The sequence below is a fragment of the Athene cunicularia genome (assembly GCF_003259725.1).
Source record: "Athene cunicularia isolate RWA chromosome 3 unlocalized genomic scaffold, athCun1 chr3_part1, whole genome shotgun sequence".
NCBI lineage: Eukaryota > Metazoa > Chordata > Aves > Strigiformes > Strigidae > Athene > Athene cunicularia.
Genome location: NW_020799097.1, coordinates 45,105,464 through 45,161,676, shown reverse-complemented (window position 1 = coordinate 45,161,676; position 56,213 = coordinate 45,105,464). Strand labels below are relative to the sequence as shown.

General features: G+C 38.0%; 1 protein-coding gene across 1 annotated transcript; it reads left to right on the top strand.

Annotated features, from left to right (window-relative positions):
* The first annotated feature begins 9,374 nt into the window (after positions 1–9,374).
* Positions 9,375–29,950, top strand: MCHR2 (melanin concentrating hormone receptor 2). Its single transcript, XM_026844139.1, has 5 exons — positions 9,375–9,556; positions 17,517–17,724; positions 26,361–26,473; positions 28,419–28,538; positions 29,638–29,950. Exons 1-5 carry the CDS (start codon positions 9,375–9,377, stop codon positions 29,948–29,950), a joined length of 936 nt encoding a protein of 311 aa, XP_026699940.1.
* The last annotated feature ends 26,263 nt before the right edge of the window (positions 29,951–56,213 follow it).

Genomic DNA, 56,213 nt, shown 5'->3' with positions numbered 1-56,213 from the left:
CCCCCCCCCACGCCTTGTCTCTCTCTACATGCCAGTCTTAAAATTGTCACCTTATTTTAAAATCTTCTGTGATTTCTGCTATGTTGTAAAAACAGGGCACAGTACTCACTGTACTAAATATAATGTCTCTCCTTCTGTCCCTCCTATTGGTATTAATGTTTATACGTCTAAGGACTGTATTTGCCACCTATCTGAACTGTCTCACCCAAGAGCCTGTGTTTATTTGATTTTCCACAGTGACACACATTCCTCTCTCCCTGAGGAATCCTTTTGTCTGCCTGACTACATTTGCCTGATTTACCCGGATTTAAGAGTCCACAGAGGACTCTAGCTAACACTGTTTCTTTTTCCCTCCAGCACATGTGGAGGAGAAAGTAATCTGATCCTTTCCACTGGAGCAGGTACCACTTTGGCTTGTGTTTAATTACCACTGTTGGCTGGTTCTGTCTGATTGACAGGGATTCATTTAAGTTCTTTGACAAGTAGCAGGTAAGGGAGGAATGAAACCTGCAGTTATCTGAAGATGCAAAAATCTCTGGTAGGAGTATTGGGGCAGCTAAAGGCAAGTGGACTGGCTCAGCCACGTGCAAGGCAAGGCAGCTGGCATCAGCCTGAGAAACTTTCATCTCCAGAGCACAGGCCTGCAAAAGGGCATCTCACTGAGGCTTTCTCTTTCCTTTAGATGTAAACCTTCTTTCCCAGATTGATTATTTTTTCCTAGTAGCCTTTCTCATGTGTCCACTCTCCTGAAACATTTCATGTTTCTTATACTCTTATGTGAACTGCAGTTCTCTGAGGGGGTATAGGGGGAGTGTCGAGTTTTTAAAGATAATTCAGAACTTTTGGGCAAGATTTTTTTTCTACAGGAGCTGAAATGGTAATCTTGATTCCAAATCTAGAAAACTGAGATGTGTCTTTGAAATGAGAGAAATTTGGAACGTTTCAAAAAAAAAAAAAATAGATTTCCATTGAATTTGAAATATTTTTGCCCAAATTAGGTGTGAAAGGCAGTTCTGACAATAATCTTCTGTCATCACTACAATACTGATTTGTCTTGGCTTCAAAAGTCTTCCATTCAGGTATTTATTGCAAACACACTATGAAAATTAAAAAAAAAAAAAAAAAAAAAAAAAAAAAAAAAAGACTAACTCTCATTAACACAAAGCGGGCAATCACATACTTATATGAGAGGGAGAAATAAAAATATTATTTAGGTTACTACCTTTGCATATCAGAAGCAGAACCAGATGATATAATTTGAAAAGCCTGGACCAGAGCTGTCTGGTCATCCCTGCTTCAATACAGTTCAGCAACTGCCAGGGTTCTTTGACAGTTATTATGACGTTATGCAGATATGGCCATTTCCCTCTGTTCTTCTTTCCTATTTCGTGAAAAGGATTCCCTGAAATGTCAGGGAGGTTTAAAACTGTGAAGATGAAAGTGCTATGGAACTTGGAGTCGGCAGTAAAATAGGTATGGTATTTTCCCTGTGATCTTTAAACTTCTTTCACAGAGTGGGGGTTGGTTTGTTTGTTTGTTTTCTCCAGGGTGGCTATCGTGCTGGGTTTTTATATTCAACATTTGTGTAAGCGTTTAGAGAAGGGCAGAGCAGCAGGGTGGGCGCTGGGCACAACACCCTGTCCCCGGCTGCTCCACCAAAGATGGCCTGACCCAGCGGCGGGTCTGGGCTCAGGGGTGGAGGGGGAAGTGCTGCAGCCTCCCAGGGCCAGGGGGGTGGCACTTACGCCACCACTTCAGCCAGCTGCTCACTAAGGGGGAGCTTTCAGGTGGTGACAAGCCGGGGTCCCTGAGTTCTGCAGGAGTGGGGTGGTGGGGAGGCCCAGCTGCCGGGGCGAAGAGGGGCACAACTGAGGATGGTGCAATTCTCTGAACTTTCATGCTCTGTGTGCTATCAGCCATGAGGGATTTGATGGTTGTTTTTTCTTACTTTTGTTTTTTAATGAAAAATAAGGAAAGAAAAAATTCTACTTTCGGATCGATGCTTGTCTTTAGTGGAAAGGTGTGTGTGTGTCATCAGCAAACCTTGATGGGCGTTGCCTGCCCAGGAGAACGATGAGAGTCAGTATCTCTCCAAGACTGTCTTGGAGAGAAAGATGCTGTGGTATTAAAGCAAAGTGCTTAGGATGGTGTTTTTATAAAGAAGACAATAGGAAGGCTAAGAAAAGGCTTGTGTGATATAACAGCTATGTTTTAAGTCAGCAATTCAATTTTTTAAAATAATTATAATTTCCCACTCGTTCCTAATCATTGGAATGAGACAGAATGACGTTTTCTGATGGTCATTCACTGCCTCACTCTTACTGAAGAAGATGCAAATACCTTTAATTTGCAGCAGAAATTGAGTCAAGAATGAAACATGTTTTTCAAAGGCTATTTTGCAGCATAACTATTAAGCATTAAAATCAGGGTTATCAGATTGGACTATTGTGTTTAAATACTCTTATCTCCTGACACTTTACCTTATATTTTCTTGCATTTTGATACCGGAGTCACGTGAAGTCAAGTCATACCATGTGAAGAAAAATTACTTCCTTAACAGTTTAACTCAGGTTCAGTAAACATCCGCTTTGTAATATCAGCTAAAGAGTAGTTAGGGATTTATGGAAAAATTCTATGGAAGCAATACTTTTATTGCATTTGTATTGTGTTTACAAGGAAATCTCCAACCAGACTTTCTGCTATGATGTCATTTAAGTTCTATGACTCAATGAAAATGTAATATACTGAGCAACATTTTCAGTATTTTATAAGTTTCTGTTGTTACATTTCTTCCCCCTAAAAAAAAAATTTTAAAAAAACACACAAAAAAATAAAAAACAACCACAACAAAAAATCTGTCAAGGGGTGAGATGTCTACACCACAGCAGTTTGTTAGTTCAAAGTTATTATTTTGGATAGGAAGTCTTATTAACAACATAAAAATTTTAATAGTCTTTTGGAAAGTTACGGTTGTTTTTTAAGGTGAGTATTTGTGAAAAGCGTAAACCCAGATTATCTGCAGTTATCTCTTATACAGCCAAGTAGGCAGTAGACTGCATGGGAAGCCAAGGAAAAGCTGAGTCTGTTGTGAGTATAGGAGGAACATCCAGAAGGTTTCTTATGTCTCCTGGTGGTAGGTGGTGCATTGCACACAAAAGTCAAGGAAGACTATACTTGATCAGGAAATGTGATATCACTGACCTATGACCTGGTCTTGAATTTTTATCCATCAGATTGGTTATGTTGGGGCAAAGATACACTGGAGCTGTATGTATAGTGAAACAGAAGAATACAAAAGAAGCATAAGCAGCAATTCTCCCAGCTCTGTGATAACAACCCAGTGGGTTAAAATAGCAGGACAGACCCTAAGCAGGCCCAGAGATTAATATTTCTGTGTTCTCATTTAACTCAGTTTCCAGTTCATTGCTCATTCTCAAACTTGGTACTATGTCCAAGTAATGGGAAGTACCCTGTACCCAGGCTTATAAAAAGCCACATAAACTTTTAAAATACATGTGCTGCTTCAAGTTCTTCAGCCTCAGTGGATGTAAATGAATAACCTAAGCAGTAAGATTTACCTTGCAGCACTGGTCTTTTCATCATGGTGCAGAAGGGCTTGTTGCATGATGGTGGAAGGGCCTGTCTTAACAATGCTTTACAGAACTGAACCAGATATTCTGTGGTCCAAATTTCTTCTTTAGTTCTTGGGCCATGTAGGTAAATCTCTGTATAATTTACTTTTCCTCTCTTCATTTGAACACAGCTACCCTCACACAGTTGTTAGTAGACCCCAACCCTGTTTATGAAAAATCTCATATATTTTATTTTATTTTATTTTATTTTATTTTATTTTATTTTATTTTATTTTATTTTATTTTATTTTATTTTATTTTATTTTATTTTATTTTATTTTATTTTATTTTATTTTATTTTATTTTATTTATTCCTAGAAGTAAAAACCAAAATTCTATCACTTGCAAGGGCATGGTTGAAACACAGATAAACTAATATTTCTTTCACATGTGTGTCAGCAATTTAAATTGACCCATTCCACAGCTGCTATTCACTTTGACTGTTTAAACAGTAACCCCTTGCCATGTAATGTATGGCATGCTGCTCACAGCAAACAGACTGCAAATTTTCCAAGGGAAACATGTTCAGGACACTTGCTAACATAACAGCATCCCAGCATCACCAGAGTCCTAGCATATCCCTTCTAACTGATTTATGATACAAGATAACAGTTTTGTATAGGTGGAAGATGAACAGGTTAGAGAGTGCTCAGAGCATACTTATTTTAACAAATTTGTAGGCAGATTTTTTAAGGAGCTCTAACAGTTAAATCTTTGCAAATGCCAGAGGAAGCATAAAAGGGGAAGCAATTAAGGTGTTTCAGTATTTCAGAAGTAGATAATGAAAAAGGTTAATCAAAAGTAGGTTGAACGGCGTATTTCAGCACAAACCATAGTCATTTCCTTGGACAACAACCTTAGACAAACAACGAGGTAACTTTTTTCCACCTTTATTGACACATCAAAAAAAAAAAAAAAGGGGGGGGGGGGAGCTTTTTTAAAGTCAGAGTTTATCAATCTCATTTTGAAATGGATATAGTAAATGTCATCAGTGTTCTCACTTGATCTCTTGGGCAGATTTCTGAATGGATTCAGAAACCCAGAGGATTTCTGGATGCCCTACATTCTTATGTAACTGCTTCAAACAAGCTTGCATAAATTTCAAATTTCTACTCTGAGTTATGGTGTTCAGACTTGTCAGCTCAGGGATCCTTTCCTTTCCCAAATCTCTCTTCCTCCTTTCTTCTTTATTTTTTCTCTTGTAAGTTTTGTTTTGTTTTGTACTGTGTAAAATAATTTCTTTCCATGACAACAAAAAAGGATGAAAATGTATCAGTCATTTGCAGAATTCTTGCCTTTACTGATTGGGGCTCAAAGCACACTTCAACACTGGAAAAGTAATTTTAGCAAAGGAATAATTTCACAGATTATTATTCCCAAACTTTGACCACGTGCTTCAAAACCAGAATAACTATGTTCCATTTCCAACTTCCCAAAGCATTTTGAATATCTTTCTCTACCTGCTTATATACAGCATCCTGCACTTCCTGAAATATGCCTACTTCAAACAGGTTTCTAAATGACTGACAGTAATTCCTAGCTGTGAAAAAATTAATTAACAGACGAGGTCACTCTAAAAGCAATAGCATATTTTTCAATAAACATCAAACTATTAGTTCTTATTAGGCCTTTATAGCTGAACAAAGAAAACAAATATAAGAATTCAGCTGGAATTAGTACCTAGTTTTAACTAGATTCTTACAAGATACTCCCCTAAGATATCAAATATCAAGAAGTTTGCCCTTATTCCAAACATCCCAAATATATTTTGATCTAATTATAGGCTGTCCTCTTCCAATATATGGTTGCTATTTTTTTCTCTGCGCTCTGATGGGAATACTTTCAAATGTCATATATTGATTTAAAGAGAGTCAATTCAAATTGTACATAGCTATTTCTAGAAAGATAGAATGTAATGGAGAGGAGATAATCTGCCACACACAAAAGAAATTATCTAAACCAAGCTACTTACACTATATTCACATCTGGTGGAAAACTAATGAGTTCTTCGATAGGGTTGGCTCCATCTTTTCCTGGACATACGCTTTTTTGTGCCAGAAACTGTGCCACATTCCTCAGTCAAGCTGTAGAAAACACCAGAGTTTCTTCTATTTTCTTCTTTTTAATATTAAGTGTGTTCAAGCACATAGATCTCATTTTCAAGAACTGAGGTACTGTTGCATGTGTAAAAGGGAGACATTCACTCAAATGCCTTAGAAGCTGGCTGGAATTTAATCTTACACTTCTTTTAAGAAACGGATAATCAGGAATGTCCAATAAAGTTTGTAATGAAAATTATAAGAAATTGACTCTGAGTTAAGAGAAAGTGAAGTTTACTGTTCTGTGTGAAGAAGAATCAGTGAATTCCCTAATTATAAATATACTCAAAGCTGTGTGTGCTATTTTATCAAGCAGATAGTATAAATAGTCATGTAGGTATTTATTTATTTTAATAAGAAATCAAAACCAAATAACCACTTAAGAATTTGCAGTGTATGACTATAAAAACGAAGTGCCTAAAAGCTGTTAAAGGCACGGTAAAAATTCCTGCTAACAGCCCAAGTCAGAGTTTATGGTTGCCCTGTACAAGCACAAGTTGCACCCATTGCTCTCTGCTTTTCTCACTCTTTTTCGAGCCCTTATGACTATGTAGCATTGTAATTGAGCCTATAGTGTATTTGCAAAATGCAGATTGAATACCAGTATAGAGAATATTTTCTGTGTCTGGATATTTTATTACTTTATTGTGGTAAGAAAAACTTCATAAGTTCTGCATTTTGCAGTTGGACTAGCTGAGCAACAAAAGACATAATAAATATGTCTGAGGTCAGGCACTGAATCAGTGGCAGAAGCAAGAATTAAATCCACATCTAGTTTTTCTAGAATATAGGCAGTGGGAAAAAGGGCAAGACAAAGGATCAAAAGCAATGAGACAAAAGATGCCTTCCCCTAATCAAAAAAGATAAGCTTCTGACTCAAATCATTGCAAGTTAATGCTAAAATTGGTACCAAACTGCAGAACCTTGCAATGCAAGATGTGAGCATGCCTTCAGACAAAATCTGAGCATGTCAAAAGCACCAGAGAAAGTGAGAATCATTGTAAATGACACCGAAACTAAGTCAAGCAGTAGTTGAATTCTACACCTGACTTCTTCCATGTAGGAGTCAGTCTAGAACTGGATAGAATTGAATGAAAAGGTGATTTCTTTTTTTGCTATTTGATTAAGCTATTGCCAAGAATTATTCCTTCAGAACGCATAAATTAGAGATAAAAGAAACCACTCCTCTTGACTGATTTTGCCTCTAGTAAAAGTGTGTAGTGTTACTAAAAATAAATCAGGGTTAGTATGGACTCATTCCTATAATATTCCCTGGCAGTTATGAGGAGGAATAAATTCATACTACAAATTCCATCTGTTTTAAGTGTCTGAACTCCCTAGTAACAGATAAAATATTTAATAAGAAACACATCTATATACAAGAAGTTAAATTGGACAACTTGTATAAACATTTCAATAGTTTAACTGTTTAATATATACAAGAGAAATCTTAAAGACCCTCATTAAGAGTCACAACTGTTCTGTTCAGATCTGCACTCAGTTTCGTTAACCACTTTGATCCAGACCTCAAGAAGAAGCCCTACTCCATGTCCTAAATATCTGTTCTTTGGTACTGACACAACCAGGGAACCAATTTATTTTTGCAGGTTTTGGGGTGTGGGGTTTTTTTTAAATAAAATTAACTGTCACGGTGAATTTATGTGCAGCTGATTTCTGTGACCTTAAGTGATGAAAAATTACTGGTCTGAATTGCCCCCACAATTCTAGTTTTTCATGTAATAAGTTTTGTTGATTTTACTGCAGATGGTTTCTTGCCATGTCACAGAGGAACAACAGGATGGATTGTATCATAATTCAGCGTGTGACCCTGAATTATAGAGCCTTCAGAGGTCTTGCTGCACTTGCAGGAGCTTATAGGAAGTGTTTATAGGAAGTTTATAGGAAGTGAGGTACAAGAAAGAGTTAAGCAACTAGATCAGTAAGGCCTGTGAGAGGACATCCCATCGCTTATCTTCACAATGTTGACTATATGGGTTTCACTTGTGTAGCTAGGTGTTCTAAGATGTTTTCCTTATTGACTCAGACTTCCATTTTTGTATGGTAATAGCTTGTCAGAGGAAGTGCAGACTCAGAAGATATGTATTAAAATCTCGAAGTTTCAGAGAGTATCTTTTACACTATCACTGAAAAAAAGTTGACGATACACTTTTGAATAGTCTGTCTTTTCAGGGAGGATGTTAATTAAATTATATGGCTTTTTTCCACTCCCCAGCTGAAATCTAAAGGATGATCGATGTCAGTCATTTTGGAGAGAAGTAGTAAAATAATGATCTTTAATAAACCAAGAGAATTAGAAAAATAGAAGAGCTTATTAGCTTTAAAGATGGTCTATCTGACACAAAATTTACTTACAAAAATAAATTATTATCCTTTTCCCAATTCTTTAATGAAGTGCTGATCTTACATTTTCATACAGAAAGAAATATGATCTTTTATTGGCTAAAAAGCACTCGTCTGTCCTTTTTAAAAATAAGATAACATTCATTTACTTCATAGAATCTAAGCACTAAAAAGGCATAATTTTCATTTTGGTCCAGTGTAGCTTTTTACTGTTAAATGACCATTGGATCAATCACTCGTTAGGAATGGGAAGTTATACCAACAGAACCAATTTGAAGTTTTCCTGTTTTTTAATTCTTGAAAAGTACATGATTTTGCCATAATATATATAATTAACATGCCTCTAATGTGTCTTATAAATGCCTTAGTAAGGCATGGTTTCAAGCATATTTGTGAAGAGCATTTTTTTTCGCTGAGGTAGCTGGATTTTGGAGGGTATCAATCTACACCTCACAAAAGGCTAAATAAGGCATTATATGTCATGAACTTTTTAAACATTCCCCCTGTCCCACAGGTGCAACCAATATTGCATCACTTCTCGTACAGATACTAGATCAAGAAGTCCAGGGCAAGGCTCAAGTGTTAGCAAAAAACCTAGAAAGTGGTAACTGGGAAGGACCGTACACTTTAATAACCCGGGGAAGAGGTTATGCTTGTGTCTTCACAGGTCTTGGTCTCCAGTGGTTACTGGCAAGATGTTGCGACCATACCTGAGGCATGAGAGGCAGCTTTTGGTGGACACTCAGGAGCCAGCTGTGGGTGCTGTGGATGCCCCTGTGCTGACAGCTTGCAGTCTCTTCAGCTGATCATTTAAGCAGAATGTATGGGTAATGTTTGCTACTGCAACAGGACAAAATACACTACAGCTGTCAACTCTTAAAAGAGAAAATGTTATCAGTAATTGCAACTCCTTAAAGAAATATATAGGCTTACTAGTCAATAGTGAAAGATGTAGCTTAGACAAAATGTAGTTATTAATAAGGATGACATGCTATAAGAATGTCTGTATTCAACTTTCTGGTGTATCTTGGATGATTACAAATTTACTTAAATTATAATGGAGTTATTACATCACAGATTTCATTTTGAAAACATCATCCTGTTATGTACAATCCTGAATGTACAAAACCCTTTGATGAAAGGTTTTTATGAAATTCAGACAAATACTAAACAGAAATGTACACTTAGATATCAGATTTAACTAATGATATGCAAATTAATAGTCTATGAATAATTTATTTTCTCTTGCTACTACAGAACTAAGTCCTAAAGTCATTGAAGAATGAGTGAATTTCAGCCTTCTTGTCAGAACAGAACACCAGGATTGTTTAACAGCTCTTGGAGTGGGTGGCACCTCTACCAGGTGATCAGTGCTGCAGAGACAATCATCCTTCCCTCTCTGATTGGGGTTATCTGTTCAACAGGCTTAGGTGGAAATATCCTCACAGTGTTCACAGTAATAAGGTATGGAATTGAATAAATTTTTCAATAAGACTTACTGCTGAAAAATAAATTATGACTGCACTAAGGAAGTGAATTGCCCAGCAAAGACAGGGAAAGCAAGATTTTCATGTTCTGTTTAGTCATTGACATTTACTTCTCATTAAAAAATAATTAAATCATGACTATAGATAGCAGTAATGTATGCCTGCTTAGCCTTTTCTGTTATGAGAAAGCACTTAAGTGCCTGATTGACTTCTAACTTATTCAAGGAAACCTAAATACATGCCTTCCTCCCTGGTTTCTGTTATAATTGGCAGAAATCTTCCCACTAGCACACATAAAAGCTAGACTAAACTTTAAGCTTTAATTACGATACTAGCCAGGCATATATATGTCAGATAGAATTATTTTAAGATCAGTTGAAATATAGTCTTTTTCTTCTTTGAAAACTTCTATCTCAGATTATTTTAATAACAGAACTCTGTCTAACTTTTGCCCATTTGCAGCAGCTTCCTAAAACTCATTGCTTTATCCAGCATCACCTTACTTATGAAAACAGGGTCTTAGTACCAGTCAAGGATTCTCACATGGCAGGAATTAATACCTCAAGATATTTTTGTTGTATACGAGAAGGTAAGATTGCTGAAGTTGATAAAGTTTTTTGGGTCATAAAATCTGAAAATTCTCAAAAAATTATTTTACGCAAGAAAATACCTTCTAGTCTCTTAATTTTACAGGAGGTTTCTTTTTCCACATAATAAAGAATTTGCTCTCAACTGTCTGATGCTACCATGAACTCTAAATCCATAAACATGTATCTTGAAAAAGTGGCTTTTATCTGTGACGCAAATTTAACACAAATATGGCAGCATAAGGCTAGTATGTGTCACACTCTACAAGGATTAATAGATGGACTCCACCCTTTCATACTGTCCTTGTAAAGGAAAGATTTCCAAAGGGCAGCCTAGGGCTAAGTGTCTGTCAGCCCCTGAGCTTTAGTAAACTTCCCTTGAAACTACCAGAAATCCAATGTTGTAGCTCCTAGTCTGAACACAGAAGGGAACAAACATGGAAACAGTATGTCTGAAGTGAATATAATGGCAATATGACTTTTTAAACATGAGTGAATAGAAAGGAAAACAATAATTTAATTTCTAAAAATTAATTACAGAGTCTCTAAAATAATAGAATGGAAGGAAACTGGGAAGGAACAAAGATTTTATTTTCCTTGGTGAAAAGCCTTTGTCTAATGCAAATAAAAATATGAGAGACAAAGGGAATAGACACAGACAATGACTTGGGGGAAAAAAAGAACATAATTTAAACCATATTTGCTTGAGAAAATTAAAAGCATTCAAATTTATGGGCATGAAGATTTATACACAGGAAAATAGTCTGGAAATAACATGTTAAAAAATTAATGCAGTAGTTACCAACACCAAAAAAAAGATAGCCACAAACCTCAGATTCTTTAGATGAATGTCCGTTTACAGAGTAGTTGTATTTTGAAAAATAACCATGCCAAAATCTCACCTTCCACTAAACAGATCTAATTGTACTCAATGTCTCTGCGTCAGAGTTTCTCTCTTTATTGAACATAATTATTCATACATTATAGTTTTGTTAGCTTTACAGTGTCAATTCTTTTAAGAGAGAAAGAAGCTAGGTTATCTCTCTAATTGAGTAGAAAATTATTTATTTTCCAATAGCAAACACTTTACTGATGGTAGAAAGTAATAAAGAACGAACCTTGGAATTTCAGACCCCCAATTTCATCTGCAAGTCTGCCAGGTAGGGACAAACATTTTTAAGTGTGAATTAAAATGATATTATCTGCAACTTACTGGGAGAAAATAACTAAAAGTCCTAAGGAACCTTGCTTGTAATACACAGCTATGCAGTGATATAGTAGTATATGCCTATGCAGTGAGATTTAATTTAAAATTTACTAACTCAATGACTTTTGTCTGGTCCCCCTTGTGTGAACAATTTTCATCCCTAGGGAATAATAGAGAGAGAGTTGAGATATGTTGCTATTTAACTGTAAAGAAAACGGTGAAGAAAATCCTTCAAGAGTTCAGTGTCAGCCAGAAGTACTCAATAATCTTTAGCAACCTAGAATAGCTGGTCCTTAAACTGCAGTTCTGTGAGCAAATATTTTATGTAAACCTACTGACTTCAGTGAACCAGCTGCTGGGATAATGGCTGTGTGTTTCTGTGAAGGGGGAAAATGGGATCCAGACAAACCCAATTAGCTACATTAGTGTGACTTTATATTTTTAAGAAGGAACATGTTACAGAAGAGAAAAGGGAATCAAATAGAATTTCAATTATCTATAACTACATCTTTTCAGATTGAGTTTTAATAAGGTAACTAATAGCAAGTGGTAAAATAGTATTTCCTAAAATAGAAATTGCAAATAAATGTCACAACACTTATTACTTACATTCTGAGTCTTCACCTGGAGAAAGTGTTTTTGCTGGATGTAAAGTTACCAGCAGAAATTTTTTGAAACTGCTACATACAGCTAGTCTATCCAGATCAGATATGTGATCAGATTTTATAATCAGATTTTATATTAAGTCAGCTAAAGAACAATCTCATGAGTTCAATTACAACATGAGAAAAAATTAGCTAAAGTATGAATTCTAGGTGATGTTGATAAGAAACAACTTTCCTGGAAAGATTTTCAGGAGAAAATAGCTTAATGTGAAACATTCAGGGAGTTATTGTGGGACCAGCCAGATTTCATATTTTTCCTGAGACCTGGAGCAAAGTGTAGGAGTGTGCTAATAGTATTCTTAATGACATACACTAGAGACATGTGGCTGATGTGAAGGACTATAAGACTGACATACAGAAAGAACCTGATAAGGAATAGAGGAGGAACTAGAACGATAGAAATGTGGTAACATTTAATAGCAGAAAGCCATATAATTGTTTTCTTATTGGTATTTTTGTAAGTAGGAAGCACTGCTGTCAGTTAGAAAACAACAGAGGAAAAACTCCTGGGATTGCTGTGGGCTGTCAGTAGGCTGAAGCTGCGTGAGAAGCACACACAGCTGTAATACATGTAAGGCTCTGCCTTTCCGGAGGAAAGAGGGAAATGCTAATGCCATTCTCCAGGCTCATAACAAGGCCTGAAATACAACTCTCACCAGCTGTTTCCAGGAAAGAGAAGATATTCAAACTGGAATAAGAACAGAAAAGAACAATTATTAGAACCAGAAGAATAGAGAACTATGAAAATTCACCTAAATTTGTTTTTAAAAGAAAAGGCTCAGAGGTGTATGCTTGCTTTCTATAAATCAGGATCAAATACAGCAGAAAGGATAGAGGACTGATTAAGGGCTGAAACTGATACAAGAGCAATTGGGTAGCCTGCAGTCAGAAGGTATTAAACGCTGATAACTGGAAAGTGATTTTTACCTTCCAGAACAGTGATGTCCTGTGATAGCCTTCAGCAGGAGCAGTGGAAGTAAAAATCATTATTTCTGAGCTTAAATTACTCTGTTATGAGGTCTTTTCTGATCATGTTGCCTGCGATAGCCAATGACTCAGTTCTGTGACAAGGGTTGTCTCTTTCAATCTAAGGTTCCTGATTTTCCAAGTCTAGCAAAAAAAATCCCAACACGTTAAACAACATACCCAGTGCCCAACATACCTCATCTGTTTTGTTCTTTGTTCCTCACTAAGACAGCATGCTGTCAGTTTACTCTGATCTCTATGATTCTGGTTTAGATCTGTTTCAGAAATAAGAAACGAGCTAATGTTAGAAATGTGGGACTTCCCATGATGGCATTTGGCACAGCAATTGATACATGTCTCTAAGTGATTTTATCTGGCTTGACTGTGAGATTCAGTTAAACAGTAATATATTTTTGGACCAGGAATATCTTGGACAAAATTCTATAGCTATTGCTAATCTAATGCTAAACATTAGATAATACTGTTATCCAACAACAAATTAGAGAGTTGAATTACTTGTAAGTATTAATGGCTAGATATGGTTAAACTAGGGAAGGCACAGAGGCAGAGATGAAGAACAGAAATGGCTGCCATTTCTTTGTGCAGTTTTTCACAACGGGTACTGAGCAAGATTCAGTCTCCCAAGATTTTATAGGCCTTATACAATTGCACAGATGAGAGCAAATTTTTGTCAGTCTAACTTTGATTGCCCAAGCCAATCATCTGGGTTTCTCCACGAAGAGGCGCTCGTGAGAGTAATACATATCATCTTTGTCATATCTAAGACAGGATAAATTTCCCACAGAGTTCTGTTTCTCTGCAGTGGTTACAGAAGCCAAGATCACTTGGAGACAGTAGAGGTCTAAATTTCTAACTGAGAAGATTAGCTTAGAAGAATCCCACCCGCAATTAAAAGGTGAAAAGATAGTGCAAGTCTGTCCTGATAAATAGTGGGATGTTTTTTCAGCCACTAGGGGAAAATAACACATGCAGAAATGATCCAAGAGGGAGCACAATGCATGCTTACGAGCACAAAAGGGCTACAAGATAGTGTTAGGTATAGGACTGATGCTGTTGGACCTGCTCTTCTCAGGGACTGAGGATCTAGGTAAACTCCACAAGAGAGCAGAAAGTAAGCGGACTATGATCACATCAGAGTTGGAAATTTTAAAAAGTTTCTTCCAAGTCAAGCAGATTTGCTTGGAACAGTGAGATTTTGTAGAGGAAGACAGGCCTAGGTGGGAGGATGACTTTAAAGCTGGTGCTACTTGCCATTGCAGATGAAGGGATACCATTTTTACCTTTCCTATTTGAAGAAAAGGTATGTGCTTGTGTTTTTAAATGCATGATACCTATATATCATCTTCCAAAGATCACTTCCAAATTAACACTTAAGCTTCTAGTTAATAAAGTCTCTTTGTCCAGGAGGGTATAAATAAATTCTGATGACAACACATAATGCAATCAGAGGGGATAAATAATGACTGATGACAACACATAATACACTTGTCATGTTCCTTGAAGTTGTTACTGGAGTGACAGCCAGAATATGGATTATCACATTGTCATATCTGCTCAACACATCTTTTTTTAATGGATTTGGATCATTGAAATCATTTTTTAATCAGTTTAATCTGTAGAAGTAGAATTGAAGAGAAGGTAAGACTAACCACAGATTTGACATATTCACAGGTTTTGCAGAACAGCAATTGTGCTTTAGTACATTTTTCATAGGGTGTTTCAGAGATGGAAGTTAACCTGGCATGGGTGGAAGGATAAACTGAACAACAAATTCTGTGGCTTAAACTGCTGAGAAGTTTTAAAATCTGTGGTAAGAAGATAGAAGACACTGAAAGGATGAAAAGAAAGAAGTTTGAAAATGAGACTGTCACTATTATTTTCCTGGCTTTTTTTTTTTTTTTTTAATGTTGTAAAGTGATAGTTTTAGCAGAAGGCAAGCATCTCTGCCTTAATAAAATATAAGAAAGTTATAAACTATAAAATATGACCAGAATTATTTGAGATTATAAAGTTTACTTCATAAATTACCATTTAAATATTGTGGCTCTGAGCCACCACAGGAAACTGTATGAAAATCTGTATGAAAATACATGTGTCTCTGGACACTGATCTAAAAGGCATCATTTTCTGAACTTCAGTAAAGCATGAGACAGTGGATATTACACTTCCCTTTCCATGAATCATAGGAGAGCTTTTCAATGTGTATTCTTTGTTGATCAAATTTAACATTGTGCTGGTTTTGGCTGGGGTAGAGTTTTCTTCATAGTAGCTAGTATGGGGCTATGTTCTGGATTTGTGCTGAAAACAGTGTTGATAATGTAAAGATGTTTTTGTTATTGCTGAGCAGTGCTTAGACAGAGTCAAGGCCTTTCTGCTTCTCGCACCACTCCACCAGCAAGTGGGCTGGGGGTGCACAAGCAGTTGGGAAGGGACACAGCTGGGACAGCTGACCCAAACTGACCCAAGGGATATTCCAGACCATGTGACATCATGATCAACAATAAACTAGGGGAAAGGCTGGCTGGGGGGCTGCAGTTTGGGGACTGGCTGGGCATCAGTCAGTTGGTGGTGAGCAACTGTTTTCATTCGCAGCACTTGTCTTTCTTGGAGTTTATTTCTCTCTGTGTTTTTTTTATTATTTTATTTTATTTTATTTTATTTTATTTTATTTTATTTTATTTTATTTTATTTTATTTTATTTTATTATTTCAATTATTAAACTGTTCTTGTCTCAATCCATGAGTCTTCTCACTTTTACCCTTCCAGTTCTCCCAGTACTGATGGGGCAGGGAGTGAGAGAGCGGCTGCATGGTGCTTCATTGCCAGCTGAGGTTAAACCAAAACAAGCATAAAGTGTCCAAGTTTAGAATTTGAGATTCTCATTCTGAATACAAAATTAATTTCAAATTTAGTATGATTTATCCTGTTAATGTGATTGAAATAAAGCAGAAAAAAAATCATTTTAGCTTTTTCATAAAATGACAGCTTTCAGACACTTTAAAACCTGTGTGTTTGAGCATAATGGTACCATTTGATGCCTTGCAGGAAACACAGTTTGGGACTGTTCCTGAAGATTTCACATCCTTCAATGTTCACAAAGCTAAAGGCACTGGAGGAAAAAGATCTCATATGCGTCATTCTCTCCACAAACTCCAGTCATTAATGCCAGCAGATATACTTTATAGATGTCTGGCTTTGCTTCCAGTATCATAACCAGATGACAGTGAATCATAATTCATAACTTACTAAAAATGTTTAAAAAATACTTTTGTCTGGCTCATTCCCTTTAGTTTAAATTTGTTTCTTTGAAACAAAGTTGTTTCATAGCTAGTAGCATGCAATAAAGGCAACATTAAAAATATGAAATTAGGAACTCTTCTCACACAGGTCTTTTTAGGAAATGGCGGTCATATAGTTAGAATTCTGAATGTGGTTTGTGAGTGGCCAGGTGGAGTTATCCCAGCTGCATGTTCTTCTGTGTCTTACAAACAAACTGATACTTTGCAGTAGACTGAAATTTAAAAAAAAAAAAAAAAGAAAAAAAAAAAAAGATAAAAGATACTGAGGGAGCCTAAATAAATAGCTTAGACTAAACCTGTAATTTGTAGGTGAATTTAGGTAAGGTGATTTCTATATGGAAACTGTGGATAAGGACCATTTTAATAAAATCCTGTAATTAAAAAATATTTTATAAATATCAGTGCTTTTCAAAGATGCTTTGTGCTTCTTTCCTTGATTTGTGCACAATAAGGCAATATAAAGTCATGAATTCTTTCAGCTGCATGTATAACATTCCTCCAAGCCTAAATCAGGGAGTATACTAAGATATATTTTGGTAAAGCAATCTAGAAGAGCATATATATCACATAAAAGCTATGCAATATAGACATTATGAAACTGGCAAAGCCAAACTCTCAGTACTTAGATGAAGACTCTGCATACAGTTTTAACTCAGGTGTGTATAAATTTTGTAAGACTATCTTCAAATATTTAATTGCATGCTATTTTTTTCCCAGAGGATCATTCCTCTTTCAGCAGTTCCCTCTTCATCTTGAGCATTCAGGAATGTCCCGTCTGCATCCTTAAGTGAGATTGAGCCCTGGGTCACCTGCATTGCAGAGGAGCTCTGATCTCTCTTATTTATGCTAGGCTGATATTTCTAGAGTTCCTGTGTCCATCAGACCTGTGTTTATTTTGAACACTCTATAGTTTTCAAAGGAGAACATGGATAATTGTGCTGAAGTTAATACATAAATAGCACGTTCAAACTCACTGGAAAGCAAAATTATGAAAAATATTTTTGTTGAGCCTAAAATGTCTAGTCTGAAATATCTTTAGGTTGACAAACTTCCCCTGACTCTAAAAGAGTACTTCTGACAGTGTACTTATTTGTGTGCAGTTCAGTTTTGAGGTCTCCTCTATCAGTGTAGTTGGAAAACAATACAGTAACTATGTCAAGTAATCATCTTCATGTCTTCCAATTTATATCAGAACCCAGAAGAAAACTCTCCCAGATACCAGCATCTGCAATCTGGCTATAGCAGATTTGTCTCCTATCACTGGCATGCCCTTTCTCATTCACCAATGGGCACATGGAGGCAAGTGGGTTTTTATCAGACCTCTTCATACCATCATTACCTCCCTGGACACATGCAACCAGTTTACATGCAGTGTTATTATAACTGCAATGTTTGGACAGGTATGTGGTTTCAAATTTTCATCCTATACCACAGCACAATAGTATCTAAAAGTGTTTATACAGTTTTAATAATTTAAGAATGAGAAATGCCATCAGTCATGGTTAATGATTTTTTGAAAACTGCAGGAATCTTTTTCTGATGTTTGTGGAGGTAGCAGAAGTATTTTAAGCCCTGCTGTAGCATCATGCTATGCAAAAAGCCTTAAGGGATGCTAGTCACCACCAGTGTTACTGTTCTGGGGCTTATCTTTAGATATGCAGCTTCTAGTAAAGACTTAACATCACTAAAACTAGATTTGTTTTAATCATTCTTGTTTAAGATAAAAAATTATTTTCCAAGCAGACTGCAGAGACCTACTGTATCTGCTATTTTTTAAAACCTTCATTAAAATGCAGTAAGAGTACCATGAGAATTTTAGCTTTTATCATAACTACAGATTTCAGAACTAGCTTCTACATGTTCTTGATCTTAAGGAAATAGTGACCAAATTCGGGAAAGAAACAGCTACTTTGGACCAGAGAAGTCTTCTTTCATATGTCAGAGAGAGCATGAAGGAAAACAAAAAGACAGGCTCTCTCTCCTGCATTGCACAAAGCACTGGTCAATCATTAAGACTCTAGGATAAACAAACAGAGCAAATGGGAAGGACAGTTTCTACTGATCTTGTAGCCTATGAAACAGCATGCTTCCATGGAAGTGGAATGTAGTCGCTACAGAGAGGGAGAGAAAAAATATCAGAAAACAGAAAGCAGACAGTAGAAAATAGAAAGTTATAAATAATTTTGAAATTAATAAAGTATGGCTGTCAGAGAGAGGCTACACTAATGCATGACATTAGTAGTCTTACTTGGTTGACACGCAGTTAAAAGAGTCAAGAAATCATTCCTTTGAAGTTCAATTTTTAAATCTCTGTTCTTATACTTGCATATGAGTAATGTGACAAATGACAGTCTTTTCCTATATTTCTAAAGAATTTACATATAGCTGTATCTTTAATCTTGCTGTTTAGAGAAAAATTTTTACACAAAAGACAGTAAGTATTAAAGTCAGGAAAAAGACATGACATCCTAACGAGGAAAGACAGAATATCAAAACCTGATATAAAAATAGTTTATGTCCCAAGTAAAGCCATATCTTAAGACAGATGTTTGGGTTTTTCCAAATAACTGAGAGTAAGCCTGTGTTTACTTTTCTATTTTGAAGCAAGATTTTCCATCCCAAATACACTTGATACGGAAAGCTCTTCAAATTCCTTGTCTCCAATTTGTTTTATCACTACTAATACCAGTTATGACAGTACAGCCAAAAGAGACAAAGGTTTTTCAGACAACAATCTCCCTGTTCAGTGTTTGATAGTTTCAGTAAAGCACCTCTGAATCTACCTGGGAGCTTTCATTAAGCAAAATAATTAAACCAGCTATTTTGCAAAAAATCAGCAGAGTTTATCAGACTTTGACTGTAAAACCATCCCACATTTACAATAAAAGCAACAAATGTAACTACACCTTAGTAAATGCTATGACTAATGCAACATCGGACAGCTTCATGTTCTCTTTTACATTTCTCAAAAATAAAAGCACTTCTAAAGGAAAACAAAAGCAGGTCAGACCTGGTAAGGCACTTCCAGAAGAAGCCTCAGCTGAACAAAATGACTACCACATGCAAATTAATATCTGTTGTATTGCTGGATAATATTTTTATTCCCAGAAATCCTCTGTTTCAGAATAGGAGTGAACTATGTCACGCAATGGTCCAACAGAGACTTTAGTATTTCAGCATTTTTTTTTTGCAAATCGAATTTATTTGTATGATCTTAAGAAGTGGCAAAAACAGCTGTTCTCTCCATGGAGCTTTAGGGGTCAATTTATGAGGGGTACAATGTATAAAAGTTTGCTTTTCATTACTCACTTTAATATGAAAAAAAAAAATCATTAAGAAAAGCTGTGAAAAATATGCAAGTTGAGTATCCATATTAAAATTTATGAGAAAGTTTCCTAAACTGACATCAAACACATTTTTTTAATACAGATTCATGTTTATGCCACAGGCAGACATTAGATAAATTAAACCTGGATGAAACTTTGGTAGCAGAACTTTTGTATATTGGTTAAAAGAAAATTTTGTAAGAAGCAATTCACAGCACCTGTTTTCTGGACAAGGATGCACATATACACACACAGACAGCAATCCTAATATAATTTACCCCCACGTACATGAAAAGTGAATCTGACTGTTCAACAAGAATATCACTATGCAAATCTGGCCTAAGTGAAATCAGAACTGTGTATGCCCCTCAAGCTCAAGTATTGATACACTCTTCAGTCTCTGGTGAGACAGGAGAGATGGTGAGATGGGCTCAAAGGAGGTCCAGTGTGACATCCTGCACTAACATTTTTACTTAGAACATTGCAGTAAACCACTTGACTTAAATTGAAGATGCACATTGCAATTAGAAATGATAGTGACTTCTTTAAAATGACAAAGGAACCCTTTGGGCTATGACATTTTTAAAAAAGAGCCAAGACTTACAGGTTCAAAATAACTGATGCAGATTCAGAAATATCATTCCTTATTCCTTCATGGCACACAAGACGCAGCTGGTAAAGGCTATGCCAGACCTTCTTTCTGTGACAGGAGGCTGTGAGGTACACCTCATTCCCTGTAGCATGAATCCACTGGAGCATGTCACAAGAAAACACCACTGTTTTGGGTCGCTTCTGACACAGTGCACATGTTTCTTATAATTTTATTTATATGAAAAGGTGTGATCTACTTGGTAGGGTTCAGTTGCCTGTGATCCAAGGCATGCTTTTGGTATGGTACAGCTGTATAATCTTGTCTCAGCCTCCTGAGAAACTTGCTAAATGCTAAACTGTGCAAAAGTACCTAGAGTAGAACCATGTGTACTAAGAAAGGTAAGATAGATTGAAGCCAGAGGCAAGATTTCTGTGGTGGTGACAGCAGCTCAAGGGTTCAAGAAGAGAAACGCTGGCACGAGGAGGTATAAAATACTAATGAAAATCAAGGATTCTGAAGATGCCCCTTCACTCTCATTGACAGCTGTCCAGCAAAGACTCAAGGGTGCCATATGGTAAGAATACTAATACTTAGCCTGGAAGCTTGCCAGTCCTAGCTGTCTGTTGTCTAGTGTAATATCCAGTAAATAATTGCTTTTTGTGAATATCCTGTTTGCAAAGTGTCTCTGTGCATAGGAAAAGTTCCTGAGCAAGTTCCTGAAGTCTGAGAGTTACATAGAGTACCAGTCAATTTTGAGGGCTGCATAAACATTTATTTAGCCTATCCCCTTAAGGCTTCAGGCACATAAATGGAGAAGTGAAGCTGGGAAGATAAATCTGGAGTAAGTAGCTCTGTGATGGCTGAGAAGAAACAGGCAGGTGTTCCAATGTGTGCAGCAGCCGAGACTGACAGGCATGAGAAATGTGTTCCTGGTTCGCCCACTGTTGTAATGTTGCTCTAAGAAATATTTACCAAGGGAGTATCACTGGTAGGGTGGGGCCATATCTCTATGAAAGTCATGGGCTTTCAGTTATTTAAAACCATAACTACTTGATTTGCCATGGACTAATCCATTTACTCATTCTTCACACTCCTTTTACTGTCGCTTCTCGCTTCACTTCACATGCAGTCACAAACACCCTAGCCAGAGGAAAAGGTAAAAAAATCCTCAGACCGCTGAGCAGCCCATTTGCCTTTGAAGTGTTGTACACTTTGCTGCCTCTTGGGGCAATGCTAACAGCAGTACATTTTAAACCAATACAGATAATATATTAATAATTAGCATTAATCAGATAATTTGTACTAATTAGTAATAATAATAATAATAATAGCATCAGTATACTATATTGTGACAATATGCAATACGCAGTAATAATGTTAGACCATAGGACCTCAAAAATGATAGGTTAAGCTATGCCCAGAGGAAGGAAGGAAAAAAGTGAGGACAAGGAGAGAGGAAACATCTAAGACACGTTTCCCCTTTCCCTGTCCTATATACATCACAGAAGTATGACCACATGTTTATGGCTTTGCTAAAAATCCGAGAAGATGACATTCAGTTAGCTACAACATTAACTAAGAATGCATGATGTCATGAAATATTTTCTGTTTCAAAGTGTCACCTTGGTTTTCATGATCATACCATATACTTTGGGGATGGTTGGTCTCACAGATGTTCCTCCAGTCAGTATTGTAAGCACAAGTTTGGCAGAAAGGTAAAAAGAAATGTAATAAGCATGGATAACAAGCACCGCATACCAGGTGCCTTTCACTTTTTGGGAGTTCTGCAGGGTCCATCACTGCCCCTTCTCTGTGTCAAATACTCCCATTATCATTTGTTTCAGGTAAGTATTCTTCAGACTTATTCCAGCAAAACACTTCTATTACTGATAATTACTTTGTCAGATGAGGGCACATGTTTGCCTTTAAGTTCCACTCTCTTTGAAGTGGAAATACCCCTTATTTTCAAAAGAGCGTGTTTTCCCAAATGCACCACTTACATTTTATTTCACAGATTTATCATCGGACAACAGACAAGATTGAAAATTACATCCAAACTGAAACAACCAATAGAAACCCACTGCTGCAAAAGAAGAGAGACAAAGCTGCTTGGTAAGTGTTTAGGGTAAGATTAATTTCTTATTGTCTGGGGAGGGATAAATCAGAATACCATCAGGCTGGACTAAGTTTGAGTTCTATCAAGAAAAAGAATAATTTACATTTACATTTACATGCAATTGAATTTTTGGTGATGTTTTCATTCCACCTAGCCTAGTGATTTCCTTTTCATCTTTAAGTTCATTAGATTACTTTTTTCCCTTTGCTCAGATTGTTAAAAATGAGAATTAGAAACCTAGGGAAATTATCCTTTATAGTCACATAACAGTATATTAAAATGTCCAGCAAAATAATTGATCCAGAAAGTGCAAAAAGTTATTTTACAATACTTAGGAAAATACACTTACATACACGCCAGATTTTAAGGCATCATTACTAACCTGCCCTATACTTTTGTGAGAATACTATGAAAATTCAGCGGTGTATCCAGGAAAACAGTGTCCACACAACAAAAAGAGTCAGGGTCAGCCAACATGTAGGAAGTGATGGGCACCTCTGGAGCTGGAAGACATGGATTCAGTACCCATCCCAGGCTCCATTGCACATGCCATTCTTTCCCTTAATGATCTTCAATGTCTATTAACACAGTTGTATTACAAACCACTAGTCTGATAACTGCTAGACTGCAGCTGCTATCAAAATGAGTTACATTCACCGATGATAAGTTTCGAGCTGCGCTGGGCTCTGGTCCTTTGAGCAAAGGCAATATCATCTGTTAAGCCACACATCACATGGTGCCTTAAGAGCCTCAGCCTTTTGCATCGCTAACAGCCTTCTGTCTGAAGCTCTGTAGCTGGCTTTCTGCTGGCAGCTCTGCACCCTGTCACCCAAGCTACCGTGGCAGCCTTTCCCAGAGTCTCTGGGGCAGCACTTTCTCCTTGTTCCCACGCTGCAGATCTTGCACTGTTATCCTCCCGGCCCTGCACCTGCAAACCCAACAGCGCTGTTACAGGGGGTTCTCATGGGAAGCGACTGACACCAGCGTGAGAATCACCCCTTCTTACCCTCCCTTTTCCTACCCCATGGTCAAAGCTTCTGGTTGACATTAGTGGACCCAAAAACATGCATGCCCCAAACTTCACAGCAAGTCAGCATGCAGCCTCAGCAAAGCGTGCTCTCAACAACATCAACAGCTTCATCGGCAGAGCAACTGGCAAGAAGTGAGTCCTGATGAAAACTGTCAATACTGGGGAAAAAGCATTAGTGGGGGAACCACATACTGCACTGGATAAGAGACCCAGAGAAGGATGCTCGCCTGGAGCCTCCCCATTCCTTCTCTTCCATTCTCTCTCATTTTGATTTTTTCCCTTAAACTAACTACATGCAGTCAGCTACATACCCTGCTGATAACTATCTGTGCATGTGAACCTGTCTCAAAAACCTTTGTGCAATGCACTCTTATACACTCAGTAAAAGACCAAATAACCAATGTTTTTATGGTTAGTACCTTGTGAAGTTAAGCATATTGATAACAAAAGGGAGATCTCACTGAAACCTTCCTGCTAAGGAGAAGCAGATATCAGCATTAAGGAGTTTTTGTATCACCCAACTGTATGAACCAGCTAAAGTTCAGTCTCTCATTAATGGCAGGTAGCAGGTATGTCTAAGAGTGGTTCACAGCAAGTACGGAGAGCACAGCACAGGATGGAATATTGTGTCCTGTCATCTTTCTTGCAGCCAGCGGGAAGAGAGGGGCCTGGTTAGGTGCACTTATTCCATGTCAGCTACTAATGTCACTGTTCTGTCAGCTACTAATGTCGCTTTTCTGCGCTTCCCACACACATCCTATTTCCACCTTATACACTTTCATTTTCTCACAAATATTTTCTCTCGTAAACAGTTTATTTTCTGGGGGGTTTTGTAATGTCCATTGTAACTTTCTTCAGCGTTCATTCTTTGGAAAAATTGCTGCTTATTTTAAAGAGTTGGATAGAGATGTTGTTTCCACCACTTAAAAAGTGAAAGCAAGCTCGAAGTAGTACACCATGCTTGCATGGAGCCTGAGGTCAAATTCTGCGTAAAGCAGGAGTAATCACAAGTTTTAAGAACCTGAGAAGCCTGTAAATTACTCTCAATTGCACAGATCCTGTAAGCGGTATCAGTGTCAGAAGCTATTTCCCTGAGGCAGCCAGTGAAACAGGAGAGGTAGCTGTACCAAGAAGGGTACAAAGTAGTTCTACCATTGCAAATGTAGAGGATTTCTGTTCTTTCTGTCGTCATCATCATGAGGATTGAGAATAACCGCATGAAATTAGACATAGCTTTTTAAGATATCATATGCCACAAGAGCCTTTTGCTGATTCTAGCAATAATGGTCATTACTTTAACTTCATTTAGTGAAAACAACTTGATGGTTGCAAAGCTTGAATAATGGAAGACATTTATTTCATACTCATAATCAAGCAAGACTGAAAATAATTTATTAACACACAAAATATGAATCTTTCTTGATCTTACGCAATGGTTACTGATCTTCATTGGCCCAAGGACAACAATACCAAGCAACCGAGGTGTTGCAGGCATCTTGTTCTGACAGGTTGGTGAACCTGATCTGTGAAAAACAAGTACAGGACCTTGAGTGACATCCCAGGGTCTTGCAGGCAACATGTTGTCAGCACCTACAGACAAGGATCCTCTGACTTGTATCAAATATTTACAGGGTATAAATTATACAAGTATGGCTACAGTTCACTTACAGAGTCATTTCTAGCTAAGGTATGTTAAGAGTGATAGAGAATTAGTCTCTTATGTTAATACCTATTTAACGGCCCTTGTTCAGAACACACAAAAAATACTAGTTTCTGCAAGAATAATGTACTTTCTAAATCAGCTTTCTTATACAGCTGAACACAAGTGCTGTAGAATTCCATGTGTAGATGATCATCCATTAGAATAAGGGTGCCTTCTTAGACAGTACCTGAAACAATCTTAACATTCATATGACACTAAATTGGATTGGGTTTTTTTTGTTGGGCTGTCATTTCTTTCTGCTCTGTAAGCACTAAAATTCGGTGAAAATTTGACCAGTAATTAAATATTTCTCCGTTTTATTCTTTCAACTTGTATTCAGTACTCTGACATGAAGACTAATAATCAGTCACTAAGAAAATTATTTCCAAGTGTTGTTTAAGTTCCTAATAATTTGTCTTTCGCATAACAGCTAGTAAATCACTCATTTTCAGTTAATTTCAGAAAATTACAGTTTCTAAAAGATTTCTATGACTATGATTCAGAGTTTTCAATCTCTTTAAAAGAAAGTGAGTCAGACTAACTCCCATGAGAGAGCTGTGTTTCATTGCTACTACCTAAAACTCTTCCAGCATTTTACATGAAAAAGTTGAAGAGGACAGAATGATCCATTTTGTAGAGGCTGGTCATAAAACAGATATTTTCTAAAAAAAAAAAAAAAAGGCCTTTTTGTGTAAAATGTTGACTTTCAGAGCTTTCATTTAACTGTATTGCTTGTTATTAATTGCAGAATTATGAACTGATAAATGGATGAACTGAATTTTCTCCATAAGTTACATCTCCCCAATTTCTCTCCAGCATTATATTTCCTCACCCACTTACCATCTCCTGCTGCCAAAGGTTGGGTTCTTGCACCTGTCCTTTTCCCTGTTGTAGGGAGTGAGTTGGTGGATGTGAGGCCAAGGCAGAACTATGTGTCTCATCACCCACACTCTGGGTACAGATGCAGGGCTAGAACCTCCGTGGTAGACCTCTCACCGCATATCAGAGCACCATAACAGATCATATCTTTAAGATGGCAGCAATGTGATGAGAATCATCACCCAAGAACTGCATCTGTGGCAGATGGCCTGTGCAACACCAAAGTGACATCGGATGGTGCTGGTTTCTGGTTGTCTCATGTGATTATATTATTTTTCTACTATATTGCTCTGTTACCTGCTTTTACAGGTACCTTACTCTTGTCCAGCCAATTGGTCTAACCCACCTGAGAACATGATCAAAGACATTTCAAGCCAATTTATGTTTATAGGTTACATCACTTATTCTGATGTTCCCTGTGTGGGTCTACTCAAAAGTAATAAAGTTCAAAGGTGGTTTGAAGAGTTGCACTTTTGATCTAACCTCACCTGATGATGTTCTCTGGTAAGCTTTCAAAGCTCATGTCTTCAGCTGGTGTTGAGGATACCACCTATTTTGTCTTTGACATGCATGACAGGCAGACGGATGGATGGATGGATGCATGGATGGAATAAAATTAAAGGCTAAAGCTGAGGCTTATTTCGTTCAAATCACTGCATCTCAGATTGTATTGGTAATATAGAGGCAGTCCCAGCACAATCAAGTTCAGCAAGATGGCTTCCACATAGCAAATGTAACAGTGAAGGACCTCTTGTTTCTCTTTATCTTCTCTTGTAGCATTTAGATTAACTGTTGGTCGCAGATGGAATGTCATTGCTCTTTCTGACCTGTCAGACTACCATGTTTGGAACATATAGATCACAGAAAAGATTAAACACTCCTCAAACTGCATACATGACTTTCCAGTATCTCTTGGCCAAGCAGATTTCTGCCTATTTGTTGAATTCAAACTAGCTTGTTGAGTGATGACTAGCAAGGGACATAAAAGAAAATTCTATAAACTTGTGTAACAGAGAGCAAATTTTGGCTGATACCAGGTGTTTTTGTATTAACATGTTCATCTGGATAAGGAAGGTATTTTTGGAGTGAGTATTCCATTTGTCTCCAGTTACCACAGTTGAGTTCAGCAGTCTCAGAGCACATAATCTGTATTCTGAACTAAGACTGGAAGAAGTGTTCCAGGCACTCAATGAAAGGACTCCAACCACTGTTGTGTCCTCCATCCACAGGTTCCAATTAGAGAAAATTTGAAGTTAAACACCCTAACATGAGCATAATGTGTCATGTCCTAAGCACCAAGCAATTCACTCTGCAGATTTTCACTACTCATTTGTACTACCTATTAATGCAGACAAAACCTAAAAGAGTGTATTTGAATCATTTCTGTTCCAGCCTCCCTTTCCCCTGCCCCCCTCCAATTCAATTGCAACCAGATTTTTAATGGAATTAATTAACTCTGGAGCACCAGAAAAAGAGACAAAATGTGTAACAGTACAGAAGTTAAATATTTTAATATCAGCAAAGCTTGTTGAAATTCACTGCTGAAGAATTAAATTATTAGTGAAAACAATTCCTGAAATATTACTGATTATTTTCAATAACTTGTGAAGGACATGAGACCCCCCAATAGCCTGAATTTATCAGAAAAAAAATATGAGAAAAACAAGTTTGAAACAATTTGGGGAATTCAGTCTAGTCCATCCTCTCTCAGATGGACTGATCAGTTGGCAGAGGCTTGTTTAATTTCACATTAGATGATTTAACACAGAAAAGTATGAAGACAAGTAAAAGGAGACTCTGGTAGATAAAGTAAAAACCAATGAACTTCAATAACCAGAAAGTTTAACAGATTATTAAAGTCTCAATCTGTAAAGTGATAAAAAAACCTCTATTTGTCAGGAACAAATTATAGCAAACCAATGTAATTTCCTTCTTTGATAGAAGTTTTCCACTTGATAAAGAATAAATAGAAACAAAGTAACTTGAATTATAACAAAATACCAGCAACTAAGAAAGATGGTGTAGATTAGATTACACTAATGACACAAGAATGTTTGAAAAATCTGTGCTCAGGAGGTGGTCATCACTGGTCTACTATCAGAGTAGCAAAATATCAGATGACTAATTAGACTGTGTCCTGCATAACTTTTACAAGAATTTTCACTAATTATACAGGTGATGGAAAAAGCACATACCTACAGAATTTGGACAGCTGAGAGGTATATTTTGTAGTTATCTTCTTGTAGTCAACAGTATTCCTAGAAGTGCTGAACACAGACTTCAATACTTAAATGTACTTGCAGTTCTAGGTGCTTGCTGCTACCTAAAACAGGATCGATGTATCTCTAATCAAGAATTGCAAATCAGTGACCACTTTATGAAAAATGTCATTTATATTTTTTTACAGTTATGAGATGGTCTTTGTGTAATCACCTTGTTTGTTTTACAGGTATACACTTTATCTTACTATAACAACTTTCTTTTTTCCTCTACCTCTGATACTTACTTGTTATATTTTTATTTTATGTTACATGTGGAACATGTATCAGCAAAACAAGAAAGCAAGAAGGTAAAGTGTTAGTCATGTCTCCTCCTATTTCACATGCTCTGCACAGACTGTAAAGGTTTTATATGTAACAGTCCAGAAGGAACAGTCCTAAAACAACATTTAGGCACTGAATCATCTAACTTTCAGTGCTTTGGGCATTGCATTATGTTCCCAGGAAAGAGACTATAGATGGGATTCAGGGGAGGGAGAAAAATAATCCAAAATAAGAAAGAAACACTGTGGAGAAAGTTATGGCTAAAGTCCTCAGCTGTTCTGAGCACAACAAAAAATCCCCAAACCAGCCCTGCACTTGTGGCTGCAGGAGGGCTCCAAGCTCTCAGCTCAAGGATTAGGAAACCCCAGGAGAACGTGGGTGCCAGGTCTGGTGCCAGCTGCCATGTAACAGGGAGCAGTTGGTTCGGGTACCTCCAGACTGCATTGGCCCTCCTGTGGGAAGGAGACTTCAGGCCCCACAAGGATCCCTAGCCACTGTTCACAGCCTGGGGAAGTCCAGGCAATAAAAAAATTTGACACATGAAATGGATGAAATACAATTTCCCAGTTTCCGTGATAGCATGTCCTGATGAGTTTATTTTAGTTCTAGGACTATGTGCTTTGGATTTCAGCTTGTACCAGTTTTCTGTGAAAAAAGAACTTGATTTCCATTTTAGTGTGTTTTTTACTTCCTATGCCTTTTTGATCTAAGTCTCCTTTAAACTCATAATAGTAATGTTTTAACTGGATATTTCTGTTCCAGCTGTTAGCAAAAAAAAAAAAATATAGTCATAGATAAAAAGGGATGCAAAACTATATAGCTCTCATGTTGAAAAAAAGTAAGCATTTTTAATGAAAATAATTGTCAGTATTTCATCAGACATATGTAAACAACTCTCAGTGGCTCATGTATGTGTGTGGCATAGGATCAAATTCAGCCTAAGCAGAACAATAAGGTGCGAACAACAAAGAAATAAAGCCGTTGAGAGATGGACTTTGCTTGCAGTGTAGGTGAATTTGGTCTCAAATAACTGCCATTCATTAGTACACTCAGTCCATGCCATCATTATCCCACTTTGGCTTTCCATGCTAGGGATCCTCCCTTGTTTTGTAATTACACCACCAGTATCCCCAGGCAGAGAGTCATGAGGCTCACTACGACAGTGCTTGCCCTGATCATGATGTCTGCAGTAAGCATTGCCCCATTCCATGTCATCCAGTTCATGAATCTTCAGGTTTCTCAGCCAGCCCTGACCTTCTGCATGAGCTACTACATCTCCATCTGCCTCAGCTCTACCAGCAGCAACATTAATCCCTTTCTCTACATCCGGATGAGTGGGAACTCCCAGAAGCATCTCCAGTGGTGCACAAACGTGGAAGTCAGAGTGGCAGAATGGGATGTCAATGTCATTGAGAACACACTCCAGTCAAGTTTTTGAAGGGAGGGTCTTCTCCCAAGAAAAATGTATTATCTATGCACAGATTTTATTGATTGCAATAGATGGGCCTGATTTCACTTCCTTTGTGAAAGTACAACTCAGAAGTGGCTTTGTTTCGGAATTGCACCAGTGTCAAGCGAATATAAGAGGAAGATCTGCACCACTCTTTGAAAGGTTAGAGCTTGTAGAGGAGGGATCCACTGAAAAAAATATTCTTCATTACTGTGCCACTGGATTTTTTTATGATGATTTGTACATAGATGAACCAAGTGTGTGGAGACAAAAGTAGTTTTTAAAAAAATGTAGTCCTCTGGTACTTAGAATGACTGTGGCAGGCTTTGGGGATCTGACACTGTGTGTGAATTCATGGCAACTGTAAGTTAATGACCAAAATAGACTGACTTACTGATGACTCGGGGATAACTATTGATTTTTATCCTATCTACAGATGTCTGATCAGGCACTCACTTCTGCAGCTGTTACAGTCAGGAAAGATACATAAAAGGTCCTTTTGGAGGAAAACTACTTTTGAATTAACCTTTGTACATATTCTTGCAAACAAGTGAATTCACAGTGTGCATCACTGGAAATTACTAAACTTGTTTTTAAAAGAGCTATATGTTTCAGGAATATGTCTTCACTTCTCAAAATTCCCGCTTCCAAGAGAGCCCCAAGAAGGATGTTCAGTCCTGAAAGAGCTCAGTGCTGGTCTCACTATGGGTGCCAAGAAGAACTTTGTGCTTGCTAGGGATCCACTCTCATTTCAAGAGGGTAGGAGAACGACTGCTTGTTGTCCACTCTTAATCTACAAGATTTCTAGTAGCAGGATGTAATCAAGCAATATTATAAGGACTTTGCCAGCTAATACAGAAGACTGGTGAAAAATAATTCTGTTGAAAAATCCAATGTTCTTGAGAGATGATCACAGTTTTTGTGTTCACCACACTGCAGATTTATCTGCATCATGTTCTCTTCTCGACCACTTTCTCTTATCTCAAGACTTCACTTATCACTTTATTGGGTGAAGATAATATTTCACTAGGACCAGAGGTTTTATGGCTACAATATTCTTATTATTCAGAGATCTGATGAACCTATAACATTTAAGATACACTTCCTCACACCTGGGATTAGCTCCCATCTTGTTTTCCCAGCCCAAATTGGCCTTTTATTTATTTATTTGCAGCCCTGTGGAGGTCTGTTTTGTGATCCTACTCCATGATCTGCTAATCTACAACAGAATCCATGACACAGGAAAGAAGAGAACATCTTTCATTGGAGGAGGGCTGGGCTGCACATTCCCAAACTGTGGATTGAAGGACTGCCCTTTCTTTTCCCACTATCACGTGGCATCTACCAGTCCCATAGGGTCTCACACATACAGAAAAAGGAGTTTAAGGTGTTTGGAATCACTAGTCATAATGTAACACTTTACATAGAAAAAGAATCATAAAACATTTATAATGGTGCTATTTTAACCATAGTAGTCTAAGGGAATACTCAAGATAAACTTTACAAGTGAAGGAAATATTGTCGTTAAACCCTACAGAATAGCTGCAAAACTGTAAGATTTCAACATATAAGGGTTTGTTCAGATCTGAAAAGGTTGTCTACTTTTCCCAGCTGTATGAATTAGTCAAATTCGTCTATTAAACGTCTTATCACTACCCACTGACCTTGTCATTTAAAAATAATTAATTCATTAACAGTCAGCACACAAGTTGGTTTATCAAGTATTACAAAATATGGCCCTGGTAAGTGCAAGTTTTTTAGCTCACTGTTCCCGTCTGTGCCTGCATGTGTCACCTTTGCTTCTGAGTTACTACTGTGACTTCATAGGTTTCAGCTCTTTTTCCTCTTTTTTTTTTCTCCTTTCTTTTTTCCTTTGACTGGCCTTTCGAATCAAAGGAGACCATTATGTGCAAGTTTTCCCTCTCAAAGAAGAATTTTCTGAGACTTCTTTACCTGTTCAGTGAGTTACATCAGTTACTCAGTAACTCAGGTTTAACATTTATAACATGATAAAATAGTCTTTTTTAGTAGCCTTGGTGTTTTTCTCTTTGCCTGTCACAACTCCACTTTTAAAGTTTCTAGGCTTCTGAAAACATAGCAGTGAAACAGAGCCACAGAAGCACAACTTCATTAAATTATCCTAACAACAGCAAGGTTGACAGGACATTGAATGTCTTCTTGTGTGGGACACTAACAAAATAGTTTACAGTTCAGTGTTTTTCTCACCTTTTCCATATTGCTTTAATTCTCTGTATCTGAAAACAAATTTTTCTAAAATATTCAGACTTCTTATTTACTAGTTACTAAATTTTCTACGTTAATCAAAGCCCATAAAGGAATATGATAGAAATAATTTTTCTTTAATGTTTTGGAGCGTCTGATCTTGATTATATTATTTCCTACACAGCTAAAATAAGCAGTTCACTGGAAAATAAAAATGGCCTATAAATGTAGGGGAAAAAATGAAGATATTGCATGCCTATTGAATTTAAATAGCTCTAACGGCTGAAAAGTAGGTGGTTTAGTATGTCTTTCAGTTGGAATAGTACAGATGAAGAAAATCTGGGTCTGAAGGTAGAATTCTATTGAGAGTCTAGGTAAAAACTATAGAAGTCCATGTAAAGATGAAGTATTGCTGGAATCAAACTGGAATATTGAGTCCATTTGCTGCTGGTGATACATATTTTTTGTGTAGTTTTGCCACTGCATCATCACATGTAACTATAAGCCACACAAAAGCTAAAATTTCAAAAAGTTTCTTTGAAGATAGTTGCAATCTGGTGAGTAATATCTGTGCACGGATAAGGCATACACTCATACCTATGGATATATTTTTTAATTATTTATTTGGGATGTCACACTTGCTTAAAATGCAGCATTTTTGATCAGGACTATTAATATTGTGCTGCAACTACCATCCGGTTCAACATTTCAAGATTTTATTGTATTTGAACTTATGGTAATAGGTTAAGGGGGAAAATATTCAGTCATTAAATCAGAGCATTCCAGCTGAGAGTTTCCAAACCATCAGGAAGCCAGCCCTGACTGTACTCCAGAGCACTGTGGACCTGAAACTGCTTCCAGAAAATTAAATGTCAAAGCTCTGGGATTTAATAATGTATCACCTGTTACATACATTGTGATGACTACTGTAATCCCATCACCCAGTCTAAAACACTGACTGCATGAGCAAACTGGATGCCTAAGTGAAACTGGATAGTTTAGGAGTTGGTAATGGTATGATATATGCAGCATTCCCTATCCAGTAAAAGCACTTAACAGATTTATTGCATTTTAAGCATGTAGATAGTCTCACAAAAGTCAATGTAGGCATGTGACTATGTGATTTGCCACACTGGGGCCCAAACCTTCTGTCCAAATACCACTACCATCTGGAGATGAATTTACATGGCATACACAACTTAAAGGTATGTGCAGAGGTAAAAGAGAGAAGGGGATGTTTGTGCACAGTTCCTAGCAGGTAAGTATTTGGAAATAGCCACAGACATAATTAGCATGCCAGGGGTGATCTTGCTGAGGAATACAATAAGAAGATTATTCTTACCTTCAGAAATATTTCTTGAAGCTGGATTTCAAAGGGCTGAGTTTATACCCATGTATGTATTTGGGCCAGGATCCCTTGTCTTGGCCATGCTGCTGCAGAGCACTGGTGTCTTCTGTCCCTTGTGCTCTCTGTCATCTCCCACCTGCCTTGAAAGAAAATCAGCATCATCTGGGTGGCTCTTCAAAGGGAAACAGCACCATCCAAATGAACAGCAATTTCAACAATGCAGTGATTCCCTGTTTGTTTGTGCATATAACATATCTGCACAATTGCGGGGAAATTTTCCACACCGTTAAGTGTATTATATAAAGCTAGAAGTGTGTTTACTGTTCAGTAATTTGTTTAAACTATGTGTGATGTAGCATTGATCCAGTAGTAACAACAATCACCACAATCATTTAAACAGTCTTGCACGTACATTATTATTATTTTAAACATTAGACTTGAGACTTGCTTGACAGACACTGCTTCAGAGCAGCTTCTGCTAATGCACACTCTCATTTCTCCTTCACTCCTAAAAGGTGTTATGAAAACCTGTCTTAGAGTCTTCAGAATTCTTGAAAAAAAGCAGAAAAAAAGGGAAGTCTACTCCTAGACTTTTAGTAGAAATACATAAACTGCCAAAGATCTTTGTGTTTGTACTTGAGGGAGTCCACAGATCCAAGGATATGTTACCACAGGTCCAGTGCCTGGACCCCAACATTCAAATTGCTTAGGTTGCAATCACATTATGTCTCGTATCAGGCTTTTTAATCTTTCATCTTCAGTTTTGCAGGACTGTGTGGAACAGACAATTAGTTTCTGTCATCACTGTCAAAAGTGGAAAAATAAAAGGAACTAACATGTTGCATGAGCTTTCTTAAATTGTTCATTCCAAAAAGGCCATAAATTTCATAAAATAACTATTTTTTGTTGTGGTTTTTCTTTTTCATTGTGGTTTTTTTCTAAGTTTCAGTATTCTCTTGCCTTCCCACACAGGAGGAACTGGACAGTCCTCATTTTTTCCGCATGTTGTTTGCTGGTGTACACACTGCTGTGCCAGGAGTTCTTTGCACACACACTGGGAGAGGACAAGCTATGTCCAAGTATGAACTGTCTCACCAGAAAAAGACAGAGACAGAGAGAGAGACAGAGAGAGAAGATGCCTTCTAACATGGACCATACAACACTATCATGGGTGGCTACCTTCTCCATTGCTCTAGGGAAGGCAGTGAAGTTGAGGGGACCATTAGTTACAATTGCACTTTACCATTTCAAAAGATGTAACTGAAATTAATCACCAAGATCTCTAGGATGTACATCAGAGAAGGCCGCTGATACTGAAGGAAGCTCTATTTTTGTCCTTATGCAGACTGACTTCATGCTGCTGAACATTTATGATGTTGCTAACGATGACCCAGGCCTGTTCCTGATAACAAATTTTAAAAGTAATCACTTTTTTCTCTGTTTGGTTGGCTGTGAGATAATAAAACATATTTCTATATTGGGTGTCCTACCCTACAAACTGAAAAGAAGCACCTTTGAAAGTAATACCATAGCTGTATGAACTGTTTGGGTCAATAACTTCAGTCTCAGCTTAAACTTTAAACTTCATCAATATGTCTTTTTTGTACAATATTTAACAGGAGGGATGTAAAAGCTAGCATGCTTGTGTTTTATTTAGGTCATTTGTACTGAAAAGTCAAAATTACTGAAAGCCTTAGTAAAGGTATTTTTAATAAGATCTTTAGGACAAAAGTAATGGTTTCTTCAGTTTATGATAAGTATTTCTGACACTTTTTTTCAATGAGGTTTTCATTTTAAAGAATTCTTTCCACAAGGGATTAACGTAACAATGTCTCTTCCTTGTTTTCTTGAGCAGTGCAACAAACTCTGCTGGGGGAATATTCTCAGTGACTAATAAATCATGTTACAGACTGAATATTGATGTTCTTTACCTTTGTGTGGACACAGTCATTGCAGAAAAGTAGATCTTATCTTTTGTATATAGCAAATATTGTCGGTTCTAAATATACTGTACTTGCAGCTCTGATTCAGTAAGATACTTCTGCACCTGCTTCTGCCTATTCAGTTCATCTGGGTTTAAGGAGTATGTTTGAATATTTTGACAGGTCTATCTTGTGGTATCCTGTAGATAAATGAGAATATTAGAGATATTTCCCTAGCTTTTGGTAAATCATTCCTTGAAGACAATGAAACTTTATCTTGGCTTTGTGATATGATGTACTGCTTTATCTCCTGCATGGTTTGAGATGTGGAGAGGCTTTGGCCAGCTTTGGAGCCACATGCTAAGAGGGAAGAATGAGGACACTTAAACCTGCACTGATCACTTCAGCAAATTAATTGGATAAAGCTAAAATTTGAGCAAAGATGCACCTCACCAGATTTCAAGCCATTTGTCTGACTTGAGATGTGGAATCAAAAGAGAAGTCTTGAGTGTGAGCATGCAAACGCCTCACAGAGAAAGAAAATTTTTAAATAGGGACCACTGTCAAGAAGTTAAAAACAATGTCCCTGAGAGGTAGGGAGATGAGCACAAGTGAAGACCAGCAATAATAAGTGTCCAAAGGAGACAACCATTCCCAGTATTTCCTCCAGGCCCCAAGGGGTGGTGAAGGGTTTCTGGGCTGGGAATTTGGTGATGGGCAGAAATGCCAACATTTGGCAAGGCTGGGCAGAGAAAGAGCTGGGGGCTGGCACCTTCCCTGAGCTCTGAGAAGGGGACAGAGGGAAAAGCCTTTTCATCCAGTTCAGCCCTCTTCTTTTAGCTTCAACCCCTAAAATTCATCACCCTCTCCCTTTCCGTGATTCAGAAATCATAGCAAGGGACAGGAGAGAGCAGATAAGACAAAGTAAGGAGGAAAATGAAATTCTTTGGAATTTGAAGAATCAGAACATGGTCTTCTTGAAAGCATTTTCGGTAAGGAAGAGGGGAAAATGCAGAGAGAAAATAATTAATAGCAAATGTATTCATTTAAACTTGAGGAGCAGTTTTTTTCCATTTTTTTCATTAGTGGTGTTTTTAACTGCTGCCATTCATTAGACCAGCAGCATAAGAGAACAAAAGTAACTTGAATAGCCTCATAATCTGCTCTATTTAAATAAATTGGAGTAACATCTCAGAAAAAAAAAAAAAAAAGAAAAGGAAAATTAAATTAAATCCTTGCTGTTAGCTGGAGAGAGAACTAGCAGTTACATTCCTGGGACGTAAGCCATTTTCTCTAAAGTTTATATATATAGTCTAAAAATTCAGTAAGCTTTAATGGCATAAAGAAAACTGTGAGGAGGAGAGGTTCTGGCTTTTTTTAGCACTGCTTTCTATATCTTCCGATTTGTGTGGATAAAAAAAAAAACAAAACCCAAACAAAAAAACAAACAACAACAACAACAAATTTAACTACTGAAGATATACCTGCTTTGGAAGTAGAGCTATACGATCAGAAAGAGAAATCAATTTACTTTTTTGCAATGATATCTCATTCAGGATTCTGCTGTACAAGAAACCTGTAAGGATTTGGGCTTAAAGGCCTAATACTTATAAATCTACAGGTACATCAATAAACTATTTAACCTTGCAATTTTGCCATCTGATTTTAGAGGAGAAAAAAATTAATTGCTGATTTAAAAAAAAATCTACACACTGCTTGGCATTTCCTCACACATTCTTGTGAACAGCACATTCACTAGAGTTTGCCTATACTTTGATTTGTAAGACAAGTAGAGCATATTGGGCAAAAATCATATGACTTTTCTATTCTAGCAGGAACGCCTCCTTTTCACTGTATTTTTACAGCAGGGGATAACTTTGTGAATTTACCCAACTACTTCCTTCCCAAAGCACAAATGAAAATGTCCTAGTAACTCTTTTTCTAAGTTTCAATGTTTTATTAATGAATTCTGAAAGATGACCTTTTGAAAATAAATCACTGTGTCAGTACGTTTAATTCACCTTTAGTAAGATAACTAGACACTTACCAGAGCTGCACCTAAATAAATGGAAAAGCGGCAAAAATACATTGTTAGAGACTCTTTGCAGATCTAAATGTTGTGAGTTTAGCCCCCAGTTACACATTTTAACGGAGATTGTTATTACAAGTTTCTGAGCATTCATATCCTGCACCTTCACATGGGCAAAGCTCACGGTGCACCCCCACTCCAAGTTATCAGCCATTTTCTCCAAAAATCAACATGAATGAAAGCATTTCAAAAACTAGAGTATTTTCAGTGAGTCAGCTCAAAACTCCAATAAAGTGAAAAGTTCCTGTAGCTTGAAGAACTGTTCTGTTTTACTAGAACACATTCCAAATATTTTGCTAATTATTTTCTGTTGAAAAATACCATCTTTCTTGGGAAAGAAACAAGTTGTAATGAAATTTGCTGTGAGTACAAGCTACAAACAGTAATGAACAATCTGGTGATGAGCACTGGTTCAATCCCAGTCTTCAAGCAGGTAGATTAGTTGTAATGGGCTTAAGTGATTGAGCAAGGGAGTCTGCCTCTTTTACTTTCTGTTTAAACATTATTTAAACACTTAATTTCCCCCAGGGAAACCTAAATGTGTAATTCAGTGCCTAAAATTCCCCTGCGGGTATGGGAAAGCCATCCTTAGCTTGTGAGTACCATTACACAGCACACTTGATCCAGGCTGTCATCTCCCATAAAAGGGTGACTAAACCAACAATAATGAGTGCAAGTACGTAGCCTATTCTTAACTGCAGCTCAGCAATATTTTATGAGCTACCTAATGTAATACCTGGCTGTAAGTCAATTCATACTCTATTGCATAATGATCCTACTCAAAGTCAGTAACACTGAGAAATAATTGTTTGCTTCTGTCACTATGACTGGCATTGAAACGCATCACTGCATTTTGAATCAAGCCACCATTTGCTATTTCATGCCTCACCAACATGTAATAGAACATACTATAGCAGAAGATTTGTGGTGAAATGGGCAATAAGGTTTTGTCATCATCCTTCTAACCTTTTAGTGCTAAGGAGGGAAAAATCTATGCCTGGAGCAATTCATATGATTTATCGTAGACATCTGAATTAGAATGAGATGAATCATGCCCATTTACTGTTCTTTCACTGATTGTAAAACAAGTCTAAGGGCCCTGTTCAGATTATATACATGCGTCACAAATGCAGCATTTGATTAGATGAAACACACCTAATATGTCTATTTTATGAGCAAAACATGTGTAACTACCCATATGTACTAAATATTATGCCATTTACTGCACTGTTAGCATTCATATGCTATCTCGATGACACTGAAATCAGAATAGAATAGCACAGAATAGAAGAGAATTTATATAAATATGCAGTTATGATCATACAATGGCTGTGGTGATTCAACATTTTTTAAGCAAATTTTTGGGTTCTGAAAAAAATATAGTTAAAAAAATAAAACCTGACACACTATGTTTGAAACATTTGATCCTTTAAGTCTGGGATTGGAAGTAAGCTTGGGAAAGCAGTTCTTATAACATTGCCTGTCACTTTGTGAAATGTATTTGCGCACGGATGTAAAAATATCAAGTAAATAGCTTTGAAGAGTCTACCCAATATAAAATTCAGTGGTTCAGATGTACTGTCTAGCATAAAATAACTTGGTTTAATTGAGAAAATGGATCGAATGAAATGCAAATTTAGGAAGTACATTTAAAATCTTTGGTATATTATTATATGCTTGGATTGTTAGGTGCATGGAAGTGTAACAGAAGAAAGGGCACATGTCAGTCCTTTTCATCTGGACACCTAGAAATAGGCATGTACTTTTTAACTGGCTATCTAAGTTAAAACATCTTGATTTTTAAGAGCTGATATTTTACACTACTATATATTACTATTTGTGATGATCTCTAAGAGATGATGCTGTGGTTCAGGACCTACCCAAAAAAAAACCCAAACAAACAAACAAAAAAAGAGCTAGCCATGCATAGACTAAGAAATAAATTATTAATGAGAATATATTAGATCACATGATAAACAGTAGTTTCAGCACCACAACTCACCTGAAAATCAATCCACATTTTCTGGAGGTCCAATGTTAGGCACACTGAGCCTGTGGGAGTCAGACACTTCTTGCCTTTGCCTCCTCCCCATTGCATGATCACAGCAATGAATATGAGAAGAGATATTCTTCCCTCTTCTTGGTCCATAAAAATATCTTGAGTCAATGGAGCAATCCAGCATATCAGCATTACATTTATTGCTGTGAACACTGAAATGTTTTTTGGGTGACAAAAATCTACTGTCACTTCTATGCAGCCTTTTGAGAGAAAATACAAGAACATCTTCTCCTCTTCCGTGCTATGCACAATCCAGCATGAGGTTTAATGATTGCTAGGTTGGGCGGGAGGACTTTGTCAGCTGGAGGAGGTCATTTTAAGGTCTAGATGATAACCATTTAGGGTCCCTTCTCATGACTGCAGTGGTGGCAATGACAGCAGCTTCTCTGACTCTGTGTTACTGGCAGCCAGGATAAGGAGAAGACTTGCCCTCCCTGCCTCCATTTGCCACACAGGCTCCCTACAGAAAGTGCAAAGTGCCTCCAGGAGCCAAGATCAATGCTGCAACTGCTTGTGCATTCTGCTACCCCACAAGTGTTTCCCTTCAGCTGTGTGGTGTAAACCAAAATGCTCTGGACTTGGTCTTCCAAAGTACTGAACTTTCTGGGACAATTAAAAAAAAAAATAACCTAAACATATGTTTACTGTTACACAGATGGCTTCAGTGGAGCTGTTCAATGTGTTTCAGAGCCCACAAGTTCTGCAGGGTCTCTCCTGTGGCAGGTGGTCCTGCCCAGGCACTGCACCTAGACTTCTGTAAAGGGAGCTGAGCTGTTTGTACCATGGGGCAAACGAGGTGCAGCATTACAGATTTATGAGGTAAAACACATTACCCAAAGAACGACACTTTAAAAAAATAATTTGTGCTAATATATGCAACCAGTTCAAAAGTGTAAGTTGGTGAACTGAATAGAAAACCTAATGCTAATTCAGACCTTATGAAAAGCAAGCTGTATTCAGTGGCAGATGGAACAAGTGTTGTCAGAATAAACTAATCTGCGCTGTGGAAGATCAGATTTACCTCAGTGTTCCTAAAAAATATGGAAAAGTAAATATTGGAAAGGACTAGTAATGGTTTTTATAACTGTTTGAAATGAGCATTTAGATTTGAGCAGATTGTTGTGATAAACCTGTAAGATATTTAAAAGAAAAAAAAGATATTTATTGGCAGTGGGATATGCAGTATATAGAAAAACCTCATTTATACTTCCCTGTGCGTCTTAAGCTTCAAGGGATGCTCATCTTGCAGCTGCAAAGAATGATGCACATTGGATCGTACATTGCTATATTTCATCCCACTTAATGACCACAGCACTCTACCAGCTACTACGAAGAAAATTAACTCTATCCCCGCCAAAACCCAAGACAATATTAAGGAAAAAATACCTAGAAATATCTTCCTCTCAAGTTGGCTTAGACCAGTTCACACGGGCAATATGTATGTATGCCCAGAAGTGTTTCTGTCACCTCTCCTTCATGTATTTAAATTTGATTTCTTCCACTAAGGAAATGGGACCCCATTTGAACTGTGGGCTTAGCTGCCAGATGTAGTTAAACCACAACTAGTCACTAAACAACCGGTCATGTTTGGAGCTGCCTTCTGTTATCGGAATGCCCTGGCAAAGCCCACAGGCTGAAATTGTAGGTCATTATGCACTTGTCCTTTTTAACTGTCACATTCTGCCATATTCATTTTCTACCATACCCATTTTTTGTTGTGTCCATTTGCTATCATGCTTTGTGAGTTTCCTGAAATCTATAGCCAAACTTGCAGAACAGGATTGTCATAAATCAGTTAGATGTGAGTATTTCAACTTGACACTGGATGATAAATAGCCAGGGAAACCTCTCTCCGTAAAACCACAAGCCTGGAACAGAGATAATTTGTGCGATTTGAACCCAGGAAAATTGTTCCTGCATCCTGATCATTCAACCTGGCAAATGTTTTACCTCAGAAAAATTCCATGAGAGGCTGTAAATAAAGGAGGTAAAGGTATTTAAAGCATACCCAAGTTTGCAAGGGCAGATTAACCTCATCTTTTTAAGAGTACACTTTTGACACCCTGAACCAGGTGTTGTACATGACTGCCCAGGACCCCTCCGCACAGGTTGACTAGCTGCCCTACTGATACACCACTAAGCTGACAAAAACTCCACATGGACATGATTTACAGCAGCAAAAAGGTCTTTCTGCCTTCCTGGGTTATGCTGCTTGGAGTGACCATTAGATGTACTGGAAAATGAGTAAAATTTTGTTTATAAGCCACAGGTCTATTAAGGAGCTTTCCTGTCAAGACAACACTGTGACAGACACACCAGTTTTGTGCAGACTGACCCCAGAGCTTTTGAATGAAAGACAGGTCTTTATTTGTTCGAGTGATTTACCTCCAGTCCAGAACAACTAATACATCAAAATATGATCATTATGGTGAGAAAAAGAGGATGGATTTATAAATGAGGTCTCAACGATACCTGACAGTCAGTCTTGTTTTAGGAAAATAGGTTGTTCAAGCAAGCAAAAGTGGCTCTGAGAGCAGGGCATGCGGAAGTGGGGGCAGGGATGAGGGCTGGCCAGGCATGGGCACTGAGACTTTAGCATTGGACTTCCAACAGGTGAGGAGAAAGGAAAGGAGCCACCTGCCACATGATGTCAACCAAGACCATAGGAGCATGGGCAGCAGCTTTCCAGAAGCTGTTTCTTCACAGGTGTCTTGAGAACCAACTGCTCCATGAATAACCCAAACCACCTTCATCAATGTCCTGAGTAAGGGTTGCAGGATTTAGATTATAATACCCAAGTCCAGACTGAGTACTGAGGATAGTTATTCGTCTTTCAAAGGTTTATTGCATCTTCTACTCCTTTAACTAAATTTGATCAGATGGACTGCCATTGCTCAAATTAAATTTATCATTGTTCAGCACTGGAAACCTAAATTCGAGATCTGCACTGCAGTGTCATCTTCACAACTGCACAATCTGCATATATAAAAAGTATAAGAGGTATTATGAATCTGAGGAAAAACTTTTCTAATTTTCCTAGTGCTCTGGGCCTCATTCAATTCCCAGTCTCTGAATCCACACTCAGTGACATATCAGTGGGATAATGGGGACAGGATATCTCTTCACTAAATATTATGTTGTCAGAGTGGATAGAGATTTACTTCAGAGTAATTTGATGAGTGCACAAAACTGCTATATATGGCTTTTGCTAATGATTTTATACTGCTATTAATTCTCTGTACTGCATGGGCTTAGAGCTTTTCAGTATAAAATGAGGAAAACACAGAGGGATTCCTGAAATTTAAAACCAGAATGGACCGTTAGACTGGTATTTTTTAATTACTTCCAGTTACTTCTATACCTTGTGTTTGACAAAATGTAAGCTATGTTCAGCTAAAGCATTTTTCCTAAAGGTAAATAGCATTAATATGGAGATGTCAAGAGATGGAAAAGAAACTGCCTCTGCAGACTGTCCAGTAAATAAACACATTCAGTATCAAAAATGTATCCCAAATCTATCATTTGCATGCATCTGATTCTGATTTTGGTAATTCGCCTTTGTCAGCTTTCTATGACACTGACAGAGTCTTTCTTTGACTGGCATTTTCTGTCTATGAAGGTATTTACAAATTTCATCAAGTTACTTCTTCATATACTGTTTGAAAGCTCTTTAACACTCTCCCTGCAAAGGCCTCCTTTCATCATTCAATTTTTTTTTTCCTGTGTCGTCTTAAATTATTTTTCAACATTTTTGAAAAAACATGCAGCTGAGAGCACTAATGTGATCAGATCTAGGAAGACCTGATGGAGGATTTAGGCAGTATTTAGGCATTTACCCTCAAAAGTGTGATCTTGAAAATGCACACTCCATTCCTATCAGAATCAGAGTATGTCTGATTGTAATAAACACCCTTGATTTTTATACTAAGTTCCTGCTCTCTTAAAATCATGTGCTCAGAAGTATTCTATGCTTGAGGGGAAAGAGTATGGCTCTTGTCCAACCAGCATGAGTATCTTCAAGTATATTGCTGTGTATCACATCCAAGGATGTCATTTTGGAAACATTCAAGGGCTTTTGCATATTTATCAGTGAACATTCTCTCCTATTAAAATACTGACGCTATTACTCATTAGCACACTCTTAGAGATGTTCACCTGCTAGATGAACATGGTCTTTCTGTCTGAGGGAACTGGAGTTATAGTTTCTCCTTCTTGACATGTGTCTTAGCTCCCAGAGGAATTTAATTTTCTTCATATTTCCCATGAAGAATGTTCCATTGACAGGAATACATGGGTCACCAGCAGTACTTCTGGATAGTGCCCTAAATTTGCCTAGGGTGATGAGGTAAAAGGCAAGTTCTGCACTGCTCAGCTTGCTTAGGAATCAAGCACTTCTGGGCATGCACAGAAGAGACATCTGGAAACTTCACTGTGAAAAAGGAATCAGCCGACTGTCACTCCTACTGAAGATCTTCCACTTGCATGGAACACTTCAAGCTGATCTTGGCCAAAGAATGGCCACCTTGGCCAGGTGTTTATGAAATCTTGGCCACCTTGGCCAGGTGTTTATGAACCTGCATTGGAAGGGGAACCTTCTAGAACTGTCAGTTTATACAGATGCAGAAATACATCAGCCCTAAGTTGTTCTGAAGCCACCAGATTTGGTGCTTGTGCTCATGTTCTCTTTGACCTTAATACTTCTGAAACTCCATTTTCTCCTCCACACACCAAATCCCACCCAAAGCAATCTACAACTTGATGGTTAGAACATTCCCTCTGAGGGAAGTTTGACTAATATCAAACAAATAAACTTCAATTCCTGTCTCCCATGTTTGATGTGAGTAAGAATGTCTTCTAGAGTAGAAATACTATTTGCTGTCACTTTTTTTTTTTTTTTTTTTTTTTAAGAAAGCTCATAATGAAATGTCACCTTGTCTGGTTATCACTATGTGATGGGGGGTTTCCATAGTGATCAGAGAAAGTTTAATTAGAATACAGAAATCTTGGCACTGTGTGGTTTGGCCCAGTTTGATGACATATGTAATGCCCCTTAGCCTCAACCAAACAGTGCTGCAAGTAATTAGTGACAAGTGGTAGATCTCAACACTACTTAATCATGATCAATTCTCCCAGAATAACTCATTTTTTGAAAAATTATTCTGCAGCACATGCCAGCATTTCAGAGGGGCAAACGAAAGAAAAAGTTTGAAACATTGTAAATACATAAAAAGGGAGAGGTTTGATGTCAAGACCTCAGCTAGTGTGAGTTTTGCACTGAAGAGATGGCTGAATAGCATATTTCAATTTTTAAAAGACTTTCAATTGTTATTTCAATTATAAAAAATTAAAAAAAATAAAAACCCACCAAAAAAAAAAAGCAAATTGTTAATTACTATGTGGCATATAGTTAAATTGTTTTTCTTCCAGCTTAGTTTGACAAAGTTACAGAGAAGTTTTTTCACAGCCTGAGGGAAGACATCCATCTGGCTACGTGCCAGAGTAGTCATAACCTAAAATGACTGCCCTGAAATCAGCTGCAGCAAAACAGCATATTTACTTCTTAGTCCTACCCCCAGGGCTAATGTGTTAACATTAAGAGCCGCGTAATTTTTTAGATATGGAAATGTGTTTTGAAAATGAAACTGCTTTAAAAAAAAATGAATGAAGCATTCCTCCTGATGACGGCTTAATAGAAAGATGAAGCGGGTAGCGGATTATTCTTTTCTGGTGATAAGAGTAGTTATATACTTCCAGAAGTTGTTATAAAAACAGAGTGAGGAGAAAACACATGGAAGAAAGAACCGCGATTTATGTCTGTAACACTGTGACCAACAAACATTTCTGAAACCAAACTGTGCTTAAATGCTACTCTGGTTTTAGTAGCGCACATTGATTATTTCTTCCAACCCACTAATAGTTACATGGGAACAGAATCTGCACAGCCAGAACCATTTCTGTGTATAATACCAGCATGATCAGAAATTGCCAGAACTGCTCCATGGCTAGAACTGAACCATCATTTTGCCTCCACCACGTGCTGAGAGCAGCTACCTGAGTGTATTACTACTGTAAATGGCAGTGATGTGACTGGCCTTTTAACAAGCCTAAGGTTGTTACTTTTGCCAGATGTGTATTTGCCCTGGTGTTTATCCATAGCCAAACTGTGACATGAACTTTATGTTCCAGACTGATACCATTAGAATTGCATAGGGAACTTTAAAATTTTAGCATTTCTTTTTGTTCTTCAACTAAATAAAACCTCGAGGTTATATACATTGTGCACATAATGGAATTGAGCGGCATATATCTTCTTTAACATACCACGACTCTTGCACCATTGATGAACTTAGTTAAGATTCTCCTGACACCACTATTCCAATTACTTGGACTTTAGTAGTTATATGAGTTAGAACCAGTTTTTTAGCTGGGACCGGTGTACTTAATTTTGGTAGACTTTGTTATCTCATGTGAATCAGTCACCTCTACATGGTGACAGCTACCACACTCAAAGTGCGAATCATTATCTACTAAAACATGTCTCTGTTTCAAAGGTCTCCACCTGTGCTGGAACACATGCCATACACTGAACCCTCACCTATCATTTTGGAAGGCCTTCTTACAAGCAAAACTTCTTTATATATAATGGTTTGTAGATACTTGGCACTGCACACAGGAACTTTGATTCTCTTTCCAGTGATAATGGTAACACAAGCGTTACATCATCCAAGTTCTGATTACATTTCATTTGAGTGAGTGGTACTTCAGTGATCCATCAGGATGACTAGCAACATAGATATCTGTCTGAAGACAAATTGAGAGCAAAGTCCTTCTTGGTTGGAGTCTTTCACAGCATAAATATGAATATTTAAAGTCAGCTACTCGCTAAGCAGCTAGAGCTCTCCGAGATGTGTCAGCTGCTACATATTTTTAACTCCCTTCCTGTTGCTTCTACTCTTAAAGTTTCTTACATACTAATAGCATTCTAGAAAACAACATATTTAGCCTTATCATACAGATGAGGATGACTAATGTACCATTGCTGTAAAAAAAAAAAAAATGAAATGGAAGTGAGAACATTTCTAAGATTATTTGACTTGTGTCATAGATTCATGGAATGGTAGACATAGACTTCAAAACTCAAAAACTTCTTGAGGCATCACCACAACCACCCTCCTCAGTCAGGATAAAGTAATAGCTTGTGTCATAGGTGTTTCTTGAGAGACGTGTAATGAGGAAGAATCTACAACTTCTTAAGCAGACCCACTTACTACTTCATTATTCTTACTGTTAGTTCATACTCCTGGTATCTAATCTGCTTCAATTTAAAACCATTACTTCTTGTCACCTCCCTCTTGAACATGGAAAACAGATTATTCCCTGCATCTTTACAACAGTGCTACATAATTTAAAACTGCTCTCATGTTCTCCCTTGGGCTTTTCTTCTTTGGCTGCACACCATAAAATTACATTTTCTGGGCTTCTGTTGATTCTGATTTCCTTAGGACTCTTTCCATTTGGCTCCAGTTTTTCTTGGAGTGCAGTCTCCAGTGCTGAGAGCAACAAAAGAATTATTTCTGATGCCTTGCAAGTTGTACCCTTGTTCATCCACAAGAGAATTATGTCAGCCCTCTTCAGTGTATGTTGCCAACATGCCATCTTTACCAGGAAGATCCTATAGGACAAGTGCCAACAAAAAGGAATTTCATGAAACTACATTCCAGAATCCTTCTCTTGGAGAGGAATAGGGTTATAGATCTCCCTGTTTGCTTTTTAAAGCATAATATTAATACAGAATTGATTTGGCTTATACTCTTGGAATATGCAGATAACTGAGCAGGACTGAGATTGCATGACAGCAACATCTTCCAGAAAGCAAATATATATTCCATGGTTCACTGAAGCACTGCAAAGTATTTTTGCACTTATCCTTAAAATCATTGGTCTTTCAGTTTTAATCTGTCAGACCCACCATTCCCACTAGGAGTGGCAGATGGGTTTTTCATTAAAGTTGACATCATGGGTCTTGCAATACTGTTTCTTGATTTCTTATTAGGATAAAGTTGTGCTTCCTACATGTAAAAGTGGCTGAAACAATCACGTTTCCGACACTCGATTTTATCAGTGTTGCCAGCAAGTCAAAGATGTGATCCTTCCCCTCTATCCAGCACTGTTGAGGCCTCATCTGGAGTACATTTTCCAGTTCTGGGCTCCTCAGTACAAGAGAGACATGCATGTACTGGAGACAGTGCTGTAAAGGCCCACACAGTTGATCAAGGGATTGGACCATCACCTGTATGAGGAAAGGTTGAGAGCTGTGACTGTTTAGCCAAGGGAAGCAAAGGCTCAGGGAAGATCTGATATAAATACCTAATAGGAAAGTGTGAAGACAGAATCAGGCTCTTTTCAGTGGTGCCTAGTGACAGGACCAGAGGCAATGCACACAAACTAGAACACACAAGGTTCCATCTGAACATCAGGAAACACTTTTTTTCCTGCAAGGGTGACCAAGCACTGGCACAGATTGCCTAGAGAGCATGTGGAGTCTTCATCTTTGGACATATTAAAAAAAACATCTGGACATGGTCCCAGGCAACCTGCTCTGGGTAGCCTTGCTTGAGCAGGGGGGTGGACCAGATGACCTTCAAATGTTCATTTAACCATTCTGTGATTCTAACAATACAGGATAGAAACAACTAGGTAGACCCTGAGAAAAATCAGAGATTCAGTATCGAATGACGCAATTTCCAGAATGATAGACCTTTGCAATGGGCAGTGAGATCTTAGTAGTTGAGATTAAAAGAGCCCATATTCCAGAAGGCAAGACATGCTGGGTATATACAGAACCATCCCCTATAACAAAATTTCAGCAACATGTTGGCAAGGCTTGCTGGGCCTCAGGAACACATTGTATTTCAGCTTTCCATGAATATTCAGTTAATTTACATTCAAAGGCTCCATATAATCACAGTTTCTTTATTCTGGTCACCTTTAATCATCCTTCCAGTTTTCTTTTTGGCATTGATAAAACACTTCTTTCAGCTTTTGATTCACCTGACTTTTAGCTGTTACATTTCCTTTTTGCCTTTCCGGAAATACTTTCCTGAGTTCACTTTATCTCATCCTGTTTGCTTAAGGAATCTTAAATCATATAATGGCAGATACTCTTCTGGTTATTAACAAAAGTATAGGAGGAGTTCAGTCATAAATTACTTTATGCTATAGCTCTTACTCATGCCAGCTGCAGGTTTCTTGGCCAATAGTGTACCCAGAGAAGAAAAGACATTCAGAAAGTCTGGATCGCAAAAGTAGGAACTGGACAACTGTGGATTTTCTGTGCTCAGTGTCAGAAACCTTTAAGTTCACTTCAAGCAAGTTCAAGAATGCAGGTTATAGAAGGTGTGTAGCAGTGAAGGGAATAAATAACAATTTGCAAGGTTAAATGGGAAATGACAGCTGGTCCAAAATGGCCATAGGACATCTATCATTCTCAGAAAACCCAGGTTAACCTTTGCATAACAGCTTTATATCATCAATATCATCACTGCAGGGGCTTTCTACAGCCCTTAAATAATGATGTATCTCTGCATAATGCTAAAATAAACAATAGATTTAAATTCAGAAATTTATACTTCTTTCAGTATCTAGAGCCTGTGAGCTTTTGATGAAAAGATGCATGTATTTTGATCTTAATTCTTAAGAATGAACTTAAAGAAGAAGATATGTTTTTCTTATATTATTATTCAAATAAGACCACTGTGTTCTAGGATATTAATTACTAAATAGACACTTTCCCTATGTCCACCAGTAGAGCAAGATGCAGTAAGATTTTTACACCATTTCCATCCCTACATCTGTGCAAGATGTACAATTGGGAGACAAGATATTTTGTTGTCCTTCATAATCCCATGTGCCCTAAATCAGTGATCAAGGCTGTAACTGTAATATAGCCAAAACCACTCCTTTAATTCTATAAATAAAAGGACAGTGCTTTTGGGTAGCTGATCATCCAGCATAAGTGTAGTACTCTCTGTCATATTAGATCAGACAATTTCTCCAAATTTGTCTAGAGAGTATATTGGTGAGGAAACAAGAAGGGACCTATTGAACTTTTATCTTGATTTTTTTATCTTGAACTTTTATCTTGATGTTTTATCTTGATGTTTGCTACACTGATTTAATGCTCAGTATATTATTTGTTCTCCTAATTCATTCACTAAATGTTTTTAAATATTTGGGGTTTGTGTTCAAGAAATGTTTCAATAAGTATGTCAACAGCAAAAGAAAGACCAGGGAGAGCCTCCATCCCCTGCTAGACACAGGAGGAAACATGGCAATGTGTGATGAGAAAAAGGCTGAGGTACTCAATGCCTTCTACGCCTCAGTCTTTAATAACAAGACTGGTTGTACTGAGGGAATGCAGCCTCCTCAGCCAGAATACAGAGACTGGGAGAACGAACCCCCCACAATCCAGGAGGAGACAGTCAGTGACCTGCTGCATCACACAGACACACACAAGTCTATGGGACCAGATGGGATACACCCGAGGGTGCTGAAGGAGCTGGCTGGGGTGCTCACCAAGCCGCTTTCCATTATTTACTAGCAGTGCTGGCTGACCAGGGAGGTCCCGACAGATTGGAAATTGGCCAATGTGACACCCATCTATAGGAAGGGTCAGAAGGATGATCTGGGAAACTACAGGCCTGTCAGCTTGACTTCAGTACCTGGAAAGCTGATGGAGCAGCTCATCCTGAGTACCATCATGCAACACATGAGGGAGAACCAGATGCTCAGGCCCAGTCAGCATGGGTTTATGAAAGGCAGGTCCTGCCTGACAAACCTGATCTCCTTCTACGACAGGGCAACTTGCTTACTGGATGAGGGAAAGGCTGTGGATGTTGTCTACCTTGATTTTAGTAAGGCCTTTGACACCGTTTCGCACAACATTCTCCTGGTGAAACTGGCTGCTCCCAGCTTGGATGGGCACACGCTTTGCTGGGTAAAAAACTGTCTGGATGGCCGGGCCCAAAGAGTTGGGGTGAACGGAATTAAATCCAGTTGGCGGCCGGTCACAAGTGGTGTCCCCCAGGGCTCGGTTTTGGGGCCACTCCTGTTTAACACCTTTATTGATGATCTAGACGAGGGGATCGAGTGCACCCTCAGTCAGTTTGCAGATGACACCAGGTTGGGTGGGAGTGTTGATCTGCTCGAGGGCAGGGAGGCTCTGCAGAAAGACCTGGACAGGCTGGAGCCATGGGCTGAGCCCAACTGGAGGAGTTTCCATAAGGCCAAATGCCGGGGGCTGCCCTTGGGCCACAACAACCCCCAGCAGCGCTACAGGCTTGGGGAGGAGTGACTGGAGAGCTGCCAGTCAGAGAGGGACCTGGGGGTGTTGATTGACAGCCGGCTGAACAGGAGCCAGCAGTGTGCCCAGGTGGCCAAGAAGGCCAATGGCATCCTGGCTTGTGTCAGCAATAGCGTGGCCAGCAGGGACAGGGAAGGGATCTGACCCCTGTACTCGGCACTGGTGAGGCCGCCCCTCGATTCCTGTGTTCAGTTTTGGGCCCCTCACTACAAAAAGGACATTGAATGACTCGAGCGTGTCCAGAGAAGGGCAACGGAGCTGGTGCAGGGTCTGGAGCACAGGTCGTACGGGGAGCGGCTGAGGGAACTGGGGGTGTTTAGTCTGGAGAAGAGGAGGCTGAGGGGAGACCTCATCGCCCTCTACAGCTCCCTGAAAGGAGGTTGCAGAGAGCTGGGGATGAGTCTCTTGAACCAAGTAACAAGCGATAGGACAAGAGGTAATGGACTCAAGTTGCACCAGGGAAGGTTTAGAGTAGATATTAGGAAGCATTTCTTTCCAGAAGGGGTTGTTAGGTGTTGGAATGGGCTGCCCAAGGAGGTGGTGGAGTCCCCATCCCTGGAGGTGTTTAAGAGTCAGGTTGACATAGCGCTGAGGGATGATATGGTGTAGTTGGGAACTGTCAGTGTTAGGTTAATGGTTGGTCTGAATGATCTCCAAGATCTTTTCCAACCTAGATGATTCTGTGATTCTGTGATATCAGGAGCAAAGCTGAGCCCAGGAAGAAGGAGGGATGGGGAAAGAAGTTTTCAATATGTGGTAATGCTTCTCACAGTCTTACTCTCTCCATTAAGTGGTGTTGTTGTTGTTGTTAGTGGCTGTATCAAATTTATGTTCTTTTTTTCTATCCCTAACTAGTCTGGGGTTTGCCTGTGCCTTAAAGGATGACATCATCCCTCCCTGTCCTTATTTCAATTTTCTGGGCCTTTTGCTTTCCTCCTTCCCAGTGCTGGCCGAGAAGGGGAGAGCGAGCATCTACATGGTGCTCAGTTACCCTCTGAACTCAAACTACAGCCGAAGTGGGTTTAGGTCAACCCATAACATCAACAATTTTTTTGGCAATGGCAGAAAGACAATTTTACCTGAAATGTCTCTGCCCTTCTTGAAAGCATATGAGGACAGAAATTGGCAAAATATTTTCTCTGGGTGTGTTTTTCTGACTTTGCATGGAACAATGCAAAATTTAGGGAAAATTAATATTAAACTTGTATTTTAATATACATCATGCTTCTTCATGTGTTTATGATGATATTATGATTTCAAATGTAAATTATTTCCCACTCAATCTAAACTGCTTTAGTGGTAAAATTCATTCCTGTGCAAAGCATAAACTACACAGAAGTTTAAAATAAGTGTTCTAACAGTGACTTAAGGACCTGTTAGACTCCAGCTAGCTTCTGAACATGGAGAGTCTTCACTTCTTTAAAATACAGTTTTTAATGTAATGGTTTATACACATAGGCACAATAAAAAGGCCAAACATCAATGCCTAAGAAATAATCCGAATTGCTTTTCTTTCTTTTTCTCCTAAGCTAAATAATTAAAAAATAATGGGCTAACAACATTAACAAAACAGTAAATGTTCAAAAATGCATAGTTCCTTTCTTTGAAATGTCAAAGTCCATACTCCACTTTTATATACAAAAAGAGTCATGATTTAATTTTCAAAACTGTTCCACTTAGTTTGGTGTCTCTGTTTTCTGGACTCAACACACTTCAGTTTTAAACTTTTATCTGTCTGAAATTAGGCAAAGTTGCCTGAATTTTTTGAAAATATTAGCCAAAATAAATTGTCAAAAGCAATATATATAATCTTAGAAAAAGCAGCTCTAGAAGGGAAGGAACATCTGAAAGTTACAATTTCTGTCCAACAGGAACAGCATATCTATAGAGTTTCTCTGAGATAACACTTATCCCGTCATTAAGTTCCTGCAAGATCTTTTTTGGTTTTGTTGAATCCGCACTTTCCAAGAGTAAAACATTATGTCTGAAGATTTTTACCCATAATGAGATCAGAAGTTGAACTCATAATCCATGCAATAACTACCAGACCCTGTGAGATAGTCTTTTATTATATGACTGATATATATTAATGTAAATATCATAGAAAACATATGACAATCCTATGCAAGACAAATAGTGGAAGTTGGCAAGATGATGTGTTTTCTGATAAGTCAATCAAACATTTAAAGACAAAAAATAAAAATTGAGCTCTAAATGTAAAAAGATATCAAAATTGTTCCTATTGAGGATTGTGACCCGACTGGAGAACATATCATCCATAAATAAATACATCTGGGTTATTTCTCAATCCACAGAAGCTGCCAGCACTACTTTCATGAAAGCTGTGGGAAGTCCCCGTGCCAAACTTCTGTAGGCAAATCAGAGATTCTGCTTATGATAATTGAGGTTTTATTTACCCTGATTTTTGGATATTTTCTTTGGCAGCTAAAGCTGCTCAAACACTTCAAGTGTCACCTGACGAGTTGGGTTAATTAAAGAAGATCCTCCAAGGTGGTATCTACTACTCTTCTGCCAAAGTTTTTTTCCTCAGCTATCTCAGAACCATCAAAATCAGACCTGTGTTCAGTCCTCTATTGCCACACTTCCTAGTGTTCATTAAACTTAAATCACTGTCAGGCTGAGACTCATGGAGCATTAGACATTTGTACATATATCTGCTTCTATTCACTCTGCAAAGGGAGGCAAACTGGACTATCATTGTGGCGGATCCTGTTTTAGGATTCTTAAAGAACCCTGGTCAAACGTATTAGCAAAAAGAATGATTTTTTAAAAGTGCAACTTAACAGAGTTCAGTGGCAAAGTTCACTCTATTATTTGCTACATGGAAGAAACATACAAAGTAATATGGAGTTAGAATCTATTTAGAATGATTTACACAGAGATCAGAGATGCAAGACAGTAAGGGAGACCCTCCCATTGAGTCATGAGGTTCAGAATGGACCCTCTTGCTTTTTATACTCCTGATGGAGCTTAGGTGCAGCTAGATCCACACCTAGTCTCAGACTTGGTCAACGGTTTATGTCTAAGAGATACAAAAGGAAAGGAAAACCTCCCATTGAGTCATGAGGTTCAGAATGGACCCCCTTGCTTTCTAAACTCTTTCTCAGAGAGGAGTCTAGGTGCAGCTGGATCCAGACTCAGTCCCAGACTTGGTCAATGGTTTATGGCTAAATCAACACTTTATATCACTTAGTTAGGATTTTAGTTTAACATGCTATTAATGACTTAACTTTCATTCAGGCATTTGCTGTTAGTTCACTCCAAAGTTTGAATCCTAGCTTTCCCAAAAATAGAGTATCAGGCACCAAATCTTATAAATATAAATAATTTAATAGAGTGGTACAGCAGCAGGATCAGCTTGAGTTGAGTGCTTCCAGAGAGAGAGGCAGGAGGCGAGAAAAGAGAGACTGAAAAAAAGAAATCCCTGGACAATTATGCCCCTACAGACTATTCACCTGCCCTTTTGGTCCAATAGCGATTCTTGTCGGAGCTTCTTCTGACACCTTATTGGATTCCTTCACTGTCTCCAGACAGGCCATTCATTATCTTGTCAAGTTGCAGCTGTTGTTGAAAGTTGTAGCCTTGAAGACTCCTTATCTTCTGATTCACGCTGGCTCTGGAGGCCACTGTTTTGACAGTAGCTACAAGTTCAGTAAATCTAAGTGAAAGTTTAAAGCTTGTGACCTAAGGCTTCAGCAAATCTAGCTACTCATGCTGAGTAAAGCTAAGCAAACAGCACACTAAACCACACAACATTATAACTCTAAGTGATTAATTCTATTTAAAACCTACTTATTTAAGCTAAACAACTAGTATCTCAACATTGAGAGGTGTCCCTGCTCAAGGGGAGAATTGCCTGGCATGCAGTTAGGGAGAACTCAAATTGGGCTCATCCAACAATCTGCCATTGATGAAAAATCTCGTTGACTTGAGGAGCAAGCATGAGGTGTCCAAGCTCAAAGGAGATCACCACCATGTAGCCACACTAGCAGGGAAATCTCAGATAAGGCTCACTTGAATAAGGCTCAGATAAGGCTCACTGTCATATTTATGGGATAAAGTTTTTGGCTCATAATCAAATTGCATACAATGAGAGAGGTATGCATGAGACTCCTTGTCACTCTGCTCCATTGTGGTTTTCCTAGAGGAGTTCTTGGCCTGGCTATGGCTAAGGCGTTTACCTCCTTTGGACCCTGTACCAAACTACTGCTAGTTCAGTTAATGTTCAAGTGCATTTGTCACACTCATAATTTCTTAAATCACTCTGCCACAAATTGTGATAGCTTCTCTGGAAGCCTCCTTATTCACCCACTAAAAACAGTGCATCATACAGAGATATGACAGAATCCTTTCAATTTTCAAATGCAATTAAATGGTGATCTCGATTAAATAAATGCCAAATCAAGGTCAACATTGAGAAAAAAAAAAAGTCCCCTTGAAGGAATTTCAGGATCTGCTACAACTTCTCCAATGTGCTTAAAAATTGATGGCATACCTTTGGACAAATCTGTATTGCAATAAACCATAAATCTAGTAACAATGCATCCTGCGGTCTCTAAAACAGACATCTCTATATGAACAATCCTTTTGAACACTTGCATTGAAGACATCTTCAGCTTCAAAGAGCAAACCACGGACCTGGGTCGGTGCAGAAGATTTGAAGGATTTATTATATAAGCCTGCATAGCAGCCTTAACTAAGTAGATTTGAAAACTCTTTTTTCTGGAAGCCAAAACAATTAAATCTTATATGATTAAAATCTCTATGACTGAAAATTACAGGTGTGGAACATACCTTGTAGTCTTTGTCATACAGCTGAGAAAAAGCTTGCCATTTTTATGGTAGTGATTCTTTCCGACAGCTCTGTATGCTGCTGAGTAAAATCAAAGAAGGAATTTCTCTGGCAGCAGGAAACAAGTGTAAGACTTTAGAGCTATCTGTGTCCACTAGACACCTACTTTTTAGGTCTTGCCTTGGTTCAGTCTTACACCTGCAAATTAGTTCTGTTGTATTTTTACGATACAGAAATGGTTGAAACATTCTTGTTAAGACGTCTTTCAGTATAAAATTATTTTTTTCTAAACATCTATGGGAAGTTTTTGTAACTTGTTAGACAAAAGAAAAATCTCTAAATCTCTATTATCACTTTCTGCAGAAGGAAGAGAGGAGGATTTTTAAATAAAAATATCTCAATTTTCAGGTTTCAAAAGAATAGACAGAAATACCC

What these genes read in the sequence shown, in the direction of transcription:
- MCHR2 (XM_026844139.1), top strand. Translation starts at nt 9,375, where the DNA reads ATGAGTGAATTTCAGCCTTCTTGTCAGAACAGAACACCAGGATTGTTT. An exon ending in TCACCTGATGATGTTCTCTG is followed by an intron (nt 26,474 to 28,418) that starts GTAAGCTTTCAA and finishes TTTGTTTTACAG; the next exon opens with GTATACACTTTATCTTACTA. An exon ending in CAAAACAAGAAAGCAAGAAG is followed by an intron (nt 28,539 to 29,637) that starts GTAAAGTGTTAG and finishes TTACACCACCAG; the next exon opens with TATCCCCAGGCAGAGAGTCA.